Source organism: Parus major, chromosome 1 (assembly GCF_001522545.3).
Source record: "Parus major isolate Abel chromosome 1, Parus_major1.1, whole genome shotgun sequence".
In the NCBI taxonomy this organism is placed as follows: domain Eukaryota; kingdom Metazoa; phylum Chordata; class Aves; order Passeriformes; family Paridae; genus Parus; species Parus major.
In genome coordinates this window covers 23,680,508-23,752,596 of record NC_031768.1, presented here as the reverse complement: position 1 = coordinate 23,752,596, position 72,089 = coordinate 23,680,508, and the positions used below count along the sequence as shown (strand labels likewise).

Here is a 72,089-nt window from a genome sequence, read left to right as displayed (position 1 = left end):
AGCGAATCACTAACATTATTCACAAGGCATTACAGGATTTTACAGAGGATCTTTAAGAAGGAAATCAGGATGGATACTGTGTCATTGATTTCAAAATGAAATTTAGATGCTATGTGTGAAATGCTGTTGATTTCTTTTAGTAAAAAAGACTGTTTCACCATCACTTCAAATTTAAAATGCAAAATCTCTTACCAATTAAATAATACCTTTTGCTCCAGAACACTTGCAACCTATCTATCTGCATCATGGTGTTGGTGTAGGCATGTTGAACACAGAGAAGTGACTTAGTCAGAATGAGAAAGCAGTGTTTGGAGCACATAAGGTCATCTCTTGAATAGGAGGATTTTCTGCTAGCAGCTGCCACTGCTGAATCTGACCAGCGACTGAAAGGCATCATGCCAGAAGCTAAGACATAAAAAGATCTTCAGGCTGGGAAGCACAAAATTGAAATGGAGAGGAGCTGATCAGCTCTTTTTTCTAGTTTTAAAGATAGGTCAGGAAGGTGAGGGAGACAATGACTGATGGGCTTGGCACCTGTGGGTTTGTCTATGGGGGAAAGATACATTAAAGTAAATTTAATTAGCTTTGAAGCCAGCATAGTTACTGTAGTGCACCTTCTTGGTATAGGAGGGTATTTTTCATTTTCAACCTGTCATTAATGGATTCAAAATAAATAGGAAAAACATGCTTACTCTGTCATAAAAATGTATACATGAAAGCTTCCTCTGATACAAAAGCAAAGCCAAATCCATGTCAGGAAAGATTTGTCAGAATAGCCTTCCCAGAAAGCTGTCTTAAGACAGGGACATCCTGTAGGGACAACAAAAGTGTTTTACCTGTGTAACATGCACCAGTGCAAAAGTGCCAAATAAACTGTACCACTTCTGTGCAAGTCGGTTTCACCTTAGGGTTTTACTGGTATAAAGAGGATACAAGACAAAGCATCTTTGTCTTAGCCATTTGTATGGCCACCAAGGTTACTTCTTATATCAACCTCTTTGTCTGTTTATGCTCACATCTATCTTATTTTATATCACATTTTATGTAATTCGTAAGACTAGTCTGGTGGTGCATAGAGACACCACCAGGCAGACCATTGTTGTACCCATACCATGGTTGCTAATCAAGTTTGAATGCACTAATGAGCACATTGAAGAACATATTTAACACCTGATAACATATCACACATAGGTAACACATTGGTTTTGCAGGGATACATATTCAAGATGACTCCATTGATTTGGACTTTACTGCTGAAAAGATTAATTCGTTGGGTTTGTTTTTTTCTTTACACCTTAGAGAAAGTAGCATTTGCCAGCTCTCCTGTCCTAAGAACATAGTCAAGATAAGGTGCTTTAATTTTGGACTGAGGGGAATTTTCCAAGGTCAGACCCAGCCTAAGAAGACAGTGCAGACCTTGATAAAGTAACCTTGTGGTAAAGTATCCAGCACTCCAGTCTGGCATGTCTGATATATCCAAGTGATTTTTGTGGAAAAACATTGTATTTTTTTTAGGAGCAAAGAAGTAGTCTTTGTAATTTGTTGTCATGTTACTTCAAAAGCACTTCAGCAGTTAACTATCCACATGGCACAAAGCTTATAAAAGAGACCTAAATCCTACAAGCAAATGAAACTTGCTGTGGACATCTATATATCTATGACAAGTCTCTGGATCAGGGAGCAGTATGTCCAGGGTGTTTCATTATCCTTGGTGATGAAATTTGCGTTGGGAATAATCATGTCTACACACAGTGCTCTGGAATTGCTATGCCTACACAGCTGTTACAACATTGCTGCTTTGCATTCTTGGGAGATTCCATAGTTTATTGCCTTATCCTACTGGTTTTTTCCATGCTTGCTCACTGTGAATACTCCAGTACAGAAAGTAGTGGAGTATTTTCTGTGATTTCTCTCATTTCATTGCAACTTTCAAAGCAAGCTCTGTTTTTAAAGGACTATTGATCATGAGGCAAGAAGGCCACTGAGAGGTTCCTGGGCTATTTACATACCTTTAGGGACAGGGACATGTGCACAGCTGAAGCTGAGAAGGGAACTGACTAAGAACTAATTCATGAAATGGTAAGGCTCAGTAGTGATGCAGAACAAAGAAAGCCAGCAGTTTCAAAAGGTTTGGGAATTTTAACTTTCAAGAGCCTTAAATGGAGAAATTGCATCACAACTGTAAGAAAGGAACATGTCATAAGAGTTTATCTTGGTTTGGTGAAATGTACTCATCCATTTTCATCTGCAGAGTCTCATTTGGTAACCATTTCTACAGAGAAATCCACAGAAAAAAAGGTTGGGTTTACTGTGAGTGTGTTGTGCACAACAACTAAAAACCTGGTTGGCATATATGAGTTGGCAACACATGGGAATTTTCTGGTGAGATTAAGTATTTGAAATGAGTTCATTTTGTTTAGGTCATTAGGTAATTCTATGATTCTACATTAAGGTGACAGATAAGGTTATTCTCACATCAGGTTGTACCTAACAGAAGGTGGCATTTTCCTGTGATATAGCAGATGATCGCTATGGGAAACTTACTAATACTAGAATGATGAGTAGGTCCAATAAACTTACATTTTTAGAAATGCTAGTCTATTTAATGCTATTTTTTTTCATTAAGGGCAAATACAGAAAACAATAAAGCTATGATTATTCTTGTCTGTTCAAAAGACTGAGCATACCCACATAGCCATGTTTCCCCTGTTCTTGGAGACTTTCAAAGGACACTTGAGTAAAGAAAAGCACATTTATTCTCAACCAAGTGGGGTGATTTTAGATTGCACATTAATAATAATCAAAAGCTGGATGCTTGATTGGAGAAATCTACCTCATAAAAATGATTTTCTCTGTAGAAGGAATCTCTGTAGATTCTTTCACAGCAGAGTAAACAGAAACACTGAGAATTTTTGTGAAGTAAATATAGTAGTGATAATAAACTCCTCCATCTGATCAGAAAGGCTACAGTCAGTGTTGCCCCACAATTAGGTTGTGAAATGAGTGCAGATTCGTGAACAAAATGCCTGCCCTCTTGGGGCAGAAGTAGGGAAATTTGTATATATTAAGGTTCTTAATATATCACAAAACAGGGATTTTATTGAATGGTACAAAGCTTTTAATATAATAGAGCAAAGTTAGGAAAATAATTTCAGAAAGTATAAGTTAAGGCAAGAGAGCAGCAGAAAATATTCTTTGGAACTGCAGAAACACATTATCCCTTTGAGCAGGTTAATAAGTTTATGGGGTCCCACACTATCACAATTTTATTTGCTGCTTTGCAATGTGGAATGTGGCAGAACAAACCTGTACCTGCAAACTGCTGCCTCAGTAGACACACTATTAATGAACGGGATTTTTCAATGAAAAAAAGACATATTTAGATTTATCTGCTGTCTATCTCCTGCAAAACCTGTTTCTGAAGGATCATGACACCATACTCCTCTACTCTCTTGCCTCTTAATCATGCTAAATTTAACTATTTTTTTTTCCATTTTTCCATAATTTTATCATTTTGTTGTGTACAGAGAATCAGTAAATATGCTACCCCTCGATTTCCTTTCCTTTTTGTGTAGATTGGACAGGTGTTCACCCATTGTAGGCACCTGTGGCTGTGGTTGCTGTGATGTAGCATGGATGAGAAAGGTAAAAAGAAACAGGTAGTCACTATCAAAGAAATGGCCTCTGTGCCAAAAATAATAAAATATAGCTCTTTCCTTAATTGTACAATATCCTTGCCAAAGTGGGGAACTACCTTTGCCTGACTATTTCTTTTTTAATACCTGTGGGTCTGTATAAAGCCATCTGTTAAATAACTAGGATCTACTGTCACTAAAGATATAAAATACTGAGAATATCTGTAGTTATTAAAATATTTGTATAGTCAGGGTTGGGTGATTTGTAGCAAATCAGTCCAAAGCTGAAGGTATAACAAAAATAAGTCAGAATATTTATTCAATCCTTTTTTTTTATCCTGTATCTGCTGTTACAATTAACTTTTGCTTGTTAGGCCACACAACTTTGCCTTGTTAAATATGCATGTCTCTGATGGAAATGGTAGAATGAGAGAAGGGTAACCATGATGAAAGGCTGCCCAGCAGACCTCATCTAAAAGTTGTTTTAATAAGAGGGACTGAGGTCTTGTACCTTGAAGCGCTTCAGTGTTCAATTCCAAAGTTGGTATAGAAAATTAATGGTTTAAAATAATTTTTGTGTCTTGAAGATTCTGAGGCTCAGCTGCTTCTTTTCCTCATGATTATATAAAAAAACTTTTTTTTTTTTTCTCATCTTGGTGAGAAAAGAAAAATGCTACATGTCTGTCCAGATGTAGAAGTCTGCTGTGCAAAAGAACTGGATCAGGACTAATCACCATGGGCTCCTTTTATTGTCTGTGGGGGGAAAATGAGAAAGAAAAAGCACTTTAAGGCGTGATTCATACAATCCTAATGTAGGCATCAAAAATAGGTCAGGTTCATTGAGCTCAAAAATGTCTGTTTTTCTCTATGGACAGAGGCATGGTCACCCTGGGGAATCACTAGCTTAGATGTGGATATCTATGTTATCAAGTAAGGTGAGATGATTTCCACCCCATGTAACTTTTGTGACCAAGAATAAATATCTATAAAGAAAGAAACATTGCCACTATAAAAAAGGGCTTCTGCTAGAATGATATGTACTAAAGCTCTTGTTCCACATTTCCTACAATGACCTAGATCCTATAAAACTTAAAGGTTGAAATCTCATCCCAGAGAAAAGCACGTTCTAATACTGCGTTATCCTTCATTCTGACTAGTGAAAGTGATTTCTCACTCAAAACACATGCCAAGAAGTACACAGCAATGATCTAATTAAAGATGTGCACACAGAATTCAGAGCTGATCATTATGTGTATTATAATTACTGCATACAGCAGTACATCAATATATTAACGTATATACACATATATATGTGTGTATATACATGCTAATAGAACGCTTAAAAGACAATTATAGATAATGGTTGTAATTTCATACATTAATAACTGCAGTATATTGGTATGCAAACTAAATATATCTATGAGAATATAGGGATAAAGACAACAAGAATATGTCCTTATTTTATTCTGAATTTCTGAAAGACTAATTAGCACAATAGAAATCTTAGTGCTGACATAATTCCATCACTAATTGGGGAGAAGAAAAAGCATTCATTGAACATTTCTGTTTTGCATTTAGAAAGAAAAGCAGTGTCTGCATTGCCAAACTATCATCTATTCTGACATTTTCCAAAGCAGATGGTAAAGAACATCTATTAATTTTTTTTTAATTGGCAGGTCCACATAACTTGATTGAAAGATTTTAAAAACAATTTGTACTGCTCTGCATTGGCAAAAAGCTTTGGCATACTGGAGAAGTCCAAGAGGCCTGGAAAAATCTAAAGCTGTGTTGATATTTCAACAACGTAAACAGGATGACCACGGTAACTCTAGATGAGTTAACTTGACCTTGGTTCCGTGTGAAAGAATGGAACAGCTGATATGGGACTCTGTCCATAAGGAAATAGAAAATGGTAGCATAATTACTGCCAGCCAACATGACTTTATGCAAAACAGGTTAAGTTAAACAAACTGCATAGTACTTTTATAAGATAAGAATTTTGATTTGTTAAATAAAGGTAACTATGTTGACAAAACAATGCCTTTCAGACTTCAGTTAAGCATTGATACCACATGACACTCTGATTAAATGTTATGCCAGAACAAAACCAAGACAACATATAATAAATGACACTAAAGCATAGAACTCAGAATTTCAATGTGTAATTGTTAACTAAAATTTACCAAGTACCACCAGTGTGCTGCTACAAAGAGTATTCCATGCCTTAGATAGTTATTCAATCCATTAACCTATCGGGTGACAAAAAAAAAGAAAGGCATAAACTGTTTTAATATCTCTAAATTCTGCAAACGGCAAGAGGAGAGAATTTATGATGACAGATTAAAAACAGGAAGTGATTTAGACAACTGTGGCTAAGTAGAAACTATATGGGTATAAATATTGCCAATTAAAAGCTGGTTTGGGTGAAGAACTTACAGATTACACTTGCAGGACAGAGTGTAGTGGGTCTAAAAATAGGGGTAAGCAATGGTTGAAGGTGAATTTTTTAGTGCAAAAGAGCACTAAGTTGGTTAATGTGATCCATGATTTTACACTGGAGGGGGTGAGAACTGGTCTTTTAATGGCAGTTGTAGTCAGACCAAATTAAGCTCTCCATAGAGAAAGACAGAAGCAATGAAAGCTACCACCCTACGAACACACATTACTCTGTTTTGGACTATACAAACCAAGCAGTTTCCCTGGGATATATTGCAAACACAGCAGATGAAGAAATAGTTAGAAGGGGTTATGTACTTCTGCATAAATAAGGCACAAGAAACACAGCAGGGAGTTTTTCCTTGTTGCGTGTGGGGAAACCAGACTTTGGCTACATTATTTGTAAATAAAATTGCACAACTTTGCTAGCCCTTGTGGTGTTTTTGTTTTGGGTTTTTTAAATTTCAAGTACAAAACAAGTCTCAGAGTGAATCAAGAAGCTTGAGGCTGTTATGAAATTTTCAAGATTTTTACTGGGAAACCTATCCTGACCGTGTCCTGCTTATTTTCCTGTATTATGGTCCCCAGGGATTTGCTGTGTAAGAGTTGGAATTCTTTCCTGGTCCCTCCCTGGGCAGTCATCATTGGCATGGAAGGACAGAGCTGTCTGTGGCACACACACACGCTCACATACACCATCCACAGTAACCCTGCTTCCTCCAGTCTCTCTTTTCCAGGAACAACAGAAAAAGACACTAATTTTCCACACCTTCTTTTCCCTCCTGGCATGTTTCTAAAGGGAAAGATAATAAAGACAGACTCTCTGCAGGTCTCACCTCACTCTTGTAGTTGGGAAAGGAGAGAGCATGTATAAAAGAAGTTTGATGGGGATTTGAGAAGCTATATGAGACTAATGCAGCCAGCCAAGGGATCCTGATCTATTAGTACTCTCCAGTCTCCAGGGCCAGGGTTTCAGATGGAAACCATAGATCAGGAAAAGGGGACACTCAATATTTAAGTTTCATTTCTGTATGGAGTCAAACCCGAAGTTTGAGGAAGCTGCTTGGAATTCGGTAGCCTGGTAGAGCTCGGTAGGCTGCTGAAGGGAAGCAGAGGTGAAGCTGCAGAGAAAAAAAAGTGGGGAGAAGTGAAGCTGGAGAGAAAAAAATGGGAGATGCATATCTTTTGGTATTAGTCAGTGTCTGTGGATAAGAAACAGAAATAATGGATGATAATGTGATGGGGAATCAGACTGGTGCATCAGGTCATGTGAGGGAGCAGCCCTCACGCTGCCCTGCAACACAGGCATACACCCCACACACCTCAGGGTGCAAAGCACCTTTGGTGACTCACAGCCCTACAGTCCTGCAGCCTTTTCCCTCTGATCTGACACATACACCTCTAATATATCTGTTCATGGAATGATATATTCGTTGAAGAGCCTGCAGCAAAAATAAGTACAATGTGGGCCAATGGAGAGAAGTCAGGCAGGAGCAAGAGTACAAATCTCATTGTTAATGCTTGAGATTCAACAGATTGGGAACTGAGAGGCAAATGTGGGGCAGGACTGATATTGGTGCTGGGAGAGTGCAGGAGTCAAAAAATCATCTAATCTAATCTAATCATGCTGATATTCATACAGAATGTGAAGATCAATAAAGATGAAAAGGGATAAAACGGATAAGTTATAAATAAAGCACTGATGAACAACATCCCTGCCCCTCAGCATCTTCACTATCAAGGGTATTGTGGGCTTCTGTTTTTAATCCCTGTTCTAAATAGCCTGTAATTCTACCCTTTCTAAAACAATGATCCAACAGCTGGTGTCTTCCTTCTTTCTCTACCATCATCAACAAACCATCTGTGAAGAGAGAGGGAAAAAATGAAATGTCTGTATTTTGCTCTCACTGGCTTTCCTCGCTGGCTAAGCATCTGTCCCACAGCTATCACACAGCACTTGGAGAGCAATAGCTAACCTTAAAGTCCAAATGTCTTCCAGTTTCCTGATTTTCAGGAAAATCACCGGTGTTGTGCTCCATAATGCCTACAGTGTTTCCTGAAAATTTCTGATAAATTCCAAAGTGGTCACATTGTATCCAGGAAGGCAAGCAAACGAATATATTCATCTTGGCCTTGTAAAAGAGAAGGGGAAAGTGTTAGCTAGTTCTCTAGAGCCCCTTTACAGCCAATGGAGGGAAGTTATTCTCTAATGGAAATATGTTACACCTTTTTTAATGCTTTATTTTGTGATTGCTGACACCAAAACTGCTTACAACTAAACATAAGAATCTTCTAAATTAAGCTGAATGTTTCTGTTAAGTGAGCAGAGCATAGAATGTTGAGTCCATTGGGGTTTTATGCTACAGAATCTCTAAAAATGCCCTAACTGGCAAAAAGATGAAGTGTGGCATGGTGAGAGGGGATGAGATCTGTCCAGACATAAACTTCCTGGTACAAAGTTAATGCCTTAATTCTTTGTAAAAAATTTGAATTAGTAGTTGCAATTGTAGCAATCAACACCCACATAGTATGGCTACACATTATCTCCTTCATTATTAAAATACAAATTAACCAGATTAACTATGCTCAATGTTAAACTTCAGAACTACCTGAAGACAGGATTAATAACCCTCCCTTCATTACTCTGGAGCAACCCTAGAGGCTAAAATGCATTAGTCATCAAACTTTTAGATAGCTGTGGTTAGCTGAGATGAGCACCACCTCACCAAATATGCAGGGACAGCAAATCCAGCCAAGTTTACAGCATCTCTTCACTTATCCCATCACTTATGGATATAACCTAATGGTCCCTCAAGGCCTGTATAGGAAGACTTAAATATCATAATCAAGCTTGATCACAAGTCGTTTGTGCTGCAGAAGACATCAGATCTGAAACCTCCATAGCTGACTTTAAAATTCATGCTGCTATAATAAATACAACTTAAATTGTGAATATCTATTCTTAAGTGACATGTTAAGCCTTCAAACAAGTATAAAATTTATCCAAAAAAACCAATAAAGTAGAATGTGGTTGTTGAGAGAAAATATGTGTATGTGGATTGTGATGGTTTTCTTCAGCTCTAACATCTCCTCTGGAAATGCAGAGTACAGCTGCTGCATTTCTCTAATATACCCCGATCTACTGTGGTGGTTTAAAACCAGCTGGGAATTAAACTCCAAATAATCTGATCCCCTTCCCCCTGCCTCTGCTCCAGTGAGAAAGGAACAAAGGAAGAGACTATGTGTTGAGATAGCAATTTATCAAAACCAAACAGCCATGGAATAAGAAATGTACAACAATAACAACAGCATTAATAACAAAAGTGTAACAAAAGACAAGGTGCTTTACGCACAGAGGCGTTCACCACCTCGACTCAGTTCTGCACAGAACAAAATGGCACCGCTTCCAGGGTATGTTCCCCTTTTCTTTTCTTCCCCCCCAAGCCTCTCTCCCCTGAGAGGATGTGCATGGTATAGAATAGCAACTTAGCTCTGCCCCTTCCTCAGCACCTGCAAGGAAAACTAGGACATCTATTCAGCACTCAAAAGTTCATAATAAGGGACAGAAATTAATTTACTGAAACTAATGAACTTGAGACAAAATATTGTCAGTTCTGTAAGGTCATTTTCAAATAGAAGGGAGCCTTGTCAATAGATGTGCACTCCTTGGTTTTGCTGAAACAACTCAGAGGGAACACAGGAATCCTGAAATACAGAAAGTTCCACATGAAGATAGGTAAGAACTTCTTTACTGTGCACATGACAAAGTACTGGAATAAGTTGCCCAAAGAGATTGTGGAGTTTCCTTTCCAGCAGATATTAACAAGACATCTGAATCACAGAATCACAAAATCACTGGGTTGGAAGAGACCTTCAAGATCATCAAGTCCAACCCATGCCCGAACACCTCAACTAAACCATGGCACTGAGTGCTACATCCAGTCTTTTTTTAAACACACCCTGGGATGGTAACACCACCACCTCCCCAGGCAGACAATTATAATACTTGATCACCCTTTCTGTAAAAAGGTTTTTCTAAATATCCAACTTATATTTCCCTTGGTGCAGCTTAAGGCTGTGTCCTCTGGTTCTGTCAGTTACTGCCTGGAGAAAGAGACCAACCCCACCTGACTACACCCACCTTTCAGGAAGTTTTAGAGAGTGATAAGGTCACCTCTAAGTCTCCCTTTCTCCAGTCTAAACTACCCCAGCTCCCTCAGTCACATCATATCTGGACACAATCTTGAGCAGCATTCTCTAGGGCACTCTGTTTGAACAGGGAGATTGGTCTAGATGACCTTAAGTGATCCCTTCCAACCTTATTCACATTGCGATTCTGTAAGTCAGTGACTGGTTTGTAAGATTTTCAGGTTTTTCTGAATATTAAAATCCAACTGGAGCCAATGCTTAAAGTAATTATGAATTTGATTTGCGTGTGCAGTGTGGTTACAAAGTTGAACATGCACTTGGAAAAAGAAAATAAAAATTAATTACAGAGAGTCTTCAAAAGTGAGAAACAGGAAAACCCACAATTTCTTTTTCAATCTGAAAGTAAAAAAAAAAAAACAAACCACTTAATCAACAAGTTATTAGATGGTGTAGTAAGATTATTTCAGTATTACCTGCCTAAAGCATTGGTAATGCAAAGATGTCTCTAAGTGTGAATGTTTTGTGGACTGTGATTTTTAACTTTTAAGTATTTATTTAAATATAGGCAACAACTGTTGTTTTTAAACTTGATTATCCTGCAAGAATAACAAGATCACTTCCCCACTGGCATTTTTCAGCAAATGTTCAATTAACAACTTTACAGCCAACCACTGACTTTAAAACTATCTGATCTTTCCACAATCTATAAATTGTATCTATTTAACTTATTCCAGGGTGATAGCTACATTTTTAGAACATTGGTTGTTTTTATCCATTCCTAAACAGAGCAAAAGCATCACTTTATTGCAAAGAAGGACACCTTCTCAGAGTTGCAGAGGAGACCTTTGTAAATAAATGCTGGCAAGGGTAACCCAAAGGCCAAACTGCAGTGTAGCCCAGGGATCTCTCACCAGGTTCAATTTAGTTGGGACAGAGGTTTTTGTTAGCAAACAAACTCAGAACACTTTGTAAAAGAATTGAAAGGTCCTTTCAGCTCACTGGAGGGTGTAAGAAAAAGACAACCCTAGGAGGCTTAATTTCTAAGGCATCTTTCAGGTCCTTATACAACACCAGCTGAAGAAAGTGTTTGCTTTGGTTTGGTCACTGCAAGGTAGTGAACTGAATCTTAGCTCACTGATCCACTTCCGTACCTGCTGCATTCAAGAGGTGACAGCGGCTCTTGCCGGGTCTGCATTTGCAGTTATTAATCTTAAAACAATCTGCTTCTGTAACCTTGAAAGTTTTTACAAGTCAGTAAAGAGTCTCTCAAAAAAGAAGTGTGTAGGAATGAAGTGAGGCACCCAGAAACATTCCCTTATTGTATGATTAAATGCAACAGATGAAATTAAAAACATGTTCATGTGCCATAATTACCTCATTCTCTTCTGTTACATATGCTGTTCCTTTCCTTAATCAGCAGTTTAACTGAAAGCACACTCTTCACTTGTATTTAATTTTGTAGTCTCACACTTTAGTAATGAACATGTCACGTTCACATGAATACTTAAAAAACTTCAAGTGACCATTTCATTTTGCATCCTTGAGCACTCAGCAGAACAGGCAACAATCTTTTCTTTCTCCTTTTTGTGAAATTTACTTGACAGCAATTTTTTAATCAAGTGGTTATTATTATTAGACATGCAGATTGCCTCCAACCAAGGTAGTGCTTGATACAAGTATCTTGGACGTGCCCACTCCTCCTTTGTATGCCCCACAATCCATGAGAGAATCTCTAGCGTGGGTGGGGTGTTCGAGCCCTGATGCCCAAGAACTGGGAGGAGGTTTTATTCAACCTCTCTCAGAGGCACATGAAACTGCATATATTTCTGGTGCCAAGAGCTTTGTACTCATCTTGCTTGTGATGCGTAACCTTCCTGAAATTAATAATTGCACTTAATCTGCATACCTGAAAAAACATATTTCCAAAAATATATTTAAAGAAAAGATCCTCCACCTCTTCCCTCAGGACATGTGTTGCTTTTGTGCTTCCCCCATTCATATAAGCCCTTCAAAATGTGGAAGGCTGACACTTTTTAGTTCTTTACATGCTGAGCATGCCTGCAGTGTCCATAGTTAGGAAATGGGTGAGCTGAAGCTGCTGCTTGTCAGCCACAGTGTTCACGGGACTGCAGAACTGCATTTTCCTCCCCACACTGGCAATCTTCCTCAAGTCATTGCATATGTACAATATATACATTAAACAAAACAGAAGGAGGCCCACCATTAATTACACATCTACACAGTGTCTAACACAATGGAAGCCTGAGGCTCCAGTGAGTTTCCCAGACGCTGTCTAAATAATGCAGATAGATGATAATTTTCCTTGAAAGCAGACAGCCAACTCTGAAGGCAAGCCTTCCTCACCTGATTCACATAAAACTTCCACTGAAGGGGTACACTGAGAAAAGCAGGCAGGATTTTCCTCTGTAGTGTCCCTATTTCCCTAAATGTCTCTCCATATTCCTGCTGGTCTTGTGCATGCCCAAATGAGATCAGCAAATGTCCTGCACAAGTAAGAATTGTACCAAAAGTGTATCCCAAACACTAGGGGTAAGTGATGATTCATAATCACAGTTTTACACTCTTTATTTTATACCATTAAATTAGCAGATAGAAAAAGAAAAGAAAAAAAAATTAATAGAGAGAGAGAAAAGAGAAGGTTGTTCTTTCCCTTTCAACATTAATAATCCTGGAGCTATTTATAGGTGTATATATCACAGAAATCCAACAAAATAGGAATGGAAGTAAACATGAGATCATCCAGACTGTCACACTGCCCTGAGTCAGGACAACTGTACTTGTGTTATTCCTGAGCAATATTTGTGCAGCTTAAAATCCCTCCAGTGATAGGGACTCTATAAAAATCCCTTGACAGTCTACTGTAGAATTGCATTACCCCTGCTGTTAGGAAAATTATCCTGATGTCAAGATAAATGATAGAGCAAGTTAGGCTACCTTCTGAAGTTTTTTGTGGTTTTTTTTCAAAGGCTAGAGGAAAAAAGCTGCTGCCTAAAGCAGATGCAAAGGCCACGTGAAACAAAGGCAAATAGCCAAATGAATTTCCCCTGAAAGCTGAATGACTGGAATGATTTTGGTGGGGAACAGCCTCCAAGAGCATTCAGAAAATAACAGAAAAAGTGGCTAGAGTAACCTGCCTAGAAAAAAAAAGTAAACAAATAGATTTTCAAAGAGAATGCTACCCAGTAAGAAACAGAATTGAAAAAGCAGAAAATAGACAAACAAGGCCTCTTCTGTTCAAGTCCTATGGTGTTTGGGCAAATGAGGCTTTGCAAATTTTCTGTAAATATTGCATCAAAGAAATATTGAATTCTATCATATATTCTCTTCTTGGAGAGAAAAATACCCTAAAGGACCACAGATTTCAGCCGTCCATACAGGTCAGAAAAGTACATTACAAGATCTCTTTAAAAACAAAACAGAACAAAAAGGGCCATATGTTCTCAGAGGCAAGAAAGGTATCGACTTCAACTATTGCTTGAAAATATTTGTCTCTGTTGCTTCACAAAAGCCTTTTTATTTTTTTTTTCCCTAGGACAGAACTGGCTATATTCTATCAGGCTTTTTTATTTAAAAACAATATTTTTTTAAATCGGTGATCAATCCGGTAGGAAGGAAAGACAGCGTTTCCCCGCTGGGGTGGGGAGGGAGAGGAAAATCAATCGGCAGGGAAGAGAAGGCAGCGCACGAAGGGGAGCGGGAGGTGCACGGGCCCGAGCCCCGCGGTGCCGCCAGGGGGGGCAGCAGGGCCGCGGGGCCCGCCGGGCCGGCCGCGTCCCCAGCCGGCTCCGCCATCGCCGCCGAGCGCGCACACACAGAAAGGGGGGGGGGGAAAACCCCAAAAAAACAACCAAACCAAACCCGAGCCAAAATAAAACCCGCAACCAACAAAAATAGACGTTCCAGGAAGAAAATCCTGGTGATTGCGAAGCGCTGACGCATTATCAGCCCCCAGTGCGTAATTTTCGCACCGGCAGCGGAGGGGCGGGAGCGGGGCAGGAGCTGATCCACACCCCCCGCACGCCCCCAGCCCTTCCCCAGGCTCGCCCCGGGAGATTTACCAAAAGCGGCCATTTCCGCAGCGGGGCTGGCCGAGGAGCAGCGGCCGGCCCGGGGACACGCTGCTGCAGCGAGAGCCGGTCCCCAGCCGGCCTTCTGCCGCTTCACCTGGCACGGGAAGAAGAAAGCACCATCTCCTTGCTCAGAGCCACGGAACTTGCGCAGGGCTCTTCCCAAAAACCATCGGCATATCGGCCTGCCTGGGGGCGCCGGGGTTCTCAATCTGCCGCTTGAGAGACAAATGTTGAGGAAGAAATGATCCAAATGCAGAAAAATATCTAAGTCTTAGTAAAAAAAATAACAATCTGTAAATAAGGCATGCTCCAGATTTTCCTCGGCTTAATCCCTCCTCCCATATAAAAGTACAAAGTAATGACATCAACATTATTTCTGTCTGTATTTCAAATAATTAATAAAAGTATTATTTGCTTCAAGAATTACTGAATATGCACAAAGTTGCATAACTGTAACCCCTCTTTATTTAACCTGGAATTCTCTGGAAAACTGTGGGTGCGATATTCACTGAAGTAACCTTTACCTAAGAAGTATTTTTAGAGTCTGTGATTTCTAAGTATCTTCCCCTCCTGTACAAAGCCACACGTAGTTGTTTACACGGGACCGGGGAAAAAAATTTGGCAGCCCCTATTTAAGTGTAAGGGCAACTATATCATTTAGCATTAGTCTTGCTATAAAGGATTAAAACCCGCTGCTAGGAGTCACTAAATAAGTAGTATCAACAAAGTCTTTTGTAAAACTATCTGGAAAGATGGTCTGTCCTTCCTCCCAAATAACACAGACTTCTTAACTGGATAGTAGCACAGTCACGGTACATTAGCACTCAAAGGAGTTGAGAAAGGTTAGAAACAAGTTGATGGGAGTTCATGTCCTCTTACACTCAGGTTATGAAATGTATAACCAGAATGACACTGTATCAGGAATATGCAAATAAATGTACCAGGGTATAAACTGACTTCACCTGTTTATGTAGAAGTTCAAGGACATCAAAATATAAATCACTCTGTTTTGTTGGAACAGATAACTGTACTATTGATAGTATAAGAAAATGTTGCTGACGCACATAATCTTGCTCTGCACCTTTTTCCCATGGCTTCACTACCATCAGCTCTGTGAACCTGGCAACAGGTAGAAGACAACAGCCAAGCCAAACATCAAACACATCCCTTTCAACTGTTACTCCTTATCCTGATGTTGAAAGATATTTCAAAATTATATTTAGAATAAGAACAAAGGAAAAATGTATTTTTAAAGGATGTCACAAATTTTGAAATTACACCTACTCATGCATCCAGTCCTTCAGAAAGTGTATTTTGAGTAACTGGCAGTGACTTTGGGCAGTATTTAAATATAGCTACATATTCATAGGGCCTCACGGTTCAGTCCCCCTAATGGGAGGTGGAGGGACAGGGAAAAAACAACAAAAAAACCCCAACTGGACCCTGTGTGTGCTGGGTTTGGAGAATCAAGCTTCCAGATGTAACTAAAACAAATTGCATGCATCTAGAAGTAATAAATTCTATAATTTAACTATTATTCAGAAAAACAGCCTTCCCAAGCAAAATTCACTGATGGCTTGAGAAGTTCATTGCTTGCAAAACAGTGTTGTGGGCCAGTGTTGAGCTATATCCATATAGCTCAGTAATGAAAACATGAAGTTTAAATACATTGATACATAAATGAAATCATCACAATTTTTTTTTTTTTTTTAATACAGCTAAGGAACCCCAAGTATTTGAAGCATGGAAATGTGCAACCAGTAGGGCTCAGCGCCGCCAAAACTGTATTTGCTGTATCTAAACTTCATTGCCAAAAGCAGGGTCTATAATTTTCTAAGCATGCCTCTGTCATTTTAGGGTGGACAGAGGTAACATTTTATGACAGACATAACTGATAGCAAATGCCCCTCACATAGATAGTATATTTTGATAAATCTGACCATTACCCAACGTGGTTTATTTTTCTTGGAGGAAAAAGGAGATGGCTGAAGCCTGGAATGCTGGCAAAAACATAGTTTAGCAGGCAGGAAAGATGCTAATATTAGAACTATTTGGTCTGTGTACTTAAATATTAGCAAAGCATTCTCAAGATCTCAAACTGGAAGGTGGATGTGGTGAAGTAGAGTTGGGGCAGGTTAATATGACAGAAGAAAAAGAATGGGAGGGTAAAACAGGATAATTGTTTCTTTCATGATGATGAAATTGTTCTATAGAGATGATTTAAGCACACATCCTCTAGCAAATCTGTTGTGTTAGTAAAGATTCTGTCACCCCTATCTTGTGCCTGAAGTTGTTTGGTGGAAAAAGGAAGCATGTGTTGTGCTTAACCATCCCAATTCACAACCCTCTGTATCTCTGAAAACCCACTTATTTCAGAAATTAAACATTGCTACCCCAATGCACAGGAATAGCTAAATCATAAGACATGCCAGCCTATAGGACCAGTGAATTTTAGCTGAAAGGTGGAATGGACTAGTGGTACTAGTGCATTTATTGTAATTAAATACCCTGTAATTACATTGAAATGGCTGTGAAAATTTTTCAGAAGCAATATAGTGTTGAAAAACAATTCAGAGGAGTTCAGAGAAAACTCTGAATAAGGCAGATCATCTATGTAAACTAGGTTCATTCATTCCAGAGTGTTGGTCATTAAATAATTTACTTTTTAATCTGAATTTTACACATGCCTGAGTCCCACTTCTTGTGTTCAGTACCCCAATTATGCACTAAAAAACAAACACCAAACATAACTATGGAAAAATAATGTTCATTATGAATCAACTACTGCTAAAAATGAGCTGCTAAATATAATGCCAATATAGAAATAAAAACCGCATCCTTGGATTCTAGTCTATCCTAATGTCTATGTCACAGAAATTGCTTGCAAACAAAGCTGTGCTGCTATAGCCAGTATATTGAATGTCTATTTACCCACATGGTCAGGAATGTCATATGTGACAATGTTGAAGAGATGAAATAACATTTATCGTTTTTACATTTCAGACCTAAGAATGCTTGCTCAAGTTTACTAAAATATTTCATGTATGTCTGGGGAAAATATTTTCAAATTCCCAAGGTATAGGCCCAGATCACCCAGTGGCAAGAAACTTTTAGTTAGATAACTAATTCCTTTATATCTTTGGTAGTGTGGATACAGGACATAGCTTGACCTACTACAGTCATAGCTAGAAAATCAACTATTCCTGAGTTTTCATATGATGCTGTCCTCGCTGATATTTCTTATCCAATCATTACATATAATCTAAGTTTACAATTACCAATTCTATGAATTTTTCCAGATACAGGAATCAAAGCACGTTGCCAGGACAGTAAAGATTGTCAGCGTCATTTTCTGTGAAGAATCACACAGGTACAGAGAGGTCACAGGTACCTTGCCTAAGGTTACACTCTTTTCTTGCTTCTGTGGAGAGGTTGGTGCCTCTGATCTCAAATTACTTCTCTAACTCCGTTGAAACCCCCCTAAAATTTAATAAACCTCGGTAACTAGTACCTAGTGTTAATGTTATTATTTTCCCATAAGATGATGGGAGAGGTCTTCCTTCATAAGATGCTTTACTGCGGCATACCGGTATTTACAGTGAAGTGGTCTTTTCCAAGCACGCTCCCCTCCCCGCTGTTACAGCTGTAAATTCTAAATGCGTTACTATGACCCAAACGGGGGAGAATTTCGTGCAGGAGGGAGCTGAGCAGCACCAGCGGTTCATGCGGGCTGCGGGCTCCGTCGGGAGCACGGGGAGAGCTCAGCCACGGCCCCGCACGGCGGCAGCTGGAGGCGCCGCATCACTTTCGTCTTTCTTTTCCCCCCTCACTTGTTCGTTTGCAGTGTTGTTTTTGTGGCTTTTTTCCCCTCGTCTTTACTCGCAAACCTGGCTGTTTCGGCGTAGGCCGACAAATGGAAGCGTGTCCGACGACACTCCAGGAAGAATCGGGAGAACACGGATGGATGTTTACGTGACCCCAGCCTCACTTTTCTTCCCGGGCATGTGCAAAGGGAGGCTTCCCTAGCCGCTCCCGAGGCGGGCGGAGATGCGGCTGAGGTTAGAACAGGCTGGACGGTGTCAGTACAGCCTCTTCCCTGCATCCCTCGACTTTTACTATCGCTGCTCTACCCGCACCACTCTTGCTGAGCGCCGCGACCGCCCTCATCGGGGGGCGAGAGCCCGGCATCCCCGCCCGGAAGCCCCCTCCTGGGCCCCTGCGCTCCCCCTTCCTTCCCCCGCTCCCGCCTCACACAGGAAAATGCGGGCTGGACAGACCCCCGCCCCTCCTGCCGCCCACCCCGGCCGGGGCCCCTCCGCCGTTCACCTCCCTCCGGTGGCGGGGAGAGAAAGGCGCTCATTGATCCCCGGGCGCAGCCCGCCCGCTGACGAGCGTGCGGGTCCCTGTAAACAAGCTCGACACCTCGCACCCCCCGCCTCCGTCGTTCCCCGCCCCGCGGAGCCCCCGCACGGAGCCCCCGCTGAGGGAGCGGCAGCGGGAGGAGCAGGGAGGCGGGGGGCCCTGGGGAGGCGGTGGGCCCCGGGGACGCTCTGCCCCCGCCGCCGCTTGTTCCGTAATCCCCGCGCCGCGATCCCCCAGCGGGGCCGGGGTCGTTTCCAGAGGAAATGCGGACGCTGCCCTTATTCGCCACTAAAGCGAAGCGCCCGGATACATTAACGCAGTTAATTAAGACGGACTAACAGCGGCGGCCGCTGCCCCCCGGCCCTCCCTGGGTGGCATTTCCCCGCGGCACGGAGCGGGAGCAGCGCGGCGCTGCGGGCGGGGGCGGCGTGGGCGCTGTGACACACCGGGCGGAGGAGCGCGGAGCCGCCGCGCGTGTGCGGGCACGGCTGACGCACACGCGCGTGTGCGCGGGGGCGTGCGGGGGGCGCCCGGCGCTCACGCACGGCCGGAAGCTCCGCCCGGCGGGTCCGCAGCACCTGATATGGCCTCGGCGAGCTCCGCCGGCGCCCCGCCGTATCCCGAGAGATGGCGAGGGGCAGCGCCGGGGCTCGCCGCATGTGCCGAGTGTCCCCGTCGTGCCCGCGTCCCCGGGCCGCACCGCGCCGTGTGCGCCCAAGGCAGCGGCGGGAGCGGCGATTCGCGCTGCGCCCGAGGGGGGCCGGAGGCTGTGGGCGGGAACGCGGAGGGGCGGGAAGGGGGTGGGGGGCGAGGCTCCCGCCGTCCAACGGCGTCGCGCCGCCTCGCCTCCGAGAGCCCGCCCCGCAGCCCCATTGAGGGCCGCGGCCGTCCTTCGCGCTGCCCGGCGGCCAATGCGGGGCGGTGCCGGCGGCGGCGGCGCCCCGCCCCGTCTCGGTGTGTGAGCGCCTCGGTGAGGCGGCGGTCACGTGTTGTTTTGCTCTTTAGTTGGGGCACTCGGTGCGCGATGTGTTACTTACGGCGAAACTCCCGCCGGCGCCGGCAGCAGCAGCGGCAGCAGCAGCGGTCGGGGAGCTTTAGCGGCGTCGCCGGTGCTCAAGCCGGGGAGGACGCCGGGCGGCCGCCGGCAGCACCCGCTGCCTAGAGGTGACAGCGGAGGATCCCGCTGCGGCTCCGGGCACCGCGCTCTTCTACGAAGGAATAACTTTATTTTACCTGCTTCCCTCTATCCTTTTTTTTTTTTTTTTTTTTTTTTTTTTTTTTTTTTTTTCTCCCCGCGGCGCTCGGGCTCCGGATCCGCTCAGCGTCGGCGACAGCAGCGAGAGGAGCCGGGCGGCGCTCCCGCCGCGGGGCTGGGGATGGCGAGCCCCGCTGTGCTGGGGCTGCTGCCCCCCCTGAGCTCCCCGCCCGGCCCCAACCTGAACAACAACAATAACAACAACCAGGGCGTCAGGAAGTGCGGGTACCTGCGCAAGCAGAAGCACGGCCACAAGCGCTTCTTCGTGCTGCGCGGCCCGGGCGGCGGCGGGGAGGAGGCGGGGGGCGCCCGGCTGGAGTACTACGAGAGCGAGAAGAAATGGAGGAACAAGTCCGGGGCGCCCAAGCGGGTGATCGCCCTGGACTCCTGCCTCAACATCAACAAGCGGGCGGACGCCAAGCACAAGTACCTCATCGCCCTCTACACCAAGGACGAGTACTTCGCTGTGGCTGCCGAGAACGAGCAGGAGCAGGAGGGCTGGTACAGGGCTCTCACCGACCTGCTCAACGAGGGCAAGGCGGCCTGCCAAGGGTCCCCCTACCGCCACCTCGCCTCCCCCTTCTCCGCCTCCTGCGGCGCGGCCGCCGCCTCCCTGGCCGCCGCCGGCGAAGACCTTAACTACGGGCTGATCACGCCCGCCACCGCTGCCTACCGAGAGGTCTGGCAGGTGACGCTGAAGCCCAAGGGCTTGGGGCAGAGTAAAAACCTCACCGGAGTCCACCGGCTCTGCCTCTCGGCCCGCACCATTGGGTTCGTGCGCCTCAATTGCGAGCTGCCCTCTGTCACGCTGCAGCTGATGAACATCCGCCGCTGCGGCCACTCCGACAGCTTCTTCTTCATCGAGGTGGGGCGCTCGGCCGCCACCGGTCCCGGCGAGCTCTGGATGCAAGCGGACGACTCGGTGGTGGCCCAGAACATCCACGAGACCATCCTGGAGGCCATGAAGGCGCTGAAGGAGCTGTCCGAGTTCCGGCCCCGCAGCAAGAGCCAGTCCTCTTCCTCCTCTTCCTCCGGCGGGGCCGGCGGGCCCGGCGGCAGCGGCGCCTCCGCCACCCACCCCATCACCGTGCCCGGTCGCCGGCACCACCACCTGGTCAACCTGCCTCCCAGCCAGACCGGCCTCCTCCGCCGTTCCCGCACCGACAGCCTCGCCGCCGGCGCCGGCACCAAGTGCACGCCGTGCCGGGTGAGAACGGCCAGCGAGGGCGACGGCTGCCGGGTGGGCTCTGCGGCCGGCAGCCCCATGAGCCCGGGCCCCGTGCGGACCCCCTTGAGCCGCTCGCACACGCTCAGCGGCGGCGGGGGGCGGCAGGCGGGGAAGCTGCTCCCGGTTCTGGCCGGCGGTGGCGGGCTGCAGAGCAGCCGTTCCATGTCCATGCCCGCCTCCCACTCGCCCCCCTCCGCCACCAGCCCCATCAGCCTCTCCTCCAGTAGCGGCCTCGGCTCCGAGACTGCCCATCCGCATCACCCGCAGCGCCCGTCCAGCGGCAGCGCCTCCGTGTCCGGCTCCCCCAGCGACGCCGGCTTTATGTCCTTCGATGAGTACGGCTCCAGCCCAGGCGGCGACCTCCGGCCCTTCTCCTCCTCCTCCACTGCCAGCAATCGCAGCAACACCCCCGAGTCGGTGGCCGAGACTCCCCCGGTGCGGGACCCGGGGGGCGGCACCGACCTCTACGGCTACATGGCGATGGAGCGGCCTCCGAGTGGCCGCCTCTGCTACCGGCCCTGTCCCGACGCTGCCAGCGACAGGTGCCATCGGAAGCGGACCTACTCCCTGACCACGCCGTGCCGGCAGCGACCCGCCGCGCCGCAGGTTTCCTCCGCCTCCCTTGACGAGTACACGCTGATGCGCGCCACTTTCGCCGGCAGCGCCGGCCGCCTCTTCCCCTCCTGCCAAGCCGGGGCTTCCCCCAAAGTGACCTACACCCCCTACCCCGAGGACTACGGGGACATCGAGATCGGTTCTCACCGCAGCTCCGGCAGCAGCAGCACCAATCTGGGCCCGCCGGCAGTGGGGGGAGGAGGGGGAGATGATGACGGCTACATGCCCATGACCCCCGGTGTGGCCGCATCCTTAGGGCAGGGAAGCCGGGGCAGCGATGATTACATGCCCATGAGCCCCACCAGCGTGTCTGCCCCCAAGCAGATCCTGCAGCCTCGGGCAGGGGTGGGTAGTGGGTCCCCGGGGAACGGGAGCAGCTACAAGACCAGCTCGCCTGGGGAGAGCTCCCCTGACGATAGCGGGTACATGCGGATGTGGTGCGGCTCCAAGCTGTCAGTGGAGAGCTCAGATGGAAGGCTGAGTAACGGCGACTATATCAATATGTCCCCTCGAGACCCCCAGAACGGGCCCCACGCTCCCTCCCTCACCCCCCCAGACTTCTTTTTTGCCCCTTCAGGGCACGGGTCCAGTGAGCCCACAAAGCCCAGCTGCTATTCATACAGCTCCTTACCCCGCTCCTACAAGAGCCAGGGCTTGGCAAAGGACAGTGACCAGTATGTGTTCATGAACTCCCCGGGGAGGATGATCCCGGAGGAGGCGGTGTGTGGAGCGAGCCAGCTGCCTGCAGGCACCTTCGCCCCCTCCAGCCACACGGTGCCTTCGCCCCTGCGGCACAGCCGGACCGAGAGCTTCCTTAGCCAGCGGTGCCAGCGGGTGGCCCGGCCCAGCCGCCTTTCTTTGGAGACCTTGCGGACGATGCTGCCCAGCATGAACGAGCACCCTCTGCCGCCTGAGCCCAAGAGCCCTGGTGAATACATCAACATTGACTTTGGGGATGCTGCTGTGTATTCTCCGCCCTCGCTGCCTGCTGACAGCCCAGCCTCCTCCCTGGGCTCAGGCACGGGGCAGAGGCGCTCCCCTCTCTCCGACTACATGAACATTGACTTCGGGTCACAGTCACCCTCCCAGTCGGGCACGGTCTCAGTGGGCTCCTTGGAAGCTCTCTCTCCGGGTTCTTCCTCCAGCACCAGCCAGCCCAATGGGTGCTACCTGAAGGCGGCTGTGGGGGTTGCTTGTTCGTCCAGCCCATCGGATGGCGGTGATTACACCGAGATGACCTTTGGCATGCCCACTACCCCACCTCAACCCATCGTTCAGAAACCAGAAAGTGCCCGGGTCACCAGCCCCACATCTGGCTTGAAGAGGCTCACCCTTTCTGGGGTGGAGGCTTTCATTCTCTCCAGCCCTCCCCCAGACCCGAATCGGGGGGCCAAAGTAATCCGGGCAGATCCCCAGGGGCGGAGGAGGCACAGCTCAGAAACTTTCTCCTCCACCACCACTGTGACCCCAGTGTCCCCCTCCTTCGCACACAACCCCAAACGACACAACTCGGCCTCGGTGGAGAACGTGTCCCTCAGGAAAAGCGAAGGCCTGGAGGAGGAGCAGGGTAGCAGTCCCATGTGCCGGGAGACCTCGGCTGGCTTCCAGAATGGCCTCAACTACATCGCCATTGATGTAGTGGATGGGTCCCTGGCAAACTGTGACAAATCCAGGTTGAAAGCTAGGCACCTCCTGAATGGGGGCATCAATGGAGTAGAGATGAGCACCTATGCCAGCATAGACTTCCTGTCTCACAACCTGAAAGAAGCCAGTGCTGTGAAAGGTGAGTAGCTACGTCTGACAGTGCCTGCTGTGTGTTTGTGCTTTGTGTTTACCAAGGTTATGTGTTGTTGTGTAGAGCACTATGTCTCTTTGCTTCCTTAAAAGTCACTTTTATCCCTTTTTATGTAATAAGCAGTCTTCGAGGAACTTGGTGGCTCTTTGTATGAGGAAAAAGGTTGAATTTTTTCAGTACTACTGTGTCGTTATTATGTGTTTATATTTCTGGGTACCGCACGAGAAGTTGCTGTTTACTCGGTTTCTATGTTTGGGCTGTATTCAAGAGTTTTCTTAAGTAATATTTTTGGAGTGTTTGGAAAATTTGACCTAAATAGTTTATGTTAATGCAACTTCTAGATGCTATTTAAAAGTATAAAATGATTGAGTTAAGACCAAGATTGTTTGACTGGGAACATCAGATTACAGAAACAATCCTTGGCTCTCTAGCTGAGAAGGTCTGTAATATCAAATTGAGAAGGATAAAATTAATATAATGGTTTTGAAATACCTTATCTCTTGCAAAAGTTTGACAGTAAGTCATAGTGAGCATGGAATGTGAATTTAAAAATCGGTAATTCTTTCCAGAAGTCACTATGTGCTTGAGCTGCTGTGTGGCGTATTTCACTTAAGGGCCCAGCCTGTGTTGGTGTGTAACAATGTTCTGGTTGATGGCTCATGGGTTTCAAGTGTTGCGTGACAAACTGAAGAAGTCTGAAATTTAGGGTTAGAGAGAATTTTGCTTTTCAGTAGGTAGCTATTCCTTTAATTAGGTGCTGGTTATGCTGAGAAAAAAAGAAACAAATACCTTTTCTTCTTCCTCAAAACAGTACTGCCCCTTCTCTCAGTGAGCTAGGGCTTGTACACAGCTGGAGGCTGGTTGAGGAGGGCACGGAACACCCAGTCTGTCAAGGAGGAAAAGTCAATAATGAGATGCTTGTAAGGATGCTCTTGGATTTATGACAGACACGGTAGTCAAGCTCTTATGCATAGATAGCAGTAATATGTGTTCATGGGTATAGCTGGGTGAAATGACAAGCCATGTAGTAGTTGCTTGGAGAAGAATAGGTATTGCTTCTCTATTCACAGTGCCGATAGAGGCGTTGATAACAAGTGAGCAGCAAAAGCTTGTATGAGCCACTTGCAATTTTCTTTTTCCTTGTGTTTCCTTAGTAGCTAGTTGATTTTGAAGAAGAAAATATTTTCTCTTTTGATAGGAGGTACAGGAAGATGGAAAAGATGAGAGATCCACCGTTTGCAGAGCAAGCTTTGAACCTAATTAAGACGAGAGGATTGTTGAATGCAATGTCAGAGTTTGAAAAGACGAAGGCTTATTCTGAATGACTGGAAGGGTTGAGGGCCGAGCCTTATTTGTCTCTTGCTTTTAGTTTTGCTGGGGTCGCTTTCAGGATCCTTGTGGCTTGCCCGAGCCCGGTGCGGATGCTGCAGCCCCCGCTCTCCTTGCCCGGCCTTGGGGTGGCGGTCCTGGGCGCCAGCAGACGATCACGCCCCTTTGCTTTGCAAACGGATTTTTCGCAGAAACGAGGAGCTTGTCTTGAGCCACCTCCAGCCTCAATTACAAATGAAGCCCGGTGTTGGGAAAGAGCTATTTCCACAGCATTCCCCAAACTGCTGACCCTGGGCTGGGAAAGGCGGGGGTGGGGGAGGGGTTACCGGGAAAACCCGGCACGGAGCGCGGCAGGCGGCACGCGGGAATGGGAGCGGTCAGATAAGGAGAGGGAAGCGAGCGCTGTCCTTCCCATCCTGTAAACAAAAGGATAACGCGGAGAACGCAGCCGTGTTGGTGTTACAGCCTTACAGCGGAGAGGGCTCAGCGCTGCTGCTGCGTGTGTTTGTCCAAGGACGGTTATAGGCTTGCCTTATTTTAATATTTAATCTGCATGTGTGTTTGTTTTTCCTCTTTCCTGTAAGCTTCTAAACGCAGATCACATGGAGGAATGGTGCGGGGAGGCTCGTTGGGATTGACCCTATCTGTAGGAGGTGGGCTGTCTTCTCCAGCACCTCGCTTCCCTGAGAAGGGTGCCAGCCTGTAGGGTGCACTCAGAGGTACGGGATGCAGGGATGGATGGATGGATGGATGGAACCAGAGTAAGGCCAAGGTAGTAAGGAAGAACCTCACGCCACCAGCATCCTCAGCCAACAGTGGGTTGGGTACCAAAAATGGGGTGGGCATCAGGTTAATTGCACTTGTGGCCTCCCAACTGGGAAAGTCGCAGCATGGGGAAGGCAAAATACATCATAAAGGACTTAGTTGGTGTAAGTTTAATCAAATAATAAACTTCTGCAAATTTCCTAGTTTCCCTTCTGGTTTTCATTGGATTTCACACTGAACTTTGTTTATGGAAGGTCTTCTGCCACTACTTGAAAAGGTCACCTAAAAGTTTGGTAATGTATTTGAGTTTCAAACATGGTGATTTGGGACACTACTAAGAATTTAATATTTTACTGAGAAACATAATCTGTTTAAAGAAAACTGTATTTTGCTCATAGACAAGATTATTTCAACAGTAGTAATTTTTGTAGGTTTGAGAAAGGCTAATTCTGTAAAAATTACTGATTTGCACAAGGGAGAGATTATATAATCAGCCTTGTGTGTTTAGTTCACACTTCTTTCAAACTTTGTTTTTAACTACATTAGAAAAGTGAGAACTTTTACTTCAAGAGTGGTTTCTAGTAATTCTAAAATGATGGAGAACCCACTTTTGTTTAATATTTAGAACAGGAGACTCTGAAATACAGAGTATACAAACAAGCTCCTTGTAATTACCTTCTCAGAAAATTAATATTTTGATTAGTGCAAAATACATGTAAAAAATCAGTTTGAGTTCTTCCTTAAAGTCTATAGCAGCAGTTTTCATGTGGCTAAATGTTTTAGGGGAAATTATTTATATAATTTAAAGGTGGCTGGATTTCACATGTAGTGTGTTTCTCTGCTGTCAGTAACTTGCCTCTGCTTTAGGGAGTGCTTTGCTTTTGGAAATCTCTGCCCATATTATCCTGTCATGGCAAGAGCAAGGAGTGCATCCACAGCTGCTGTCGAAACAGAACAGTTAAAAGGTTGCTTGAAATTATTGCTTCATTTAGTTTTACTGTGTTTTAAAAGTGTGCAGATATTTAGGAGTTGGGGAAACAATTGCCTTCATCTGATATGTAAATAAAATAATACTGTTATTGGTGGGTTAAAATGTGTTGCTTGCTAATAACAAGCCTTTGTTCTTAAATTATGACCGCTTTTTTGCTTAGAAACATATGGACTGTGTATGGATTTCATTATTTATGGAGATGTTTGCACTCATTTTTCTCATAAAGTGTGTATTATTTATTCCAGTATATTTATGACAGATTACACACAACAATGATATGACTTTTTATGGTGGACCATAGTTCTGAAGTCAAAGTTGAAGTCAAATAGAAATTTTGTTTATGTCTCAATGGAGTTAAGATTTTACCCTTTGTGTGCAGTCCTGGATTTATTAATTAAGATTACCATTAAATTTACTGGGTGTATAATAGGGAATTTTCCTTAATCTAAATCACCAGATTGGGTTATCTTTAATTTTTTGTTTTCTTTTCCATTCACAGAGTGCTCTGTAGTCCTAACTTGTAACTGTTTCTAGTAGTTGGTCTACTGGTTTTCTAAAATTGAACAGATGCTATGTGTAATAATGCAAAAAACCTTGAGGGTTCTTTCCCTCCTGTGTCAGTTTCTTTTGCCTTGATTTGTTTGGAGAAGCCATCAGCTGTAATGCATCTACTTAAAATCATAATAAGGTGATTTTTTGGTGATAGTGATCCACCCCTTGCACTCTCCTTGTCAATTAGCTTTTAGTTTTGTGAGGGTTTTATGTTTGCACCTAAACAATAAAAAAGCCTGTTTTAAGAAATCTCTTCCTCTGTCTTTCTAATGGCATTTTAGATTGTGGAAGACATAAACTTTGTTTCCTTTTGCTTTGGGATTACTTTACACAATGAGTGATATTATTAGGTTTTTTTTTTTACCTCCTCTTCATATGCCAACTGCCAAAAAGTTTTGGTTCTCAGAGCAGCATGAGAATGTTTGTCTCTTTAACAAAATTAGTGCTCATTTTAAAATGACTTCTTTAAAGTATTAAAAGAACTGTATGCCATGTTAGAAATCTATGCACTTTTAAAGTCTTTTTTGAATAAATCCATTGTAGTAGTTTATATTACTGTTAAATTCTGTAAGAACATCAAACTAACAGCAGAAAGAACTGAGCTACTTTTAATAACTTATATAGCTTGAGTTTTTAACTTGCACTTAGAATTAAAAATTTGAGGTTTTCTTTAGACCTCTCAAAAATCATTTACTATCTTCAGATGGCACTTTGCAGGTGACCTAACAAAAATGGTTATATCTGAACCTAGCAGTGCCACTAATGAAACACAAAATATAAACTGAAATTATCTGAAATTATTAACTAGGGTTAAATGAAGCTTTTAATTCCTTAATTTTTGTTGATTGTATGGGTGTCAGCTTGTTACAAGCAGATAGACTATCGTGACATCTATTAGACTTTTTTTTGCTTTAGATGATGTTTAGCTATACTGCTCATAGAAAGAATGCCATGGTTACTTGGAGTCATTTAAGATAAATTGTTATAGACCAGATTGAATGGTGGGCTTGTTCTAAAATGAACCAGTACAGTCATTGCTCAAGGCAGAGGAAATGCTTAGGTTGATTATTGCTTCTGATTACTTGATTTCTTTCAAGATAGCTACATAGACTGACGTTTGTTTGCAAGTAAGAAGAAGAAAGGAGTGTTTGAACAGGAAGAGTATTAGGGCATGTTTTATATGGTGGGGTTGGTTTGTCTTTTTTTTTTTGTCTGTTTGTTTTTTTGAAAGGAGAGACTAGCGTGGGTTTCTTAACACTTGATTTGCTCTTATTTCTAAAATAGTGTTAATTACACTGGAATGCTGAAGTGGTTTATAAGCTAAAACACAGCAAGCATCCACTGAAAAATTTAGCCAGTTACTGTATGAAAACTAACTTCCCTACCTATTCAGCAGTTAAATGGCAGCATAATTACATCCAGGTATTTTCTGTCTATAAGTTTTTCTCTGAAAGCACCATTAATATATTTCTTGTTAAAGTAATAAACATCTAAAAAAAAAGTTTATATCCGTGGTTTTTTTTTTCTTCTGAATTTGTTGAAATATAGTATACTTTTTATACTGGTTGTCCATATGTTTTTTTTTTTCTTTTTGTCTGTGTTCATTGTGTTAGTCATGATGTAGCAAATTTTGTGGAAGTTTTAACATTAAGTTGATGCGCTATGTGTAATAGCAATTTAAAGTGTATATATGTGTAATTATGAGGGTTTCACAACTCTCTGGGTTTTTTTGTAGCTTCTTACAATATTTGCTTAGAAGTGATCTGTGTATGCATGGAAATTAGTATTATCCCTTGATTTTTTATATACTTGAGATGGTGTAGTGACCTCCAAAGTTCAGATGTGTTTTCTTTGTGTCTGTTGTCTGGCATGTAGTTATTTTTAAAGTTTTGTGCGTATGTGTGTAGGGGGTCAAGAGTGGCAGCTTTGAAAAGCCAAGTTCAGCTCAATAGTCCCCTTATTGTCGTTTGGTGAAAATGCTGGCTCTCCTGCAGCTGAGTTCTCAAAGGAAAATTTGTTTGTTTGTTTTGTTGTTTTGGTTTTTTGTTTTTTCACACTTCTGTTTATGTCAACTGCCTTTAGCTATCTAGCATGTGGGCTTCTTGGATTAGTCAGTCTGCCAGGGCTCTAGAGAACCAGCAGCAGCAAACAGAACCAGCAAAGGTGGCTGCTCCCATTGTCTTTTAAATGCCAGCTATAAAGTAGAATGCATTTTACCCTGCATCTCTGTCAGCTTTGGAGGAAGCCAGGATTACTGGTTTGGATTATATTTGCAGTTTCCACACTAATACAGGGAGAATGAATCCCTCAGTTGCAGAGCTGTGTTTGTAGCTAGCGCAAGCTTTTAAGTCTTGGAAATTACAAGCTTGATGCAAACCACAGAAAAATCAATGCAAAGATTGCTTACATCTTTACAGAGGGTCACCTAAAAGTATTTCTTGGTGTTTTAAAGTGCTAACATGTCTAGTAACATTTGAAGCTGGCTCAGAGACAGCAGTAGTTCATAATCTCTGTGTAGTCAGTTAAACAGTAATGAGTAACTTTCCTGAAGAATAGCTAAGTGCCTACTTATTTCCATGGAGTTAAGCTATTGCTTGGTAGCTCAGGTGACAAATTCGATACTAAACTGGGACTGTTAAGGAAAGATTTTCAATTTGATCATGAGAAATCCCTTTAGAAATTAATTTAAAAGACCAAGGACAATATTTGGAGTTCTGTTATTATTTTTGCTTTAAAAAATACTTCAAAACATTTATCAATTTTTGACCACCCCAAATATATAGCTGTATCAAAAATAGTAATTTTAAAAAAAATCAAGTTCTTGCTCACAGGGTAAATATACTCTGGAAAGAAGCTTGTTACAAGTGAACAGTGGGGAGATACTTTCCAAAAGAAACGTCTTTGATGCTAGGGTGTTTTTTGTTGTTTTTTTTTTTTTTTGTTTTCAATTCTAGAATTGTCCATCTCAGTTAAATAAAAGTTACTTCAGAGTGTGTTCTTTGTCTCAGTATATCAATCACAAAAATAGTTTGGAAAAAGCAACCCGAGTCACAAGCCTAAGTCCCCACCTCTGATGGTGACATCTACACTGCAGAAGAGTAATGTAATAGCTTTATTGCATAGATTAGGAATGATTCAGTGCTTTGTTTACATTATTTGTCAATCTCTTCAGCATCCTAGAGGAGAACACTTCCTTCCTGGCAGATGGCAGCCCCAGGGCCATGCACCTGCCATTACAAGCACTACACAGTAGTAATCTACCCCAGCATTGCTGTTGACAAGAGGCTAATGATTGGAGACTGTCTGCCTGACAGCCTAAACAAAATAGGAACATATTTGTCCTTCAGCGAGGGTCTGAGAGATCTTAGGTAGGACAGTCAGAGTAGTCTGCTGAAAAATCATAATGGGACTTAGTTCAGACCTCTTTGGTAGTGTTTGTAGTATGAGCCACTTGTAAGATAATGATGCTTCAAAAAGCAAAGGGCGTCTCAAAGAAGGGATTTTCTGTTTCCCTGGCAGAAGGATAGCTGTATTAATAGCTCAGTGTTGATGGGAGGAAGGCTCGCGTGACTGCGCTGGCTGTGCCGCTGTTCTCTGCGGCCGCCTGCCCTCGCTGGGAGCAGCGGGTCAGATGCACTTGCGCTGGCAAATGGGGCCTTGAGCGCTGTTAGAAAGTCAGAATGCCTCTTTAATTGTTTGAGTGGTGTGTTTGGTGTTTGCATAATGCATTCCCGTTTCAATAATTTGATTTGTAATTTTGTGTTTTCATTATGACATTGGACCACAGTCTCTTATTTTTTGTTCATTTCTCTTACGCGTATGTGTGCATTTGCTTTTCTTCTTTGAAATTAGTGTGGGCGATGTTTCTAGGGGACACTACCCAAGGCAAGGGTATCTTTGAACTAGGCCAGGATGTTCTTTGCTAAATTTAAAAACTACCCAAATATTACCCAGAGTTTGTAGGGTATTAAGCAGGATTACATGACGCACGGATTAGACATTGTTGAGCAGCTTGTTTTTGTTTGAAGGGGTCAGAAATTGAGGCACTGGGGCTCTAGTGTGATGCCAAAATAGCAAACTTGCTGATAATCACAAACAGCAGAAGTTTCTTAGAAACAGTAGAGCACTTCACAGAATTTTCCAATTTATTTCCAAGTGATGCTTTAGTAAAATTTGTTTGATACGTGCTGTGATGATGAATGTAAGATGAAAAACTCACTGCTCTGTTGAGTTTCAATTTCCAAGTCTGTTTAACAGGTACTTTAAAGTAGACTAAGAGCACCACTGTAAATGCAACTCGAGGCAGAGGACTTTGATTCTCTTCAGTCAAAGACAAATCAATAAATCATTCCAGTAACAGTGGGAAAATCATGTCAATGAAACAAGATCTAAGCTGGTTTAGATTTGTCTCTTACATTGTGTCCTCTAAGGCAGTACAGTATTTTAAAAAGTGTTTATGACAGTCACAATGTCTACCTCATTAAATTGAGTGGCATTGTCAGGGTAAGGTAGAGAATCAGAATTATGAAGACATTTTTTCTGTTTTGGGTTAGGTTGGTTTGTTGGTATTTCTTTTTTTTATTGTTTGTGATTTTTTTTTTGTTTGTTGATTTGGTTTTGCTTTGAATCTAGGCTTTTTCCCACTAGAAATCACAATATTGATAGAACAAGACAACAACAGTCTTTTGGGGCCAGGTTAGGCTTAACTCTTATGTAGAAAGTGGAAGAAGGTGTTGAATAATTGCTTAAGAGCAAGAAAACAAAAATGTTCTTGCTTTAGTTTGCCTTTACTGATGGAGATGATTTAGGCTATGGAAACTTGTAATAACTGGCAATGTAACATTTTAGCATTATTTAAAAGAATAAGAGTAGAATTGACAAATGGATGCAAAACTTTTACAGCACCAAATTGACTGCTTCAGATACTCTGGTCTCTCTCATGCTTGAATTAACCAAATTGACTGCTTCAGATACTCTGGTCTCTCTCATGCTTGAATTACTGAGAAATTATGGAGTAAATTTCTTATGAAGTCTTTTTACTCATTCCTCTGGTAGTGATTTTTTAAAAAAGCTCCAGTGAGTTGTTTTTAGTTTACTTCAAAAGGTGAATGAAAATCAGGTGATGTGTCTAATCAAAATTTTCACTTATACCTAAAAAGACTTCTTGCGATGGAATAATGAGATTTGGAACTGGAAGGAGGAGGTAAAGTTCTTCTGAAAGTCAGTTGCACTCAGTTGTGTTGTAACATCATTTATTTTTACATCATAAACATTTGGTAAAGTTTATAGGAGAGTGGACTTGCATCTTTTACAACAGCTTTCATTCCTGAGAAATTAGTTCTGCCAAAATTAATGAAATATAACTATAATATTACTTTAACATAACAAAAAGTTACACTTTCATTGTAACAATCCTATACAGAAATAGTCAAGATTTGTTGTGGTGTTTTCTGTGAAAATTGTTTGTGAACTATGAAAAGTTACTTAGTTTAAAATTACTTTCAATTGGTTAGTTTTAGTCTGGCATAAAATGTCAAACATTTATGCTTGGAGTCAGTCTTGTGTAACAAGACAAAGTTACATAACTTTCTGAATGTTGAAGTTACAGAATTAGTGCTCATGACTTCATCAATAGTTATAGAAAATTAACTATGTGGAGGAACATTAGAAAAATATATATATAATATATCTATATCTGACCCTGATGCACAGAATACTTGAAAGAATTGGCCATAAACTTTAAACTGTTAGTACTTACTGTTTTAAAATCCAAATAGTCTAGCAGTTGCTGTCACAAATACCAGGGAGATTCTTAATATGCTCTGAGTGCTAAGATAATATTGCTTTCTTTTGGATATCTATAGAAAGGTGACTTCTTATTCAGTTCTGGTTTAATCTTCAAATGTCAAATGAAAATTCAGTAAAAATGAGCTTTTAACTTTAATCTTGATTGATGTATTTTCATAGCAATGGTAGATTGTGTGGATTCTAAATAAATATATAAATTGATGATACTTGGATGTTGAATGTATATCTGCTATTAAAAAAAAAAAATCAGAATGTGATAGTAGTGAAATATTGATTTTTAGGAGAAGTCAGATTCAGCCCTCAGGAAGGCAATTGATGGACGTTTATTTTAGTACCTGTACACTTGACTGTGTGAGGAAGTTGAAGCAACAGCTTAGATCTTGGAGCTTGAGTGAGCACCATGGAACTGGTGTGCATCTCTGGAATGCAGAGAGCAGGACCGTGCTGTGAATGAGCTGTGGAGAATGTTTGGATGCCAGGCTGCTGTTTGATGGAGCTGTTGTGAGGGGTCATTTAGAGAATCTTCTGAGTCTGAAATTATTCCTTAAATCTTGGGTCTGCTTCATCAGTCACAAACATGGCAGGCTTTAATTGCCATACTGGCCATGTGCATGCTATGTTGTCACATTAAGAGAAAATGCTGCAATATTTTCTATTCCTCTCACTCCTCAGTAGATGTTATAATTTTTCTGTGTTCTCATAATTGGCTGTTGTCACTTTTACAGGGTGACAACATTTCAACCATACTTTTTTAAAAGCACATACTGAGGGTTATTTCCATGATACTTTGTGTCATGTAGATTTGGGCTGGTATTCCACTTACTTTGCTTAACTATTCTACTCTACTTTGCTAAAAAAGGGTATTGATTTAGTGCAGTTTATGCTGTATGCTTAATAAAGCATAGGAAGAACAGAATTAAGGGTTTATAATAAAAAAAAAAAAAAAGAAGAGGTGCTGGGACTTCAGAATATATTCATAGGAAATAGTGAGTTATTTTGAGAAGTGATGCACAGGAGACATCTTTAACTCTCTGCCTCTACTGGAATGAAGTGTGTGCATCCTGTCTTTAGTTGGGTGTCTTAACCCCTTTATCAGGCACTCATTTTTGCCTGCCTTCTTGAGGGGTTTTCCAATTTGTTTTCTGTGGGTTACCTGAGCAGCTGACACTTCACTCTACTCTGAAGACAAAGTTCTATTAAGTTCTGCTGAAGAACAAAAGAAGTTTTTTATTGAATCTGTATGTTAATTTTTTTCAATCTTCATTTTATTTTTTACCATGTAAACCAACTGTTTTATTGGGCTGTTAAGTGGCTTTATCTTATTCATTAGTATAGCTGCGTTGTGTTTGTGTATACTTGACTAAGATCTTAATTTTGCTTCTGTAGTTAAACATTTTGGTATGTCTCAAAATATATTAACTCATTATTTACATCAGATACACATTATTTTCTTACTCGATGTAAGAATTAGCTTTGTTTGTGCTTAATACATAAAAGCCTGTTGTCTCATATTTGATAATTGTAAATCAATTCAGGAGCAAGAGGAACTTGTGTGAATTCTGTAATTTATTTTAGGAAAAATGTTGAAAATAAGTGGTATGGGATATAGTATACAGTGGCTATGACTGTAGTGGTTGGAATGAGCAGCCTTACTGTCTGTCTTTTAAGTTTGAAATTCTGATTCTTCATTGAATCACGTGCTGCTGGAGGTTTTTTCCTAGTAGGTGTATTTTTCTTGGTGTATATGGTGAAAATATTCTTCAACTTCCCTGTTTCTGGAATGTGGTAACTTTTAATTTGGCAGAGATTTCCAAGATTTTTTTGTAGCAGTGGTGAGATATTAATAGGGAAGCTCAGAACCATTTCTCCTCTCTGTCGTGGATTGTCTCAGGTCCTTTTTTTTGGCCATTTGTAACCACATAATGTCTTTCTGGAATAGTAATAATTAATTGCTTCAATTAATTTTTCAAGGTATTTTAGCTAAAAATAGCTACTGGAGATAAGGACCTCTAATGCAGTCCACAGACTATTTTGTACTGTAATTTGAAAAGCTTTGATACAGAGAAACCAGTCACTTACAGCCTGCTCATTATGGGTTTATTTCATATGTCTTTTGTGGGCATGGTTCCATGATTTTGTCCAAAGCTTATTCCTGCTCTATAGGAATGTGTATCTGTCATCTCTTGTCTCAAATATAGATTGAATCTGAATTTATTTTTTTTTTTGGTGATGATTACTGGAGAGGCTGAGGTATCAAAAGGAAAGACACTCAAAATTGCTGTATCTTTTATTAGTGCCTCAAGTTGCTTGATTTTTTCCAATTTGTAAACAAGCGTCTTGTGTTTGCTGTAGAAATGTTTTGGTAGGATTGTTTAGCCCCGACGGGATGGGATTATTTGCAAGCTGAGGGAGGATATTCCAGAGGAGGCAATTTATCTGTGCTTTTCTTAATAGGTTTTGTGAAATTCAGCTGTGCTGGGATCCTGTTTTGGTCTGATGGACATGACTCTAATTAAAAGAGAGAGGCTGTAGGTTAACCACAGGACATGGGAATCTTAAGGGACCTTCAAGTATGTGTCATGTGTGAAGCTGCTTAGTGTCCTCTGTGTTGCAGATTGCAACTCAAGTGTCTCCAGCATATCCTAAGGGTCTGTGTTCCTGGTTTAGATTTCTAGGTATGTGGTGATTCTTTTTCACCTAGCCAGTGCTGTTGTACTTTATGCAGAACTGTAGTAATAACTGTGTAATCCCTACATTTGCACCTTAGGAGCCTACCAAAAGACTCCTCTTCAAAGAAGGATCTGTCTTCTGTAAGTAGTCATTAAAAGGATACAGGGGCCTTTTAAATATTGAAGATGCTAGTCAAAGCCAGACTTGGAGATGGCACAAAACCACCTCCCTTGACTATAGGGGCAGCCTATATGCTTGGCATAAATAGAACATCTAACTTCCAGAAATCTGCAGCTTGTGAGATCAGCTTTGCTGTGCAGAGTCTTATTTTATGCAGAAGGACTTGAAATGAGACTGATATTTGTATGTGGATCAGCTGGCATAGTTATGTATTCCTGCTTGACCTGGACTGTGCTTTAGTTAGTTGATGATATATTGTACTTGTTCAGTAAATGTGAAATTAAAAGGGATTTGTGTTCTCTCTAGCTGTGCAGCTTCTGCACTGTTGTCTGAAAACTTTTCAATATATTTCCTGGTCAATCACAATATGTGACTTATGCAACAGTATCAGGGCCTTAGCACTTGCAGACAAACTTGGGCTTTAAAGGTGCAGATGCCTTGGGGGAAGTACTGGTGTTCTGCAAAGCATTTCTTCATGGCAGTGCCTGCCATCTTTCTGTTCTTCTAGAACAGCATCATAGCTTTATAAAGTCTCAGCTACTGCATTGTATCCTACAGGAATCCTACAGTTCCTTAATATGGTATCTTGGGGTGTTCATCATACCTAGTTGAGATGTCCTAAGTAGCTTTTAAAGAGTTGGAATGCTGACAGTAGGAGAAAATTCATGCAGGTCTTGATGTGTTGGAAAACCTCCCTGAAATTTAGGGGATTTCTCTGCTAAGCATCTTGGGACTAAAGCCAAACTCTAAAGTATTCCATCTTAAGTGACAAAGGTGTGTTTTATCTGTTTTATAGAAGCAATCCTGGCAACATAATACAATTTCAGAAAAAGGAGAGTCAGTTCTGTAGTTGTGTGGTCAGACATATTGCTATAAGTAAAATGTATTTCTAAAAAATGCTGTATTGGTACTGGTGAGCCTTTTTTAGAAAATTAAATGTAATTGGTTGCTTATAAATATATTTGTTGGCAACAAATATGGGGAGCCATAGAACAAAACAAAGACACTTGTGTAAGAGCACTTGGGAGAGGAGGAAAAAACTGGTGAAACAGTAGAGTACACCTCTGTTTCTGTAAATATTTACTGAGAACTCTTATAATTATGGAAGAAAGTGCGTCTTGCACTAGTAAGAGGGAGCTAGTAATGTTGAAAGTAATTGACACTAATTTTTTGGATCTTTTTAAAGAAATCCCTTTGAAGCTTTGAGAAAAGTGCTGTGAAAGCACAGTGTGCTCTGAGAGCATAGTATTTTTCATACTTTAATAGGTTGCACTTTTTTGGTTTTTTGCTTGTTTTTTCATGAGGGAGGTAATATTTTCTACTGCACTCTCATGGCTGAAAAAACAAATGAAATAAGTGCTGTTTTCTAAACTGAGATCGATTCCTTGTCTCACAGTCTTGGTCCTGAGGGTGGGTAAACTTGGTGCTTTGCATTTATCTTTATGTTTCTTAAAAAAGCAAAGCTTTAGCATCTGTTTGGTTTTGTAGAGCAAATCATTCTGGGCTTGCTTCACTTTCTTTGCAGTAAACTATTAGATGGGGAGGATTCAGGGTGTATCCAGTGGAGCTAGCAACAATTGCATTCATTCAGTATAATCTGTCTTTCTTGCTTGAGAAAGAAAGTAAAATATGAGTAAGAAAGAGGACATAATTATATGCTTTCTGCTTTCACAAATTACTTTATGACCAGCATCCAGTTTTGAAACTGGTGTTCTCAGAAGATAAGTTTTAAGCACCTAAATTATTTTTCTGAACAGTTCACTAAGCTTTTTGCCTCTACTTTCCGACAGAGTATTAGTTAGCCTCTGGGAGTGATACGTAGATGATATTTATCATGTCCATGTAACAAAAATACATCTTTTCCTTTCATGTCTTAATACAATACCAGCTTCTGTATGCAATAAAATCTGTATCAACTGCAGAAAGAAATGCTAATTCATCTCTAGATTAAAGTCAGAGTAAGAAGTTACAGATCTCCCTGTTTGAAAAATGCAACATAAAAATATTTTTTAATTTTTTCTAGCATTTCTTAGCAAAGTATGTGATACAAAGGAGAATAGAAGAAAATTTTTGAATAACAAATCCACAAGTATCATTCTTTGAGACATCATTTTGGTTTGAGTACTGGGACTGTTGAAGGAATAATGAGAAATGTCTGCTGGGGGATTGGGTTAGAGTGGCTGTTTTTGAGGCATCTTTGTGGTCTTCTGCAGAGTGAAAAGTATTAAGGCTGAAAGAGATGGAGGTGTTGAAATCAAAAGGGATGGGGCATTCTGCTAAATTTGTGATTCTGGCTTTCAGAAAGTATACACTGTGCCAAAGGCTGCTAGTCTACAATACCAAGAAACTAAGAAGGGCTTGTCTCATGGTCTTTAACAAGCTGGCTTATCCTTATAGATAAATCATTTACAAGTAAAGAGAACTTTGGGCAGTATCTCCATTTGCAAAATCCATATCTTGGATTTTGTATGCAGCTGCTTTTGACCCACTGTCAGAGAGAGGAAACTGAATTAGGTAGCTATAACCTGATTAAGGACAGCACTTTAGTACTGTATTGCTCACTTCACTAAATGGTTTCAGGGAGTGGTGATGTATTTTCATCATGGAACATGATGAAACTTCTTGCTTAGCTTCATCTTTTCCCCACTTCTCTGTTACTGACAGATTCACATTGACAAAGGTGAGAAAGCTGTAGGGAGAAGGTTGCCTTCCTGTGCATGCCAGGTTGTTCCTCTCATGCCTTCCCTGCTTCCTTTTTCTCTCACTTCTCTCCCTGTGTATCTCTTGTGCAAGATGATGTACTTCTCTGGATGTTTCTCCTAACCTGAAAGTCCAAATTCTGCAATAGCCAGGTAACATTTAGTGTGTGACCATCCAGTGTGTTTAGGTGGCAGGTGCAATACTTTAGTGAATGTATGTCATGCCAGTTGTTTTTTGTCTCCTTGGTAAGCTGTCTGAACATCAGTTTACAAAACAGGAGGGTGGTGACTGTGAAAATTGAGGAGAAACTTGTGTTTTAAAACATGCTGCTCTCTGGAAGATAAATGTCTTCCTCTGGGATGTCTTGTAAATCTGAAGCCTCTTTTGATACTAGATGCCTAAGCCCATTTGGCAGTGATGGAGGCAGGGATTAGTCTTTGAAAGAGTGCCTGGATGTAGTGTTTCTGTTCTCCACAATATTTATGAGACAAGAGTACTTACCCAGGACTGACCAGTGTCCAGCACCTTTCTGGCTGAAAAAAGATCTCAATCATCTTTTCCCCCTCACCAGCTTATGGCATGTCTTAACCATATATTGTTTCGTAGAGTTGTCTTGTTCTTTCTGACTGCAACTGTTTTCATGGAATACTTAGATACCCACTGTAAAGGAAAGGGGACTGAATTTGACTTCCCACAACGTACATGAGTCTTTATCCCTGTTTCTGTGAATATCAAAGTTTTTAATGTATTTCTTCAGTTTAACCAGTGGAAAAGATTGTTTTTTATCCCAAGTAGGAGAGGGAAAAAACATACTTTTAAGCTCTTTGTGAACACTCTAATGTTGTGTTTTCAGGCATGTGTTTTCAGCCTAGTGGCTCAGGAGCAGTTCTTGAACTTAGGTGTTTGTCCATTGTTACCTAGAATGGCAGTCAAGCGCTCATTTGTGGCTCTGAACCAGAAGTCCGGCTGTACTTTTTTCTTTTCCACCTCACTGTTACCTGCTGGAAATAGGACAACTAACTTTGATGGCATTTCATTTGGCAGTTGTGTGAGAATATCAAGCTCTGCTTCACAAGAGCTCTTCTTCCTTGTCAAAACTTATTGACCTTGTTAATGACTACTGATATAAATTAGAAGAGGCTCATATGTGCCTTAGACATCCCAGCTGACCAAACTTCCCTGCAATTGTAAAGGTGTGTAAAAGGATATCATCTCTGTTCCTAAAACGAATACCAAATTGTATACTTCACAGAGTTTGAGATCTTTCAGAACTCTTGTTCATCAGAGCCCAATATAAAACAGGGCAGAAAAATGGTTGCTTAAAAGTCACTGTTTCTTTCCCTCGACTCTAAGGAGTTGGAATGGCTCGCTCCTCATAAGGTGAGTAGGTCAGAAATGCAGAGGTACACACAGGGTTTGGTAGAATTTAGCTGAGTATTGCCTAGTGTGTGGTTTTGGGGCAGGCATGCTGATTCAGTTGTTGTGTCTCTGGAGATGGGGTTGGTAGGTAGCTCAGTGTGTTAGTCACTGATCCCTTCCACCCTTACTCTTCATCACTTGGAAGGTGAGCATGTTGTTTTGCAAAAATTCTGTCTCTTAAGAAACTTCGAGTCTCACTTTGTGTGCAAAGTGGTATTGCTGGAGTTCCCACACTGCTGGCAGGCTCCACCTGGGAACAGCTGTGCTTTCTTTTTGCTGTAGTGAGCAGAGCTGTAAATAAATGCTAGCAGCCACACTGAGGCCATGTGTGTGCTGTTGGGTCTTGAATCTGCACTAGTATGGGAATAGTGTGATGGTCATAAGGTGGGAGGCAATTTCACATGTGTGACAATGGTCATCAACCAGGAGCATGACTTCTTGTTCCATGATGGTTAAATGCTGTGTGTGTTCTGTGCAGTGCCTCTGACTGTCTGACACAGACAAATCTCTCCAGCGGCAAATTTTCTATGTATCTTCCCCACCTGCTTCTGCCTATGTGTTTCTGTCCTTTGTACAAACTCCCAGTGGAAGGGCAGAAGGACTAAACATTTTTGTTTTCTAGCATTTTGTTTACTCAGAGAAAGCTGCTTGATTTCATTTCATGCAATGCTTCTGAATGGTTGTATACCCAGCTTGCAAGAGAGAGGCTAATTGAAATGTTTCAGAGAGTACTATGTTGAGGGGTTTCTGTCTAATTTATTTTATCCTTAAGAATGGGATTAAATGCCATCTATACAAATTTGTTTAATAGTACACATTGGCTGTAGCTCTGAAATTAAGAGATATAATTGCAGCTGTATTAAATTAATCCTGGGAAAAACAAGCATGTCTGTTTTTTTAATTTTAAATTAGAAGTGCCTATATTTATTATAGTTGATATGGAAAATGCATTTCTGGACCAGCACTATAAATTCATTATAATTACATTTGTAAATTTAATCCTTTTATTTTCCACATAATTACATTTTAATGTTTAGATATTAGTACTACAAAATGTATAAGAACCTTGACAAAATTACACGAAACACAAATGATATCAAATTCTAAGTCAACTAAGCATAGCCCACATTCTCATGTGTACTTCTACTACAGACTCAACTGCTTAAACTACAGCACAAGATCATAGGTAAAATAAGTATTTATCATGTAAATGTATCTCATCAAATGCAAATAATTTTGTTTCTTAGTACCTTTTGTTAAAAGTTAATGCTCATTAGAAATTGTGGGGGATTTGTTCATGATAGCAGATGAACATTGTAACCTCTTGACAGTATGCTTGGGCATATAAACCCAAAAGGTATTTGCAGGTACTGACATGCAACATCTTTTTCCAGAGAATCTAGCAGGTTTTTTTCCCACTTTAAAAGTTAATCTTTCACCTGGTTATATTAATGCAGTTCAGAGTGACACTATTCTAACCATTTGACACAAGAGTTAAAAGTACTGTGAAGCTCATTTTAATATAGATTAGTGTGGATGCAAAATCCCTACTTCACCACACTAAAGAAATTAAATGATTTTTTTTTATCATTATTATTTGTCATGAAGAATCTATGCTGACCAGATGCTTGCTTTTTTAAATTCATGAAACAAGAGGCATATCTGAACAACATCATGTATTGTTTCTTAGTGGAATAACATATCATAAGAGCCTAGTTGCTTGGTGCAGGGTGTTTCCAATTATGATCAACCATGAATTGTTTAAAAAAGAAAAATCATGTGGCTTTTTCATTTCATGGTTTAACTTGTTTTTCTCATCAAATGTGGAAACATTTTAGTTGGGATGGATACTATTTATGAGCTTTGTAAACTTTTAGACCACACTACTTCATGTTTTCCTGCAAAGTGTTGGTAAAGTAAATGTCTTAAGCTGATTGAAACCTATTCCTCTGACAGTGTCTGTGCTCAGATTTATTTGGTAAGAGTAGTCCTGCTGAGTGGAGCATAGGTTCTCTGGAATTCCTTGTGGAAGGCATAGCTCAGCACATGAGTTATTCTGTTATCTTTAGCAAGGTTACCTATGATGTTCAGTATTCATTGTATTGCTTAATGAGAGTTGGAGCCAGGTCAGGATTTGGTTCCTGACATGTGCACTTCCCGTTAACATCCTGGGCAGCAGTCAGGCTGCACCTGCATTTGGATGCTTGGCCAGCTTTGTGACCTTGTGACGCGTGTGCATCCTGTGATGCAGTAAGGAAGCCCTTGGTTCGGACTGCTCTGGTTGCTGTCAGTGCCTGCTCAGCAGGAGTTTATCACCATCAGGCCTGTGCTGTTCCTTCCCACCCCCAGCCCCACTCCCTGCTCCACTTGCTGGCAGACACAGACTGCTGTGGGTGCGGGGACAGTGCTGCCAAGGCTCTAACCTGTGTGGGTTCCTTTGGCCCATGTCCTGCCAGGAGCTCAGCCACCAGTGCCCGGTGCTGGAGAAGGCTCGAGGGCTGGGAGGGCAGTGTAACCTGCTGGTGGAGGGTACAGTGGCCCTTGCTGGGTGGCCAGCAGCTTTGCCCAGGGTCATACATCTCCTCTGCGGTGTCTGTGTACCAAAGATGCCTCTCTGTGAGTGGGATTCAGTTCCTTGGGTTGTGCTGTCTAATGGCCTGGCCTGATGCCTGCAGATGTACGTGTTGTTAACCTCCAGTTTGGTTTTATCAATGGGATGGCTCTTCCAGGAAAAGTTAGTTAGCAGAATCACAGCCTTAATCGATTTGGCACACAACATGGGGAGGAGAAACAAAGGGGTAAAACCACTGAGGGATTTGCCTGGAGTCAGGGTAGAAGCCTGCAGCAGAGCTGGGGGTTCTGTGTCCGATGCCTGATGTGCTCTGGCAGTCACATTGCCAGTGGAATAAATTTACTGATTATGAATAACCAGCAACGTGTTTTGCCACAAGCCACATGAATAACTCTTTATGCCTGCATGCTTATTAGTGGATCAGAATTGTTTTTAGAAATTATTAAAAAATTGTATTTGCTGCTTACTGACTTTGAAAATTAATAAGCAGCGTAGACCTTCTTTAATTGACTAACCACTGTATTCTCTTCACAGTATATTTAGCAAGTCTATGAGTGTTTGGTAGTTTCATAGCAGTTTGTCTTTGTGTTCATTCTCTGATTTATTCCCTGAGAAGTGCTGGTAGAATCAGATGACTTAAGTAGTTTTGGAAACTCGGCAACAATTGTGGATGCTTTTCGTAATAAAGCCCAAAACCAAGAGGAAACCTCAGTATTGACGCAGTGCTGGACTTGGTATTTTGATTAGTGCATGCCCATGGAGAATGGAGCTACCAAAGAATATGTTCCTGTTCTGTAGGAATTTTGACTTCCTGGGTAAAGGTGGTGTATACTGCTGTGACTTTCTGTGTGAGTGGAATGTTGACATGAGGCTTGAAATAAATATAATCTACTAATCACTGAGGTAAAAATAAAAACGGTATTGATTTATTTTTATTTTTTTTTGTTTGTTTGATTAGTTTTTGTTTTTGCTTTGGCATGGTACTTGGAAATTGAAAATTTTTTCAGCTTCCTCTGAAGCTGACATTGCTATTACATGGGTCAAGTGGTAACAGTAGTTATTTTTCCTGTATTGATTCAAAGCTCATTCAAAACATGATTCAACGCTTATTGAACTCAGAGGAAATAGTTTTGTTATTGAAGACTATGTTTGGGCTGTTTTTTTGAGTTATAGGTCATCATTATAGACTCATTGGATGATGTGTTTATTGCATCATGAAGTCTTAGGCTTGTGCCCACAACCACGTTATCTGCCTACAAAACCATGCAAACTAAGTATGGAAGTGCTCTGAAGCATCAGCCACTTCACCTCCTCCAGTTTAATTCTGACTGCTATACTGTAAGAAAAACATCAGATATACTCAGTTGCTAATAAACTTCCCTCATATCTGCACTAGACTGTCATACTTCTGGAACCATGCCTCTTTGCATTTTCCACCAATTTCTCTGTCTGAAGATGAGGATTTAATTTTTTTTTAATTTATTTTATTTTTATTTTTTTAAAATATTTTATTTGGCTTTCATTTGCATTCTCACTCTGGGGAATGTAAATTTAGTTGTCATGTTGGTTTCCATTTGAAGGAGGAAAGCATTTACACAGAATTAGTGTGTACCTTTGAACGCTCGCTTGTTTGACTGCGTGATGCATCTATGCTGCTTCCCTGAACAAAAATGGGAACAAAGTGGTTTAACTGTTTCTTCCTCAAATGAAGGATTGCTGCTCCCATCTGAGAGCTGTCCATCCTGCCCCATGTTCAACCATGCAGCCCTTTGGGATGGTGTTGGCAGCTTTGGAGCTCCCCCCCAGATGCATCATAAGCCGGTTCAAGTTCTTATTTAAAACACCTGTCCAGAACAAACAATAAAAACTCATTTACTGAAGATTGAATGGATAGATTTGACTTAGTTTCTGATCAGAAAAGTTGCAGCAAATAAGTGGCAGTGAGTGGGGTCAATGAGGCACTTTCCTTTTGGTCTTGCCAAACTATTAATTCATCTCAAGATGTAGCATGAAATAAAATCCCAAGTAATATCCTAAGTATTTGATCATATAATGGCTCCAGTAGGATTAATGCCTTAAGTAAACCTGAGCTGTCAGAGATTCAAAGCAATTTAGCAAGACTTAAATATATGCCAAGATGCATCAGCCTTTGTTTTTGTGTAAACTAGAAGGAAAAGGCTTTGTGTTCTTTTATCAGAGGCTTGTATGGATTGAAACTTGCACAGATATGCACTGGGCTTACTTTGATATCCATGTTTTGTGTCTAATTTATTTTAGTTTTATGGTTCCAAAGGAATTAAAATAGGAATAGTGATTTCTTGTATCAATACAGTCAAAGCTATAGACTTTTCTAAGTAACATTGTTCCCAAAATGTTCCAAATAACTTGTTTTTAGAGAAACTCATGTAATGCATCATCTAACTAAAATTTTCATTTAACTTGTAAATTTGGGGACAACATACAACAAAGGAAATTGGTATAAATATTAAATTTTGATTTTTAATGGCCATGTTATCAAATAATTTTAATGCTGTGAGTTAATAAATAATAATGTCCTTTTGTGGGGTAGGCACATGTTATCCAATAATTCTTTGCAGTGTAGAAACACTAAAGGAGTCAACTGCAGTCTTTAAAATAGAATGGGTCATTGTAATCAGTTTCTATTTTGCTGCATAATTCACCTTGACTGTTTAAAGTATCTTTGTAGTCAGTAATTGGGAGAAGACTCCTTTTGCATACCTACTCATTTTTTTACTTCTGGAATAGTAGTTGTTTAGTAAGTCAAATAACTAAATTACAAGAAGGTTCTTTCTATACTTGGCTTATGTTTTTAGTAGACTTCTTCCCTAAATACAAGGTAACTTGTTTTTTCTCAAACTTGTTTTTAATGTCTGGAAATGGAAAGCTTTTTGAAATATCCAGCTGACAAAAAAAGAGTTAAGCTTTACCTACTTTCTCCAACGCCTTTTCCTTTCCATTGATGCAAGAAAATGGTGATGGTCTCAACTTGAGCGGGGGGGATTTTCCATCTGGTTTTCCAACCCATTCTGTGTCGTGCAGTTTGCTGACCTGAAGAGCTTTAGCTGAAAGGTTCTGAAAAAAAGGAGTGGTGTTGGATTGGGGAACGCTCCCTTTTATTGCCTTTGCAATACCTTCTGGTGTATACAAATATAAAAGCAATTATTGAACAGCTGCTTTTTTTTCAACATGAAAACCCATTCTGAATAATCTCTCTGTGGTATTTTTTGTGTTGTCTGTATTATATATATGAAAAATTCTTTTGCAGCTTTGATTGACTTTCTTTCATTTTTCTTTTCAGAGTGAAGGAATTAGTTTTCTCGTCATGACCTCAAACAACAGAGTACAACATTCAAAGAAGCTGCTCGGCATATACCTTTTTGCTTATTTGGTTTTGTTTTGGTTTTTTTTTTTGGTAACTGAAGCTGCTTAACGTTTACTTTTTATTGTTGTTGTTTTTACTGTTGGTCCTAACAGTTGTTTAACTATTGTGGGCTAAACTGTACAACAAATCTGGGAGGAAGGGAAGGCAACCTGCCTAACTCATTACCTGTCCATGGCATCTATGTTATCATTTTGCTGCTGTTTTGACAGAAGTTGGAGATGCTCTTTAAATTGTAGGAACTGTTCTGCCGGCCTCTTTAACTAATGGCCAATGCCTTCATTTTCTTTTTCTTCAAAGACAAACTGTATTTATTCTCTGGCATATTAGGGGATTCTGTAACACCTGCTGAAGCAGCAAGATCTGGTATTTACTGGCATAATTTCAAGCCTACGACAGTACTACCTCAGTTCAAAGTAAAGCCGGATTTGCAGCGTTGGTGTACGACAGGAACTCCTTTATCTCTGTGCTGAGTTTCTCAAGAACGGTCGCCAGCCTTACTGAACTTGTAACTTGTACAGCTGCTGCTGCTGCTGGGTTTTGAATCACTAGCTGCAGGGTTTACTTCTCAGACAAAGCCTGAGTAGGGCACTGAAAAGTCTAAAATGGGATGAAACTCTGTGAATCAGACTTGGACAGAAGATTCAGAGTAGTTAAAAAGTGTAAAATGTGTAACTGAAGCAACATAAGTTAAAAACATCAATCTGTATTAGGGGTATCTCTGTACCTTTGACACACTTGTTTAATCCTCTCTATGTAGGTGTTCATGTAGGTACTTCAGATTGCAAAAGCCTTTTCTTCTATTTACAAGCTCACTTTTGTCAGCTAACTGTTCTTAGCTGCATTTCTTGTAACCAAAAATCCACATAAGCATGCTAGGAATGCAGGGATGATAATGGGTATCGGGCAGATTCAAGAGCTAATGTTAACACAGTATTATCTTGCCATCTATAAAGTCCTGATATTTGCCTTTTACCAGGAAAGCACCATTGTAGCTGCAGGCACTATTACAGGGAAGAACCATTGCAGTCACTTATTCTGAGTTCTTTTCAAGGCTAACTGTGCATCACGTTTCCAGTGGCCTGAAGATCTGAGTAGTGTGGCAGCTACTGTCACAAAAGTCACATACAACTGTTGCACCAGACTAGCAGAATGTCATGCCACCTTGCTTCTCCTTTGATTGAAGTGTTTGTGTACATTTTAAGGGTACCCCACCAGTGCCTGCTCTGATAGACATGCAAGTATTACTAAGTTATAAGTTATGTGAAGCTTTCATTTTCTTTCTTTTTTTTTTTCTTTTCTTTAATCATTGTGCTTGGTGGAACCCGTACTTCACTACTGACAATGCATTATCTTCTTTTGGGATTTTTTTTTTTCTTCTGAGGAAGACAAGAGTCAACATCTTACAAATACAATGAACGGCAATGCAGTCTTCCTGCTTACATGCTGAATTTTAGAACTGAGGATTGTATTACAAGACAAAGATGAATGTAAACTAATTCCTTTCCTACTCCATGGCACACTTTATTTTTCAGTGTAATTTTTGGGGTCTTAAATCACAGCAATGCATAGGTTAATACAATATTAGATCTAAAATCAATTTAAATATCTGATCTGATTGAGTTTTTCTCTAATACTAATGCTATAAATGGTTCTAAGACATTCTAAAATGCTGCTTGTTAAAGTCTGGAACTAAAAAACATGCATACCTTTGACATTTTCTGTCTGACCCCTCCCCACCCCCCACCAGCACTGAGTGTGGTACCTGCTGAATTCAGTGTTTTGAACGCCTCTATTTTCAAATATCCCTCTGTATCAATTAAGAAATCATGCCACTAAAACAAATGGCTAAACTGCATACAGCAACTTAAAAAAAAACCAACTTGGCAAAATAATAAAATATTCTCTATCCTGTATATTTCACAAAGGCATATGCAATACTTACATTCTTAATTTAGTTTACAGAATGGAACCAAAATGTATAAATGTTATGTTTGCTAAAACTTCACAATGTATATTGGGTCTTTGTACATTTTGCCTGACTTACCTTAAATTTAAAATATTTTTTGCTATATAACCTTAATAGTTACTAAGCAGTGTTTTCTTTTTGGGTACGTATTGTTTCTGGATATCAAGATGTTAAATATATTTCTTGCTATTGTGATATGACAAGAGACTTAACTTATCTTGCTGTGTCTTCCAATGTACACGCTGTATATAAGGATAAATGTGATGCTGCTGGAGACCAGAATAAATGGAACTAGAGTAGTGTATTGTATTTAGTCTGTATTGATCATGGATGCTCTCCTTAATAGCCATATGCAATAAAATACGTTATTTATGAAAGGAGCAAAAGTATTTGTGTGCCTCTTTTCTGTAGGGGTGAAGGGGATTTTTCTGGTTGCTTACATAAAATCAGTTTATTCTCTCTTTCAAATGGAAAGATGCTTTCTGTGAATAAATCTTACTGCACATACTTGCTTTCCTTTTAACTCCTGAAACATCATGAAATAATTTTAAATCTCATTTAAGGATAAAACAATTGGTTTTATGAAAGTGAAGTTTGTGTATTTGAGGAAATAATTAGAAGCACAAATCATCTTAATTTTTAATTCCAGTTTCAAAAATGAGTGGAAGACTGTGGGAGTCCTTCTGGCAGCCTATTTAGTGAGAAGAGACTTGCCCTGTGGAAGCTGTATAGTCACTTACACTGGCACAAGGAGTGTGGGAACCTAATGCTATTTGTAGTTATTTCCTGCTGCTGGTTTGCATGCAGGGAGCCTGGGCTGCAGTATGAGACACCACAGGTTCACTGTAGTCTGTTTTGGTCAGTAGGAATGCCTATTACACCTGACAGTAGACCCTTTTTCAATGTTCCTTGCACCCAGGAAAGTGATGGGTGTGGCTCAGGCTCCCGACAGGGAATGTGTCAATGAGGGGCAGGGGACAACAACAGTAGCTTCATAAAAAGCTCGATGTCTGTTTTGCAGCAGTCTTGGAGAGAACTCCTTTGCTTAAGCTCAAGAGTGTCTGAGTGACATATCTTTGATCAGGTGCAAGGAGGAGACATGATCTCACTGTCTTTCATGTTCAAACTCATTTGAAGTCCTGCCTTGGGATATGTATGTTATATTCTTCTGGCCACATCTGCCACTAAGTGGTTGCCTGATGTTTTGGGGATGGTTCTAGAACTATACTTGTACACGATGGCCTTTAAAGGACAAAATCTGTCTCACTAGTGAAATCCTTCCTCTGAAAGTGGCTTGAATGGAAAAGAACAGTTCTCTTTCCCACTGCAGCAGTAGGATCATCCTGTGGCTACAGGAATGTCGATATAAGCCACAAAGTGCAGAAATAAATGTAAATATTCCCCAAGAGCGGATGCTCATTTTCTTCTGTCATTTGTCCTGATCTTCTTGTCTGTGGGCTTTTCTAGGGGACAGAAAATGGGACACTGTGATTTTCATAGTGCCTGCATCCTTGGCAAGAAAAAGCAGTTGTTTCAGTCTTTGAAATTGCTCTGGAGAAACAGCTTTCCAAAAGGACTTCTTCATTTTTCTGCTGTCAACAGGGTATTAGAGTGGTGCCTTACAATACCATAGAGGAAGAATGTCTTTGACAAGACACCTGGAAATCCAGTATCAGATTCTCTGGAAGGTACAATTTCTGATAAGCCCAAAAAAAGAGAAACCTCTGGATACTTGCTTCTCCCAGCAGTTTGATGTGATGTAGGATGCTTTGAAACAGAGTAACATTTGCGCTCACTTGGAAGTGGTGCTCTTCAGTCATTTTCCAGTGACTGCATTTCCCAAGGATAAGGAGTCCATGGCTTCCAGGCTCCTTGAGAACCTGCATTTGCTGTTTGTGGTACACGGTTCAGAGGAGGATTGATACATGTCCAGGTGTCATCCCAGCTTGCTTTCCATTCTAAAACACCATGGGGATAGGAAAGGGTTTAGGTCCTTGCTGCGCTCACTGTAAGTAATGTTAGTGTGCTGGGGTTTGCTTTTGTGAGAGTCATTGCTGAATAGTGTAAATGGAACAAATTTGGCTGGAGGTGCAAGCCTTAATGCTCTGTGGGAGGCAAATCACTGACCAAATCTTTCAGTATATGACTAAAGCTTCAGTCTGCTTCAGATGGTGAAGTTTCTCCACCTTGAGAAACTTCAGCTTCAGCCAGCTCTTGCAGAGATCAAAAAAGTAATAGGGACAGAAAATGTCATCATTCATTTCTGAAAAGATAGATCCTAGTTGGGCTTTTTTTTTAACTTTTTTTCTTTTCTTTTTATTATTTTTATCATTGTGATGTGTCCTATCTATATATCAGAATAAACACACATTTTATAATGTTCAGTCTAGGGATGGGGAAACCATGGCCTGTGGGATGGATATGCCACATAACATTGCTTCACATGAGCTATGGCCTAATTTTTTTCCATTTTATTAGGCAACATAGTGTCATGTGTTGAATGTATGGCTGCCAAAAGTTTTTGAAAAATCCACTTGATCTTCAGTATTTCTTTAAAGGGCCTCCTTGTGTTTTCTCTTTTCATGTTCTCTTTTCCCCTTCACTAAAAGTGGGTAATAAACACAATCGTAACAATGCATCAGTAAGTGCTAAACTGAATGTAGGTGTGTCTAGAAGGTGAGGAGCACTACTGCTAAAATATGAGCTCTTATGTAAGAAGAGGATGTAAACACCAGGCTGTGTTTACATGTCTCAGATGGAGGAGGCAGAAGGTGGAACTAGACACACCTTGAAACATCCATTAATATGAATATGAGGAGGGACTAGATAAAGACACAGGATTCCCTTAGTTGGAAATATGCTTTTTGCAGATGGACCAGTTAAATTTAACTCCCACATTTGACAGCAGTTAAACATTAGTATATTATTCTGCCTCAACCTTTAAAATTTCTGCCACTGCTCATTAAAGTAGTCTTCCTTCTCATTAAATAATGATCCTGTCTGAAAATGTGGGTGCACTGAACAATTCATTCATTGGTGTGAGTAAGCTATATTGCAGAGCTGAACATCCAGGCCTACTGTTTTACCTCAGACAAACTTCAACATGTGTTCAAGTAAAAGGGTCCAGACTTGTAATATGACTTAGATTTCTCTCTGCAAAAAGTGAACTTTCTGTGTTGCCATGTTCAAAACTTCTGTGTTGTGTTGTAGTTCAAAATATTAGATCAATTGATGAAACTTATATGGGTTGAATTAGCTACATCTCCACTAGACTATTCTTGTGTAAAAGTCTGACCTTAAAAGTGTAGAGTTAATATATGCTCTTATGCTCCTAATTACTTAAAAAAGATTCCTTTCACCAGGGCATAATGGCTTTTTGAAGAAGTACACTAAACGACTGTAGAAAGGTGTTCTGCTACCCCTTATAAGGTCTCCAAGGCACAATCTAATTATCTTATGCTACAATATATTACAACTCTATTTGACAGAGCAGTTACTCCTAGGGGAAAAAGTAATTTCTGTATCATTGACCCTTTCCTGACAATTTAGCTGATTTAGATGCAGATGTTGAAGAGAGAGGACCATCCTGCAAAATGACAAGAAAGTGCAGGGACAGGGTGTGTATTATGCCTTTACTTGAGCTGTGTGATAAACATCGGTGAAGGTGTCATGGGTATACACTTCAACAAGCTACCTAGATAAAGGGGAAATAAGGAATACAAGGCAACAAAGTTGCCATATCTGTTATTTTATTAATTCAATCCAATCCAGAGGTAACTATGAGGTATTTGCCCCTTCCCCGTGGAGCAGTGATTGCCTTAAATTATCTCACACTTGGGATCAGGTATTGTGATGACACAGACACTGGGGAGTAAGTTCACACCGGTCAGCTACAACATGACCAGCAGCCCTTTCACTGCTGCCAATTTGTAGTTTAAATATCACAAGCTGTTGCACAAAGATAAACTCTGGAGCCCTGGTCCCAGTGGCCACAGATTAGGAATATGTCACCATTGCATTCATGGTGATTTACTGCAGCTGCAGCTCTGATTCAGAGTCGTTTGGGAGGTTGTTTATGTATTTCTGATATATTTTTTTAAAACCTTATGTCTTCTAAAAGCTGTTCTGCATTGTGGGATAAGATTGCCTTTGAGCAGTACTTCAGGAAATGTAATTATAGTCAGTTATTTATCATGTCTATCAAGCTGTTCCATATAAATATCTTGGTTCTTAAGTGGGATACATGAAGAATATTTTTTTTTCTAGAAGGCCAAACCTCACAAAGACTGCCCATTTTCTCAAGGCTAAACTGCTTTTAAATGACTTTTTGTTTAAAATTCTGTTTCAATGTGTCAATGGAAGCAGAGTGGAATTTTTATGACTGGTCTATGCCTTTATCCAATGAATCAATAAAGCAATCCAGTATTTATTTCAGCTGCAGATAAATGAATGTTTCTCTAAAGGTTTCATAAGAGTAAAGGTTAAATTTTAATCTTATTTATCTAAGAACAAGTATTAAAGTGTTTCTACTTTGAGTAGAGTCTTTTCTTAGTAACAGACTTGACAGAAGAGGAATAATGTTTTCCTTCTTTGCCTGTGATGCATCATGTTTAATATCCCAGTGCTGGGTTCTATATTATTTTAATCAAATACTGGTTTTACTATTTCACAGGAAAGACCTTCACTGTGTAAACATTTCATTTTTTTATTGACTATGCCTGTGTTTCTCAGATGGTAACAGACCCCAGCATTTTTCTGTTCTAAGGGAATAAAAAACAAAGGAAGTTTCTAATTTGGCAGCTGTAGTCCTTTGCGTTTCAAACCAGAGAAGAGACACCACAAAAAATATCAAGACAGCATAATTTTCATTTTGAAAACTTGCTCTTTTGTTTTTGGACAGTCACATTTATGTGATGTACCTGGAGTACACCATTGCCAGGTTATTTCCATGATCCTTGCTCTTCATTTACAGGCATGCAGATTAGGAGAAACATCCAGGGGCCGTGGACAGAAGAACCTCATTTATGCTTGGACTTCTCTTTATGCTTTCCAGCCACTGAACTCCCTGCTCTGTGAAAAATTATACATTCCAGAAATTCTGTTGTTCTACACTGTGATTGTCCTCAGCTTGAGATATAAAGCAGTGATATACCATCTCAGTTTGAGGTGCATCATCACTGTGTGTGAAGTTCTCCCACACTGTTCAGAAAAATGCTCTGGTTCTCCTTGTGCAGCAGCAGCACAAGGATATCAACAGATACTCTTGACAAAACCCTACTTGTTACTATACATGAAATCTCATGCTTTGTGTGCATTCACATGCAGTTTGTCAGACATCAATGTATTTGGAGGATGTTGCTTGGTTGTCCTGTTTTGCTAATGAGTGGGTGACTATTTGACTTGTCCTCAAGCACAGATCTACAAGGTGGTATCTCTGAATGTTCCCTTAATGATAATTCAAGTGACCCTGCAGCTTTTGTCAGCCACCAGATTTCATCTTCCTGTCCCAGAGCCCGAAGCACTGGTTCTGCCCCTCTCTTAGCGCATCTAAATCATCACATGGATCTGTGGAACTGAGATGTAGTGAAGGCAAGAGCTCTGCAAAGCCCTTTTGAACCCATGTCAGCCCTTTTGAACCCATGTCTCACTACACTAATCTGCAAGGAGGCTTTGGAAGGTGTCTGACTTGAGCAAAAGAAAAGTGTGACTTTTTGTATCTCCTTTAGCATTTCAGGTTTTTCAGGAGCCTTACAAGGGAAGAAATAACCCCTCCAGCTGAGTGCAGAGCTGTGTGCATCATTAAACAGGAAACCTTTATGGTGGTGGCTGTGGGAGCGGTGTAACACTGCGTGCAGCATCCCCGGCCGCTGGGGGATTAGCCAAACTAATGGGATGGATGGATGGATGATGGATGGATGGATGGATGGATGGATGGATGGATGGATGGATGGATGGATGGATGGATGGATGGATGGATCTGCCAGCTCCACTCAAGCTGCTCCCGCTCCAACCAGCCACACCACTTGGGGATGTCACAAAACATCCGAGTCAGCCTCGGCTGAACCGCTGCCGTGCTCTCCCCGGTGGGAGGGCAGGACTGGGGCTCTCGAGGTGTTTTAGCACCTTCCTGAGAGGCGGCTGCTGAGGGAGGAGGCCCCGGGCATCCTCCGGGCCGGCTCCACTCCCAGCTTCCCGCTGGTCCCTGCGCTGTGCCATCTCTCACATTGTGTCTGCCTCATTGACAGCGCTAAAGAGGCTTTGTCAGCTGCTTTGCTCTGCTTTCAGGGATCCCCTGCCTGATTGCCATGCATGCCTTCTTGGCGAGAAGCCAGCGTTTTGTTTACCTCTTATGAGAACATTCATTAATATGTTTTTCCTGTTCAAATTTAGTCGTGTGTCCTTTACCCTGCATAGGCAATTTTTCTCTTCTAGTGCTGTTTATTTATTCTGTTGGCCGGGGAATATGGGAAGTTTGTTTTTATCATTAACATATTGGTGAGCTCAGTAATTGTTTGCAAAATGAACCACATATCATTTGTGGTAAAAGGTTTGTTTTGTTTGTTTGGTTTTTTTTTAAATTTTTTAAGTTTCTGAACCAAGTTTGGCTAGCAGTTAGTTTTATGCAGCCCCACTGAAGTCAAATCAATTCCTTAGTTATAACTGAGCATCATACTCAACCTGCTGTAGTTTTCTCTCAAGCCTTGTATAAATGGTGTATTTATGTGAAATATCCAGGATTGCCAGCACCAGTGGCCCTGCAAAAGGAGTAGATGCAATGTGAATATTAGCAAATTAAGCCCCATAACTGCCAGGTTAAGATAACCTGACAAATTTAAAGAAGCAGTGCTGAAGATATTGATCTGCATTAATATTACACAACTGCCAAAAGTGGTGGTGCTGTTTTAGCAGAGAACTCAGATTCAGGTTTTTTGGTGGTGTACACAGGTGCATCAAGCAAAGTGGTGAGAAAGTAGTAATTTCACAGCTTTCACTGCACTATTCTACAGTGTGTAACTTTTTTTTTTTTTTTGTATTTTTAAATGATGAGACAACAATGAAGTTAGTGGAGTGCCTTCCCTTTTTGTTATATGCATCAAATGATTTTTCAAGGTTTCTGTGGTCAGTTTGTGTATCCTTGATGGGCTGTGAAATGAGAAGATGCTAAAGAGTGACTGCTCTCAGTGCACTCTGCTCCCTTCACTTTGCTTTTAGGGAAGGGAAGAGTGCCTGGGGCAGTGAGACAGGTAGGGAGCAGTAACCTGTGGCTGCCTGGGCTCTGAGAGCCCTCCAGGTAGAGGGGAATCAGGGAGGCCAGATGTCCAACATATTGCAGAGGTTTACAATGGTCCTCACGTGATTATTTAAGCATAGGAGTTCATAAAAGCAAGAAGAATAGCACAAGCTTTTTCATTCCTCAGTACTGGAGCTTAATTAAGTTTGTCCTACAAACTGTCATTTTGGGATGAAATTATTTTAATCATTTAATCAAATGCATTCAAGGTCAGATTGAGAGAAGGAACTAATGAATACATTCTGAAAGAAGGACACTTCCTGTTCAATGCCACTCTGTCAGGGAATAGCTGAGATTAATTTCCTTTTTCTATAAAGCCATAGCACTGAGGCTTAAAAGATTTATGTTAAAAAAAAAAAAATCTCCTCATTTCAGGATGGAAAAAATGTGATTGATTGGCCCCCTCAAAGAAAGGAAGTCCTTGTCTAATTAACAACCCCATTTGCTTTCTTTTAAGGTAAAGCATTAGGCAATGATGCGTAATGATCTTTTGTTCCATGTTCTTTTTCCAGTTCTGCTAGACTGGTGGGTCAGGGTTAGCAATGCAACATTTTCCACTGGCCTCATGACCACAGCGAGGAGGATTTTGAATGCCAGCTTCCATGCTCACTCCTCAAAAGAGAGACATGTTCCAAAAAACTGTAAGATCTCTGTCATCATGAATACCTATGTTTCAAGTCTAAAAACCTGTTTCCTTGGTAACTAGACTTGTTAGGCTGGTCTGCTCATACCATGCATGCAGAGGCCACCACATACCATACAAAGCTTATTGAGCCATTTAGCAAAAAACATGTAATGCAGTAGAATTTTGTACTAATTTTAAAGAACTCACGAGACTCAAAAGATAAACTTTCTCTGCTGCTTGCCTTGTGCTGTATAAAATCTCCTGTGATGCCAGAAGGTATCATGATGGAGGATGACAACAGTGACTTTGTGAAAGCCGTTCTCTGGACTCGCCTCTCCATCACAATTCCTTCCTGGATTTCCCCCAAGCATGGTCAGCTGCAACACCCATTTACTGTATTCTTTCTGTCTATGAATGCTGCTGTTATGGAAGACATTTTAAACTTGGCTATTTGTGGCATATCTCTGTGCTGTCGTCACATAGCTGTGTGATGGGCATTAACTTGGATATCCCTGACTGGCAATTTGACTCCCCACACCCAGACAATGTACATTCATAGTATCTTGGTTGCCTGCCATTTAGCCCATCTGTTGGATTGACTCTTTGCCCATTTAAAAGTCAGTCAGACAGGGGTGTAGGTGCCAAGAAATGTGAATTGAGAAGGGGAGTCTGCATAACGCTGCTGGCAGAGCATCTTCAGTAAGAGCCTCCTCCTTTGTGGCAGCCATCACTGCCAGATGCCTCCCTACAGTGGGTTACAACTGCTGACATTTGCGTACCAAGAAAGGAATACACGAAGCACAGAAAAGGAGGAAAGAGTTTCCAGGCCAGCCTTGGCAACTTGCAAGGCAAGCTGTGCTCTTGCAGGTACTCAGTTCACAGCGCAAGCAAGAGACGCATGGAGATTGCAGGGTATTAAAAAGTTACTCAGTAGGAAAGAGAGAACATCTTTAGTGTGCTGAGGTGAACCTGAAATAGCCCATCACACTGAAGGTAAGAGCCAAGGACCCAGCAGAGGTAGTTGCAGGAGCCCAGTAAAGGTATTTTTCCTGCTCTTCTGCATAGGAGACCTATATGAGATTGCTAGCCCTGCCTGGGGAGTGATTCTGAAGGTGGAGTTGAGATTCAAAAATCCCTTAAAGTCATCTCTCTCTCTTAGCCACAGTTGGGTTGTGCAGTGAATTAACTCATCTGTGTGTAAAATTTATAATCCAAATCTGGAGAGTGTCAGGCACAAGCATGTTTGCAATAATGACCATAAATGCATGTTTCACTTCGAATTTGGCTCACCAGAATTACTTTGCCTGTGATACTAATTTGTGTGTCTGTCTTCTTTGCCCAGACAGCCCTTCATCCCTGCTGAATAGCCATTAATGCTGCTGCCCTTTATCCCAGAAGCACAGGTAGCCTCTTTCTAATGATAATCATCACTATAATACCTGAATATAGCAGAGAAATATCTCCAGTCTGTCAGTGGCTGTGGTTCAGCAGTGGATTGCAACCTAACTAGTATTTAATGGGTAATTTTCTTTTCTGATCAAATTTAAAACATAAATAGATGTATGTAAATAGATGTAAATGAAGCCAGTCTGGACCTCAGATTGTTTTAGATAACTCTTTATAAATTGATGAAAACAATTATCCCAAGCCAGGTGAGGAGCTCTGTTTGATTTCAAGTACTTTATTATGTTTCCAGACTTTTTTCACTTTGTTGTTTGGGTTTTTTGTTTCTTTCTTGTGTCAAAGATATGGCTTTCCCAGTTACCTTTATGAAGTACAATATGGCACAAGGAGCCCATAATTAGCTCAGAGATGGTTCATGTCTTCTCATGAACCAGAGGAAGAAGTCTGTGGAAGGCACTGAAAGCAAAGAATTGCCCAGTGTTTTTATTTGAGGGTCTGTGTTTTTATTTGAGGGAGCTTTCAGGCACCAGACAAGATTATTTTTGTGATCATCCAACTCCTTTTCCATCTTCTGTTATTCTCTCTTCCTGATGTATTTTGCCCAGTGTCTAATCCCAAGCAGAGAACCCCAACCCAGAGAAGCCCAGCAAGCCTGGGCTAATGTTCTGAGCAAGTAGCGCACCAAAAGTGATGTCTGATGCTGTGCTCCACTTTCCCTGATGTCAGCAAGTAACACTGAGGAATCTGGTGTTCAACATGTCATCTCTGAGCCAAGAATTAGGGACCACTGCCTGAGGGGACAAGAAGCAGATTTAGTGTGCCTACTTGTCAGTTAATAGTCAGCCTTATGTTGTACAGTAACGACTCCACTTGCTCACTACAAGGGAAGATAACAACCAGTTAGAATACAGGAAGAATTCCAAACAAGAGCAACAATTCTCCCCCCATCCCTTATTTACATCACTGTTAGGCAGCTTGCTGCAGTTCTAAACACACATGGTATCAAGTAGTACCAAAATTGTTAGGTGCTGGTGCATGTGTAGCTTTTGCAGCACCAGTCTGCTGTTCTGTGGTGTGCTAGCCACATGACCCACCTTCTGTGCCTCTTTCCCCACCCCTACCCCCTCTGATCTGACACCCTTCATCTGTAAGATCAAGGTAGCCTGCACAGTCCTCTGCCTGCGTGGTGAAGATGCATGACGGGGAAGTGAGTGCCCTTGCTTGTCCCCAGCCATGTCACTGATCCATATTCCAGAAGGATGTTGTGAGGGGCTAGGATGAGTCTGGAAAAGAACCAGAGCTTTAGGGATACAGGGACTGCTGGGGATAAGTTAAGACATATATCCAGAAAAAGGAGACAAACAGAAAGCCAGGTTGGAAGGAAGGGGTTCAGTAAGCCACAGGCTGAGAGGAAAAAAAAAAGAGAATTCTAGAGATAAAAAAGGAGGAGACAGGAAGAAGAAGTGCTAGATGTGCAGATCTCATGGTGCTACTTTTTTTGTCTCTCTCCCAGAGTGGTCTGCTGGGAAAATCCTGTTGTTTGGAAAGCAGAGGTTTAAATATTTTGTGCAAGGTGTTGCACCTGGGTTGGGGCAATCACAGATATGAGCACAGTCTGGGAGAAGTCACTCAAAACAGACCTGTGAAACAAAAACTTGGGATTTCACATAGATGAAAAGCTGGCAATGAACCAAAAATGCTCTTAGAGCCCAGAAAGCCAATTGTGTCCTGGGCTGCACCCAAAGCAGCGTGGCCAGTGGGTTGAGGGAGGTGATTCAAATGGCAGTGTGTAAATCCAAGCAGTCCAGTCCAGGTAATTGATTGTCTATAGATCAATCCATCCTGGGAAAATAAAGAAGCACAGAAGAATGATCAGCATCACATAGGAAATACTTAATATTTTTTTCTGACTAGTACTAGGAAATATGAAAGTTGTAAGAATTGAAAAAAAATTAAAATACCCCCTGAGAGTTAAAGTGCTGCAGCCCAATAATAGTTCCAGTGAATGAAAGCAGCCTTTTAAAATAACACAGCCTAATTCCTTACTCTCTCCATGTACTCTACAGAAAGTCTTGCCAGCAGACTGCTGCTTTTTGGTCACAGAAAAATAGTGGGTTTTTTCCCCCTTATTAAAAGCTATCCAGAACTCAGCTGAGATAAACATATATTATTTAAACTGCTTGTTAAAATCAGATTAATTCTTTTGGCATTTATTTTTCACTAGGTCCTTTTCAGCCGGAGGCTGTGAGGGTCCTAACCTAGGTCCCTTTTCCATTTTGGATCATGTGTTGTTATCCAATGTTTGTAAAATTCATCCTTTTGAGTTCTAGTGAATATCTAATGGATACTCAGCATTAGCATAGTTTAAACCATTTATAAACCCATTTAATATATGTATACCACATGTTCTGTATATTTTGTTTGTGCAAGCTTTACGCTGTCACTTTTATAAATATCCTGTGTAAGTAACAGACTCTTAACACGTTTACAGCACATTGCTGCGGAGGATGTACTTCCAAAACAGGTCAGTGAATTTGGAGGCTACAGCAGGAAGGAATGACTCTGATGGCACAGTCCTTCCCACCCAAGTTAAACTAGCAGACAGCACTGCCACTGGAATAGGCAGGCCTGCATTCTCTTCACCCCTGTGCATATTTAGAATCATGGAGTGCTTTGGATTGGAGCAAACATTAAAGATCATCTTGTTCCAGCACCCTGCCATGGGTTTCCCCCTGGAATTTATGCAATCCCTGGTGCCACCTGAGGTGCCATCTGCAGCTGCACAGTGCACTAGGCAGGGAAACCCTCCCAGGAGAAAGCTATGTCTGGAAAAGGGGCTTGGATATCTCAAATATGGGTCTGGTCCTTACTCTGGTCCACTGCAGCAACATGGACCTTTTGAATGCCAGAAAAAGGGAAAGGGCAATGTTGAATCAGAAAAAAAAATGTGATTGCTTCTTTTGGCCTCACTGTTGGACCAAAGTGTTTGTAAAATTAAAGTCTCTGAGTGGTTAAACCATGAATAAAATCTTATTCTGGCTGAGAATTTTCTCTGGTCAAAGGTGAGCAGCACCCATTCCATCAGGCTCCTGGAATACAGGCAATAAATCTATTCATTTTTTACTGGGTTTTTTGTTCACTTTGTATATTAATGCTTGACTGCAGCAAGTCTTTTCCAGTCTGAGTGGTTCTCCCTTTGCTTGTGCTCCAAACTTAGGTATTAAGGACTGACATGTTTTTGCACTTTTTGGGTGGGCCTTCATTGTCTCTATGACAACAAACGCCCTTCAGCAGCCACCGATGGGGCCCTGAGTGCCTCCAGGCACAAAGCCTACCCTGTGGTGCTCTTGCATGTGTGTAGTTAGCAGGAGACAACCTGAGAGCAGTAGGAATGCCAGCTGCCCTTTGGAAAGGTGATCTGGCTGTTCCTTCTTCCCACAGGCTTCCAATCCAAAAGGCAGATGAGGTTAATGTAGCAGTCTGCAATAAAATACACTTTTTCAGGTACTTGTGTGGGGATGTCTCAAGCACTTGTGGCTTTACCAGCAGCATTTATGTGTGCAAGCACAGCTTTTGCCCCACACTTAGACTAGAGCTGTTTGCACAATGTGTCTGAGTGAGGTAACCATGTATGAAGCAAGGTCCAGCATGACCGGCAGTCCTCAGTGAAAATATGTGCAGTTCAGCACAAAAATTGAAGTGTTCCAAACATTGCACAATCTCTCAATTAAAAAAATAAAAAATTAAAAAAAATCAATCCAGATAGATTTAGGGAGGGACTATGGGTTTTATTGGCTGTGTAAGGGCTTCAGAAAGTCGCAAAGGGAGTCTCCATTCACAAGAGGACCAAGGGGTGGTGGCAGACAGCCCCCTACAAAACCAGGCTGAGTGATGGGCAAGAGGGTGGCCTGCTGCAGCTCAGCTGAAGCACAAGCATCTCAGGTGTTTGGAGGAGATATGTTAGAAGGCTAATGATCTTGGGATTCTGTAGACAGCTCTAGGTGGACTGTACAGCAATGGGAGACTGTTCTTGGCCTCTATCCTTCTTAAATAAGAACAACATTTGGATATTTGAGGTTGGAGTAGCACACTTCTATTGATGTGCAAAATATGCATTGATACGATATTGGCATAGGATAGAAATACAAGTTCTTTTATCAAACAGACTGGTCAATATTGTGGTTGTGAAATCCTGAGGATATATAAGTACCACTGAAACATCAAGAAATAAAAGTGCTTTCCCATCTTTACATCCTTTTCCACCCCTTTAAAAATCTCTTTTTATTTGCTTTCTTTTATAGGGTAATACATTTCTTCCTTCCTTCTTGCTTCCCCTTTGCTCCCCCAACCTTTTGTTTTCCTATATTTGTGTTGGGAAACATCTCCTTTATTGTCAGTATCGCTTTCATTTGTAATTCTACTTTGTTTTGCAAAATAATTCAGGAATTCTTGATCCAAAGGCATTTGTTTGAAAGCATTTCAGTAAAGTCTGTAAGGAGAAAGACATCTATTCTTTGGCTCTTCATTTTTTTAATAATTTTTCTTCTCTCCTTGCTTTTGCCAATGACTACTAATTTGTCCACTTATAATCCAAGGAAAAACCCACTTTTACATTTTACATAAAAGCCAGTGTTGTTTTCTGTCCCTTGCAAGATGCCACATGTGCAATTCCCTTCCTGCCTGGAGGTCTGAAATCACCACAACAATGCCTTCTGCATCAAGGGCTCAGGGGCGCCTCTGCAGCAAAACACTTGAACAAACCCTTAAAGTTAAGCCTCTGCATAGGCTTATTGAAGGAGGTGAAGAAGTATGAATGTACCTTGAAATGCACTGAGTTCTTTGGTGCATTTGGGTGATTTGCATTCAAAAGTGAACTGATTAAATTTTTACATCAGAATTTCATCACAAGATGAAATTTTTACACGATTGCTTTTTACTTCAAATGTCATTTCCATTGATAGCAAAATCATTTGACTTTTCACAAGAAGAAAAACAACAAGCTTCTCAAAGCAAAGCCTCCAACAGGAATATTTTTTTATTTTTTTTTTAATTCTTACAAAACATGAAAAGTTAGACAAATTTTAGCTGGACTCTTTCTTCTTTTTTACTCAGGAAAAAAAAAAAGTGAAGACCATTGGCCCTAGGTCTGAATTAAAAAAATTACATGAAAATTAAGAAAAAAAACTATGTGGAGTTTTGTCTGTTTGTTTCTCCTGCTTTGTGGTATACAAACCAGCCTGAAGGTTTTGAAGATTAGATATGGTGACTCCTGAGTCAGAGTCCACTCCCCCATGTTCAGCATGACTGAATTTGACATTCAGGTTTGTTCAGACTTCTCTGTTTTTTGGAAAGTGAGTTTGCAATCCCTGCTCTCTGGGGCTATAAATGACTGTGTAAGCTGTAAAGTACTGGAAAACCCACCTGAAATATCTATTTCTTTTTACTTGGCACAGTCAGATATGTGTCAGGGATTGCTGTACATCCCTAGAGGTGCTTCCAACATCACCGTGTAGATTAGAGTATCTTGAAATCTGATAAAATTTCCAAGGAATGGCCATGGCTAATAAAGAACTGTAAATACTTGCATCAGACAAATGCACTTGAAAAAAGATAACCTGTTTCTGACGCAGGGAATTAACCAGGAAGTCTTCACGCAAAGAGTCTGAAAGATCAGGCCCTGTGTTATTTGCATTAAGATGTTGGCATGTTGTTTTCTAGTATGAGGTGTAGGATTTATATAAACTTTATCTTCCCCTTGATGAGGATCAGCCAATTCAAACCTGTATAAGTGTTTTCCATGTTAAAGAGGACTGTGTTTACACCTTGAGCAGCTGTTGCTGTGGTTTGGTCCTGTACAAACCCATAGCAAACCCTATTTAATTTTACATCTGTTACCATGTTTCCAGTCCTAGACATATTGGTGGTTCTATTTGTCACCACAAGGCCCAGGCAATTTGGCCAGGGAAGGAATATTCCTGCCTAGTGGGACCACCAGGTTTTGGGAAGTGCTGTTGTGCTTCCTCTGCCACCTTCCAGAGTGGATGACTTAGACAGTGCCTTTGAGATCAGGAACCCAGGGTTAGGGACTCATAATCAGTAATTTCAAACAAGTTTCTGACTACCCTTATCAACTACACCAAGTTTCCTGAGAGAACATCAGGGTCCTTTTTTCTCCCTGAAGAATGAAAAGTTAAATTTCATTCTTTGGTGTTTTTTTCCTTCCGTATACAGATCCCTCCTTGGGTAACTCTGATAGCTTTAGTACTTTAAACAAACACAAACATAAGGAAGAACACAGATCTTTATAGCTTACTCATTTTGCAATTCATATGGCCCTGACAAGAATTTTTTTGCTTTAAAATTTGGAACCTGAATGTTAATGCACTTTATCTTGCCTTGCTAGTTCAAGCCAGGTCTGATGAAAGCCACCTTTGAGTTGATTTTTTGTTTGCGTTAAATGCCTGTTTGAACTTTGGTGTGGGTGGCTGACCTTTAGAATCAAAAGCTATACTGGTGCAATGCAGCTAGAAGCACTAAAACAAGTGTTCTGACAGTAAAATAAAAAGTGACTGGCTGGGCTGAGGTACACCTGTCATGTTAATGTTGCCAGGACAACTCGGTGCTCACATGATGTTTTGTTGTTATTTTTCTTTTCCCCCCATAAATCTCAGTTATATAAATTTGCCAGGGGGATTTACATCTACAACTCTGGCTTCAGAGGCACCTCACATGATATTTAAAGCAACTCTAGTTCCTTTTCTCTAGAATGCAGGATCAAGAGAGGGCTTACACATTAAAAATGAAAAACTAAATCAATCAGGAGTATTTTATTCTTTAAAGTAAACAGAGCAAAGGCTATCGGTGTCAGACACAGCAGCAGTCAGGTATGTGCTGACAAAAGAGGTTGAAGGAATTTTTCCTAACAGAGGAAATTATTGGGGTTTATTTACATTTTCCAGGGAGGGAAAGATCATTTTGCAGGATGCAGGATACTATTACTACTACTAAATCAGAAGGAAAACTTGTTTGCAGGAAAAACATTGAAATTATCCAGCTTTTTGGCCCTTTTTGGCAAAACTACTGGTCAGTCTAGGTTCAAAGAGGTCAATAGAAAATCAGGTAATTCTCTCAGGATCCAGTCCCATGGCAGTGCTTTGGGGAATGACTCCCAGGTTTGTCATGAATAAGCTGTAGGTGAGGAACTCTGGACTTATGCACAATTTTGCCAGTAGGTGAAGATTTTTTGCACAGTCATGTTAAAGCAATTTTCTGGCACTGCTGCTGTTTACCTTGCTTCTGCATGAAAATAGAACACTGGTTTGTTTCTTAGGCTGCCTGGATTCTGTCATTTTTTTCTATTTCCTAATTCCAGGTTAAATTACTTTGTGTTTGATTACTCTTTGCTCCCTCAAGCATTAATTCCAATGAATGGAGTATAAAAATTGAGCATGCCATTGAAAGTCTCCTCTATGAACATGGCAAAAAATCAGAAAGAACTGTATTTACAAATATGTAACAGATAGAGATTTCACTAACTTATCAATGATAACATGTTGTCACTGGAGTAACAGATTTCAGGGTTTTTGCTCCTTTTTCCTTTGTAAGTCTGTTAGTCTTGAAAAGAAACTGGTCTATCCTTATTTTGAATCATGTAGGTATTGCAGAGAAGACAAAACCTGCCTCAATAGCAGCACTGCAGTGATTTGGCAATGGTATCCTGCTATTTTTTCTTGCTTTGGAGTCACGTGCAACAAGTACTGCTGGGTTAAATAAAGTTCAGGAGGAGTTGAAGGATGCATGTTGTGTGTTGGGAGCTCTGGAAGGAGGAGTCTCTGAAAGATGACATGAAACTATTTCATACAGTTGCCTCTCAGTTTTAAAAATGATATCACACAATGGAAATGTTTACAGCTTCATTGCATTTCCTGCTCCAAAGTCCAGCCTGGCAAGGCTGGGGTGCAGCCTTGTCCCTACCTGTTGAAGCGCCAATAGAATAGACACACCTGTGAAAATAACATCACACAGTGGAGTTTTGCTTACTAATGATGATCCATTTCTGTCTTATATGCAAGAAGCCTGACTGCAAGAAAATAACTATTATTGGTTGCAATGGTTATCTTATTAGTTCTGCTTTTTTTTAAAGAGTAGCAAATTTTCCTGACATAGCTCAGCCAAATTAATAAATTCTGCTACCCTTGGAGAAACAAATTTCATTCTTGTCCTTCTCCACTTTTCTTTTTGTGCCCTGTTTCTCCCACACATTTATTTTCCCACTCGCAAGCATAATTCCCTTCCTCTTTAAGCTAATTCCATCATTTGGGGAAGAAAACCCCAAACACACAACCCCACATTTCTGTTTCCACTGAATATTTGTATCATTTTGATGAATGGAATTCACTAAACTTCTTGGTTGTCCCTCTGTGCTGCCAGACAGCCAGCACAGCTGGCACAAGGTAAGTGACCAAGTGTCCAGTCCACCATGACAAAGGCGTGTAGGCTTTCTCCTTTCCTGTAGCAAAACAGGTATTTGCCTCATCCTGTGGAACAAAAAATATCCAAAAACTTCATCCCAGTGACATTCTCCACTAATATTCTTCCTATTATCAAAATCAGTTTAAAAGTTTTTGATTTTCCTATTCCTCTGCCTGTTCCCACCCTCCGCAATGTTTCTCCTTGTTTCTTAGCTGTGCTGATACAACTGAGATTGTAGAGATATGTTCCAAGCTGGATCACTGAAATCATCAAATAGTTTTTATTAAAAAAAAAAAAGAAACCTCACCTCTGATCCTTCTGGTGATTGATCAGAGTGCAGCCCAAAGAGCCCAAGGCAGCCCTGCAGCCCTTTCAGTCAGCAGAGCTGGGAGGGCACTGAGCTGCAGCTCTGAACCAGCTGGATTTGCAAAGGGAGCCAAATGCCCAAGAACAGGGAAGCAAGAAACTGTTTTACACTGCTTTGCCATTAAAGAAAACAAATGTCTAAGTTATGTGGATTTAGGTTTTGTTTCCAGTAAAGGAACATGCAGGGAACATGACCAGGTAATGCTCAGCAGCAGATGAAGCAGAACTTCTAACCACTGATGTAAGTATAAATTTTTACAGTGAAAACAAAAGGTGAAGGACATCAAGGTGACAGCTGTGTTTTCAGCTTTGATCATATAAATTAAGAACTGTGCCAGCTGGGAATAGTTCAGCCTTTCCTGGGATCCAGCTTTAACAAAGAAGCAATTTTGCTGTGGGAACTTGTAGTCCTTATTTGTTACACCTGACTGACCCATTCTTAAAAATATATATAATAAATAATATTTTCTAGGTTTGGAATGAAAGAAATGCTCATCATCATGGCTGTGCTTGCTTGGCAAAGTGGAATGCAAAGTACAGTATAATATTCTGCAAAGTCCAGGTTGAGGAAACCTACTATTTCCTATTAGATCTTTGTTTAGTGTTATGTCCACCCTCAATTAACAATACCTAAAGAATGCCTCATGCTGTAATTTATAGGCTTGTATAAAATACCATTGTCATCTTAGACTTCTCCATGGGATACAGACCTTTTGTTTTTAAAAAATGTGTACACTGAGAACTGAGTTCTTTGAGTACCAGTGAGGAGAGAACATTGTCTCCCCAGGGTGTTAAAGACTTGTTTATAGATTACATACATAGTGCTTAGCAAGTTTCTGTTTATGGGGAGAGGACTTCACCTGAAAGGGACCTTATTAACTCCCCAAGTTAAGTGGGGAGAGCAAATAACTCCTCAGTGTCCCTATTATTATCCTGGTTAAATTACAGATCACAGGTATCTGTGACAGGGTAAAGGTTTGAGCTTGAATAAGAACTGAACAGTAGCCTGCTTTCAACAATATTTTCTTCTGAGAGCAAAAGACAGTAGTTTTGTTCTAAGAAGAGTGTTCATGGGAGCATTTTAGCACTATTTGAAACAAAGAAGTAAAATGTCCTTGAGTGGATCTAAAGTATGGACACATAAAATCATTATTCCCTATTTTATTTCTTGAAATTTGAATTTAAATCAAATAATCAGTGTGCCTCTGTTTGAACTACAGTAAACAGCTGTTTTCCATAACTTTTTGCATCTATTTACGTATCTGTTTTTTAAGTCTGTCTGGAGATGAAGTTGGTGATTTGTGGGTAACTAAAACACCAAAGCAGTTTTTGTTATGGTTGTGATGATCCTTAAATCCTAGATTGTTTGTTTCTTTTCTGTGTCACTGCCACAGTGAACATATCTTGAAGAACTGAAAAGTTACTGTTCCTTCCCTAATTTATAAAAATTATTTGAAATCTTGAACACCAGCCATAAGTAAAATCTCTTTCCTTAAGTAGAGTTAACCAGCATTTCAAAGCCTTTCATTGATACAAGAGAGCATTCATGCTGAACTTTAGATGTAACTGTAAAAAAAGATATTTCAAAGAACTGGATCATAGATGAACCATATTATCATAGCAGGAGAATAAATTAATTTTTTTAAAATCTCAAATGCATTAAATAAGAAAATAAAGAGAAATCCATCACAGGCCAGCTGTTATTAGCATATATTACAGTGATATGGAACATATCAGATCTGTAATTGAGTGAATAAGAAACAAAAAGGAAGTTGTAGAAATTGCTGCAGGTGCATGATATTTAGGATGCATTCTACCTAACTTAACCTCAGTTCAGCCTCAGAGTTTCAAGAAGGTTTTAGGGCCTGTGCAGATGGGATTCTAATCAGGAATGCAGGTTCAGTGCCAGAGGGGATAGAAGTCTCCTTTGTTTACAATCAGAGCTGCTTTCTGACCTTCAGCCATTGAAAGCTTTCATTCAGCTTTAAAAATATGAATGTTCTCACTACTGATGCTTTCCAGGCTTCTTATTTCTTGTTGCCATGACTAAAGCTAAGCTAGGCACATGCTGTTCACAATTGCTGCTCATGCTTTGCTAAGCTGCTTCCAATGTTGTTATCTCAGACGCTTTCTAATGCTCTGGTTCTGTGATTCTATCTTACACTATTCAATGTACTAAGGTCTATTACAAGAATCAAGATTAAATTTTTGATCTGAACCTCAGCAAAATCCTTCTGGAAAGCTTCTGTGGAGTTTAAAATTCAGTTTCTTTCGGTTTAAACAGGCCTGTCTAGCTGTTTCTTGTACAAAACAAGAGCTTCCAAGGAGTCATAATAAAGTTTGAGATTTTTATGAATGATAGAACCACAGATGTGACATTATATAAGCTAATATAGATGAGAGATGCATACTCTAGTGCTTTAGGGTCAGTGTTATGTAGGTAGAATTCAGAAAAAAAAAAACCAGTGTCTATGAGGCTATTTCATCTGTCTTACATGTTTTTGCAATATTTCTTTGTCTATTTCCTAAGATGTGTATGGTCTGCCACTTTGAACTGTTGTAGGTATTCTGGGGCTATGAAGACTTATTTTTCAAGCTTCAAAAAACTTGCAAGTCATCACCAAAAGCTAACAAACGTACAAAGTATGTGCTATCAGAACTTCAAAGCAAGGAGGAAAAAAAAGCAGGTGCAACTGTGGAGTTCACAGGAGGTTTATTTTCCTAATGCTTCTGTTTTAACAAGGAGAGGGCATAAAACACCAAGGCTGTAGCCACTGACAGAGATCTCTGTTTCTGCAACAGAATTACCAGGTCACGTCAGCCAGCCCTGTGCAGAAATGCAATAGAGATGCAGTAGAATCAACATTTTTGTGTAAGGCAAATGTGATACTAACCATGTGGATATACTGCTCATTACTTTGGGTGATACCTCATTTACTGCAGGATTTCAGCAAGGTGTGTAACTGGAGGTAACTCTGCAGAAGAGACGGTGCTAGAATGCTGCTGGTAGTTGGGGGGTATGTTTTGCTGTTGACTGGTCAGGACAGGTTTGACTACAGCTTCATGGTTTGTTCTAGCTGACATCTTCCTGTGTTTATAAATATTTCATGTTAGACACCTTGTTAGGGTGAAAGATTTTGAGTTTGTGAATATAAATCCCCAGATAAGACAGGGATAAGAAGATGTAGCAAACAGAGACAAGACTGAACATTCAGGAAATAAGACCAGATGTAGATGTGAGGGTAGAAATGCAGAAAAATTCTAGTCCATTTAGAAATTTTCTTGACCAAGATGTTCAGGAGAGAGTTAGCAGGAAAATACAGTAATACTAATTAAGTTTTTAACTAGTAAAAAAAATAAATTATGGATTTTGAAATTGGGTTTTGTGTGATTTTTAACTAATATCTATAGTATCCTTCTTTCTTTATCCAGGGATGTAAACAATGAATTAAATTGATCCATCATATTTCCCCTTAAACAAAAAGCATGATTTCTCAGTTTGCACTGAGAAACAGTCAGGTTTTTTCCTCCCAAGGTCTAAAGAGCATGTTTGAAACAGTTTTCTATCTGTTACTAGTACTTTGTCCTTTTTCCCTTTCCCATAACTCACATTTGACCCTGAATCAGGTTCCAAGAACAATTTGTACTGTTGTACGAAATCAATAGGAAAGTTTTATTACTTGTTTTCCTTTCTGCTTTGTTTCCTTGTTCCTTACTGTGCTGCTGATCTGTGATTTTTATTTTTATTTAATTTTTAATTGGGAAGTTAGTAACCAACTTGTAAATTGTCTTGTTGGTTCATTTTCTACTTAGTCAAAGGAAAATTCAAACTATAGGTTGTGAGGAAAATTCAAAATATAGCTTCTTAGGAAAATTTCTTTGTGGAGGTAACAAAAAGGACTTCTTTCATTACTCCTGGGTAGGAGAAGGATGTTTGGAAGAAATGAGTGCAGGGGATTTTTCTTCCTTTGAAGCTTTGTTCCACTCTCTGCATCCCTAAACAATACTCTGCTGTGGAAGACAGGCTTTACTGCTGGTTTATGAAGGACCTGTTCCCACCTGCACAGAGCATCACCTCTCCTACAGGGTAAGATGCATTTCAGATATGCCTGAGCTGAAACTAAGTCATAATTCTGGCAGTCACTGTGAGTAGTCATCACTTCTGGGTGTTCATCCTTGCACAAAGTTGGGCTCAAAGACACTTAAAATGGGATAAGGGAAAATCTTGGCCTTTAAGAGTTTTAACGAGTTTTGCTGCTGACTTAACTGAAGTCAAAATTTCACCCTGAATATATTCACCCTGTTGAATGTCCTAAATTCCACTGTCAAGTAGATTTCCTGTCTTTCTCTAGTGGCTAATGTCCCAAGGACTTGTAGATCCCTTCAGAAAAAGAAACTGGAATTTAAATAATTTTAAGTTTGCCTTGGAGTCTTTTCATTCAGATTCATGACTCTGCACTCATGCATTGGAAATGCAAGAGATTAATCTGATTTTAAATGACAGGTGAGCATCTTCAGGCATATGGTACATCTCTATCTATGCAGCAATTCTGCAAATGGATCTTTCCTACATAATTAACAGATTTCAATTCAGTGACACAGTGATAATAATTCATTCTAGAGTTCAGATACATACTTGATTGACTTTAATTTAAATACGTTAAGATAATAATAATAATAAATTCTATAATTCAGGCATTGTAAGAGCTTAAAGGCAAGTGTCAGTTTGTTCCACACCTCTTAGTAGATTAGTTTTCTAATATATCTCCTTTATAATGAAATTGCAGTGGCGAGGCTGTAATTTGGGTTATCTGCCAAATGTTCTTATGCCTATTTACATTTTAAGCTTCAACTGGAAGTGACACATATTAGGTATTTCCAAAAGACACACCAGATTTATACAGCACACAGAGAGAATGAGATAATTTTAATTTAAGACGGAGACTCTTGCTGATCACGGGTTTTTCTCTGACAAACTTCTTTTAATAAGTATGAATTGATTAGGTAGAATTTGAAAATACAAAATCTCCTGCCCCATGGGTGAATGATCTAACTCCCTGATTAATAAAAAGAAAACACACAAATATTTATTTTTTTCCTCTCAAGAGAGACATGTGAACAGGGTTGGATTGTGTCTCAGAAGATTTTGGCGCTTAGTTGAATGATCTCCAGTCTTTGAGAAGGTGTCGGTCATCACCACATTGATGGTCCCTCTAGACACATGGAACATTTCAAGCATCTGAATAAGCTGTTACCAGAAAATGTGGATGTTCCTAGCTCTTGTCATCAGTGTATGATGTGTCACTATATGGGCCATCAAAATGTAATGTTCTTACTTGTTTTTTTGGCTAAATCTTCAACTTTATGCTCCACGTTTCCTGCAACATAACTGGCAAAGGAGAGCTCTTCTGCTTATGTATAACTGGCTGGTTTTGTCATCTTGTGCAACCAAAAATAAAGGGGTGCTTCTGGTGTGCCTGCTCCTGGTGGCAACTCTGGAGGTTGGTTCTGTGCCACCAGCTGCTGCTGAACACGGTGCTGGTACTGACCACAGCCAGGATTCCCAGAGCCACCACCTCTCCCTTGGAATGCCAGGACAGGCCTCCATAAAATGTAACAGAAAGCAGAGCTGCTGCCATGGCTCTACCTTGCCCCTTACCCTCCCTTTACCATCCTCTTTACTACTCCTCTCTACTCCCAGGGCATCTTTTGCAAGTCTGTGTTGTTCTCTTTTTATGTGGCACCCTTTGATAAATTGGAGGACTCATGAGCAAGTGCTTTTAGGAAAGTCTTTATTTAATTGAAAAGGGTAAAGGAAGAATACACCACTGAGGTGGAGAAAACCTTGAGAGTTTAAAAACACATCATGACAAGAATGTTTGATAAAGGTGTCAGAATTTGGGGCGTGGTTTTTTCAGACTTCATGTCAGTTTTGAGTCTGAATAGTCAAAACCTTAAAGAGAAAAGAAGTCCTATTAATTATTCCCATTCATAACAGAAAATTATGGGA

The 72,089-nt window shown here is 41.0% G+C and overlaps 1 protein-coding gene across 3 annotated transcripts; it reads left to right on the top strand.

The window, feature by feature from the left end:
- The first annotated feature begins 19,638 nt into the window (after positions 1-19,638).
- Positions 19,639-48,302, top strand: IRS2 (insulin receptor substrate 2). Of its 3 annotated transcripts, none has more exons than XM_033512846.1 (2): positions 19,639-23,554; positions 25,480-48,302. In XM_033512846.1, exons 1-2 carry the CDS (start codon positions 20,050-20,052, stop codon positions 25,599-25,601), a joined length of 3,627 nt encoding a protein of 1,208 aa, XP_033368737.1. In that variant the 5' UTR covers positions 19,639-20,049; the 3' UTR covers positions 25,602-48,302. The 3 variants fall into 3 exon arrangements, with proteins under 3 accessions (XP_033368737.1, XP_015492072.1, XP_015492081.1); XM_015636586.3 differs by having other exon boundaries at positions 19,640-23,554; positions 24,765-48,302; XM_015636595.3 differs by having other exon boundaries at positions 19,642-23,554; positions 45,872-48,302.
- The last annotated feature ends 23,787 nt before the right edge of the window (positions 48,303-72,089 follow it).

Coding starts and splice junctions, on each gene's coding strand:
- IRS2 (XM_033512846.1), top strand. CDS start 20,050: ATGGCGAGCCCCGCTGTGCTGGGGCTGCTGCCCCCCCTGAGCTCCCCG. Junction 23,555..25,479: donor AGAAGCCAGTGCTGTGAAAG/GTGAGTAGCTAC, acceptor CTTTCCTGTAAG/CTTCTAAACGCAGATCACAT.